Source organism: Cryptomeria japonica, chromosome 5 (genome assembly GCF_030272615.1).
Source record: "Cryptomeria japonica chromosome 5, Sugi_1.0, whole genome shotgun sequence".
Lineage (NCBI taxonomy): Eukaryota > Viridiplantae > Streptophyta > Pinopsida > Cupressales > Cupressaceae > Cryptomeria > Cryptomeria japonica.
Window position 1 is genome coordinate 280,970,707 of NC_081409.1, and position 72,089 is coordinate 281,042,795.

The 72,089-nt window shown below is 34.8% G+C and overlaps 2 protein-coding genes across 2 annotated transcripts; both read left to right on the plus strand.

Annotated features, from left to right (window-relative positions):
• The first annotated feature begins 10,339 nt into the window (after positions 1 to 10,339).
• Positions 10,340 to 13,454, plus strand: LOC131039669 (coniferyl alcohol acyltransferase-like). Its single transcript, XM_057972464.2, has 2 exons — positions 10,340 to 10,839; positions 12,308 to 13,454. The coding sequence occupies exons 1-2, from the start codon at positions 10,399 to 10,401 to the stop codon at positions 13,241 to 13,243; spliced, it is 1,377 nt and encodes a 458-aa protein (XP_057828447.2). The 5' UTR covers positions 10,340 to 10,398; the 3' UTR covers positions 13,244 to 13,454.
• A 31,762-nt stretch (positions 13,455 to 45,216) lies between these two features.
• Positions 45,217 to 52,367, plus strand: LOC131039616 (coniferyl alcohol acyltransferase-like). Its single transcript, XM_057972407.2, has 2 exons — positions 45,217 to 45,785; positions 52,214 to 52,367. Exons 1-2 carry the CDS (start codon positions 45,217 to 45,219, stop codon positions 52,365 to 52,367), a joined length of 723 nt encoding a protein of 240 aa, XP_057828390.2.
• The last annotated feature ends 19,722 nt before the right edge of the window (positions 52,368 to 72,089 follow it).

The window sequence follows — 72,089 nt, forward strand, 5'->3', positions numbered from 1 at the left end:
TGGACTCACCCAAAAATTCACATTGGCAAGCAGGAAAAAGAATATTGAGATATATTGCAGGAACCCTGGATTATGGAATATTGTATTCCATCACAAATGATTTTCAATTGATTGGATATACTGACAGTGATTTTGCAGGAAATATAGATGATCGAAAGAGTACATCTGGATATGCATTTCATCTTGGAACAGGTATTGTGGCATGGGCATCAAAGAAGCAGCCAATCGTGACAATTTCATCAGCAGAAGCGGAGTATGTGGCAGGTACATCAGCGGCATGTCAAGCAGTATGGATGCGAAGAGTCTTGAAGGATCTAAAGCATGAGCAAAAGGAGCCTACTACAATCTATTGTGACAACAAGTCCACCATTGCACTATCAAAGAATCATGTTTTTCACAAGAGGACAAAGCACATTGATACTAGGTATCACTTCATTCGAGAATTGATCAACAATGGAGAAATCATTCTACAACATTGTAGATCAAAGGAGCAACTCGCTGATATATTCACAAAAGCATTAGCACAAGATCAATTTGAATATTTAAGAGAAAATTTGAATATTGTAAATATTAATGTAATTAGTGGTAGAAATTAGGGGGGAGTGTTGGAAGACATTAATTTCTCCCACCGAAGAGAAGCTTCTTCCAACTGCACTATTTAATATGGAACTTTCCTGCAGTAATGTTGTTGACTTTATTACCGACTTGCCACCGACTCTTCACCGCCCATTGATTTTCACGTTGTTTACTGTTTCTCATTCTAGATAATTCGAAAGACCTCTATTTAAGAGGCTCATGTAAATTGTTTCTGCAGGGGGCAATGAATTGTAATGTTCTGTGTGCTGTAGAAAATCTCTTGGTTTCTGTTTTTCTTCTGTCTCTGCCCACCTTCAACATCAAATGTAAATTCTTATCAAATTGTTCTAATTGTTGTAAGTACTTTTAGAATCTAAGCTGACTTGTCACTCACCAACAAATATTTAATATTTTTCTCTCCATCATTATCTCTTATCTATTTTAGAACGTTCTATTTATCGTTCACCTTTTTTCCATTTCATTGGTTGAAAAAATTACATATTCCAATAATTTCATCAAGTTGACTTCGCCTGTGGAAAGCGTGCGTTTTCAGCGTCTATTTTCCATGGGGAGGAACAGCAGGGTACGTGATGTTGCAGGTGAGCCCCATGGGAGGTGGAAATTATATATAAAATTTGTAAGCTGAGATAAGAGATAAATTAATTCACGCAACTAATGGAGTAGAAGTCAATAAGTTTGTTACACAAGCCACTTCTGGCATCTCTTTTTTGGTATTGAAAAAATGCAAGAAGCATTTCTGGGATCTTCGATTGGATCCATTAATGTCTTTTGAATTGCTTAGTCTCGTTCACGTAAGATTCTAGAAAAAAGATTGGCACGTACCGGCTGTTAATTTCAGCAAACACGAGAGAAGACTTCGAAATGTTTTGCCTTTCTACTTCAGCCTTTGTGTATTCTACGATACAAATACAAGCAGTCATCTCTCTTCATACATTCTTATTCCCCAATCTTTGATTTGTACTATTTCGATACTATAGTAGTTGTTGTAATTAAGAGTTAGCATGGGGAGGGAGATGTTGAAGGATTTTAAGGTGGAGATTGTTCAAACTTGTATTGTGCAATCCACCGTACCCCCAAAAGATTGCACGCTCAGAGTCTGCTCAGAGTCTCCAACATAGATTGGACTTTATTGATAATGTACCTAATGGCTTACCACCAGTGAATAATATTAAGTCATTAGATGGCCACTTGATTCTTGAAGCCACTTTGCAGAATAAGGTAACACATAGAATGACTCCAACAGAGAGTGAATAGTTGAACATACAAGTGCAAGAGTTGTTGCAGAAAGGGTTGATTCGAGAGAGTTTGAGTCCCTATGTAGTACTTGCAACACTAGAATAAAAGAAAAATGGAGAATGAAGGATGTGTATAGACTCCTAAGCTATCAATAAGATTACTAGATCAAGTATGAATTTCCCTTAATAAGGATGGATGACATTATGGACTGTTTGAGTGGAGTTGAGTACTTCACAAAGATAGATCTAAATAGTGGATATCACCAAATCCAAATTAGAAAAGGGGATGAATGGAAAATAGCCTTCAAACAAAGGAGGGCTGGTATGAGTGGTCATTCATGCCTTTTGGGATAACCAATGCACCGAGAACATTCGTTTGACTCATGAATGAGGTATTAAAATAAGTTTTGGGTAAGTTTGTTATTGTTTACTTAGATGATAATATGATTTTCAGTAAAAAAATGGAGCATCACATAATGAATATTTGTAAGGTTTTTGAGAAATTAAGAGAAGAAAGGCTATTGATTAAATTGAAGAAGTATAGTTTCCTGAAGGAGTTAGTGTACTGAGGATTCGTTGTCTCAGCAAATAGTCTTAAAATGGACCCAGATAAAGTATAAACTATTCTTGAATGGCCTACCCCAAGAAGTGCTATTGAGGTGAGATCTTTTCATGGCTTGGATAGTTTTTGTAGAAAGTTTATTAGGAATTCGAGTAGTATTTGTGGACACCTAACTGAAACAATGAGAGGGGACAAAAAAGAGTTTAAGTGGACTAGATGAGAAACAAAGAGTTTTGATTTGTTGAAAAGAAAAGTTATAGAGCAACCTGTTTTGGCACTTTACGATTTTAACAAGGTATTTTAGGTAGATTGTGATGCCAGTGGCAATGCCATTAGAGCTATTATGAGTTAGGAAGGTAAACCCATTTCTTATTTCAGTGAAAAGTTGATTGATGCCAAGAGAAAGTATTATTTTTATGATCAAGAATTTTATTCTATATTCTAGGTATTGAAAAAGTGGATACATTAATGTTTGCCCAAAGAATTTGTTTTGTACTTACTAATAATCAAGCTTTACAATATTTGAATCAAGTAAAGTTGAATCAAAGGCATTTAGAATGGGCTGAGTTTTTGTAGAGTTACATTTTGTTTTGAAGCACGGGAGTAGAAAATATAAGTGTTGTAGATTCCTTTAGTAGAAGGCAAAATTTGTTGGGTTCCATGAAGTCAAGATTTTGTATCCAGAAGATCCTAATTTTGGAGAGGCTTGGAGAGCTTGCATGGAGCCTATTACTTTAGACATGACCAAGTGGTTGGATTTTATAATTCACGATGTGATGTTATTCAGAGGAAGCTAGTTGTGCATTCCAAAGAGTTATATGAGAGAGAACCTAATTAAGGAGAAGCATAGTGGAGAGTTGGCTGGACACTTTGGTCAGGATAAGACTGTTTCTCTTGTCAGTTAGGATTATTATTGGCCACAATTGTAGCAAGATGTTAAGAAGTCTATGCAAAGTTGTAGAGTATGTCAGATTGAAAAAGCCACCAGGTAGAATATAGGGTTGTATCTGCCATTACCTATACTAGAGAGGTCATGGAAGGATATTAGTATGGATTTTTTTCTAGGTTTATCGAGGACTCGAAGAGGACATGATTCTATTTTTTTGGTCATGGATAGATTCTCAAAGATGACATATTTTATTTCTTGTAAGAAGACTAATGATGCTATCCATGTGATAAAGTTCTTTTTCAGAGAGGTGGTGAGACTACATGGTCTACCAAACAATATAGCTTCAGATTGAGACACCAAGTTTGTTGGGTACTTTTGGAGGACATTGTAGAAAAAGTTGAAGACAAATTTGAAGTTTAATTCATCACACCATCCATAGTTTGGCGTGTAGATTGAAGTGGTGAATAGGAGTTTAAGCAACCTATTGAGATACTTAGTAGGAGATAAGCCTAGGGGATGGGATTTGATTTTACCCTAGTTAGAGTTTGCATACAATAATTCTATCAATAGGAGTACTGGTAAATCACCATTCCATATTTTATATGGAAGTAGTCCTAGAAATGCTTCAAAATTAAGAAAGATGGACAAAGGAGAAAAGAGTAGCGCAGAAGCTGAAGACTTTGTAGAGCACCTCAAGAATTTGCATGAAGAAGTGAGAAATCATATTAATTAGATGAATATAAAGTATAGGGCTAAGGTAGATCAGAAAAGGAGATATAATGAATTTTAGACTGGAGAAGAAGTCATGTTTCTTTTGAGAAAAGAGAGGTTTCCAGTGGGAACATTATGTTCTAGTAACTACTTAAAAGAAAGAGGAGATAGAAGATATCTTGGATAGCTGTGTGGGTAGAAGCACAAGGAACAAGCAACATGAGGAGTATTTGGTTAAGTGGAAAGGAAGACTTGTTGAAGATTCATCATGGTTGTCTAAAGTAGAGGTTGACAGCTTTGGTTTTCCTTTGGCCACCTAAGATTTGACAAGGTCACTTATCAAATTACCCCGGGTTTCTTATGCAGGAGCATCCAGGGTGTAGGAGAAATCTTGCATCACCCCAAAAAAGAAATATTGTATTTTCCTTTTGTTTTATGGTTTTTTTCTTTAGTTTTATTGGAGTCCATTATGATAGTTGCACTATATAATATGTATAAAAGCTAAAAATATCCAAAAATAGTCATGCACTATGTTTAGGAATTTCACTCATTTTGGGCATATGGACATGAAAAGTAGTCCCAAGGAGTGAAATTGAAAAATAAGATGACTGGTGAAAGAATCATCTTAATATGCTATACAGTATGAACAATACCAAAGTTTTGTTCTTCAAAAATTTCTCTAATGAAGCTTAAAACTCAAAATTGAAGACCTTAGATGCCCCAAAAGGGTTAAAAATATTGAAAAATAAATCTTAGATGAACTTGGGTGGGAAAAATGAACTGATGGACCACTGGGCACCAAAAAGAAGAAAAGGTGCACTTTATAGAACATTCTAAAGTGGTTATAGGTTGTATATAAAGGGGTGAATGAGGGTAATAATGGATAGATCTCGTAGTACAAATGGTGGCTCTAGCTTGCAAATTTATGTAATTAGAAAGCCCATGTGGTTGAAGTATACTATTTTTCAAATGTTGTAATTCATTTCCTTGAGACAATATAAGTCATGCGTTTCTTTCTTGCATTTTATGGTTATTCACTATTTGTTTTGTATGTTTGGTTTTGTAAGGGGAGTACCCTTCATCAATTTAGAGGATCGGGGGATTAATACTATGCTTGGAAATTTTAAGGACTTCACCTACCTGCATGCTAATAGAGAGAAAATATATGTTGTGTTGGGATTGGCTAGCGAAGAAGTTATGGGTTAATTTAAGAGTACTAAATATTTTTTCCTTAAGATGAAAAAGGTTAATGTGAAGATGAGGATTTGTAGGAAAAGGTGGATGATAGTAGAGGGAGTAATGAGGACAGGAGCAAGAATTTGACATTAGACAACAAGATTAATTCTAGGTTGCAAGATACAACCAAAGATATCCTAAATATGAAGAATGATTTTGAAAAAGAATTAAAACTCTTCAGAGAAATTACCTGATAAAAACTAGAATTTGGAATGTGTGATAAAAATCAATCATTATGCTATATAGAACAACACAAAGGCCATTGAGATCTTGACTGAAAAAACTAAATGAATTTAAAGAAGACCAAATTATGCAGGCCACCCCTTTTGGTAAAAAGAATGAGGATCAAATCATGAAAGGTAAGGGTTAATAGGTTCTTCACATTGAATAGAAAGGGTTGAGTTATAGGACTAGAGGTAGTAGAATTAAAATATTTTTTAGGAGAAAAAGGAGCTACTCGACTTTGAAACAATCCATAATAACTTATATTTACATGAATTAGAAGTAATAGGGACCTTGAAGAAAATGCAATAGGGCTTCTTTTTTTGTAGCTTTAGCTATTTAATTTATTTTTGTTTGTTGTTGTTTGGCTATTGGTTGGATGCATCTTTTTTATTAGCAATGTTCCATAAAAATAGTTTTAGGCCCCTCCAAAACCTTCTTCAGAATTTAATAAAAATAATGATGTGATCAATTAACCAATGCCAGTACATAAGCAATAAATTTTATGAATAGTTTTATCTAAATTAGAAATATTAAATCTATGTTTTAAAGTATGAAGATATGCAAGTGTAAGATATGTAGAGTTCACCAAAATGATACATGTGGATATGTGCACCAATATGGTGCACAAAAATAGGGTCAAAAGTGGTCACTTCTTCTTTGAATTTAGTAAAAATTGAACTTGGTGGAGTAATTTGAGACTCATGCACTCAAAATTCGAAGATACCAAAAGAAGAAAAACTGTACTAATTCGAATCTAGTTTTTAAACTACTATTTTTTTTATAAGAATAGATAAGATTAAGATTATCAAATGGTTTAGATAGACAAATGTGTTCCTATTATTTTTGGAAGAACATAGCATAGTGTTTAGTGCGCACCTCTCAACTTTTTAGTTACAATTAGTATAATTTTGAAAAACCCACTAGTAGAAATATAGTTAAGAGTGAGTGCTAGAAGTTGTATGTTTTTCTAAATTTTGATTGAGTATTTTGTTTTATGATTTTTGAAAGTGGATGGATTCTAAAAATCCAATCACTGAGCATGCACATCACATAACTTGAACCAAAATAATAAAAAAATAAAATCATTTTTCAATGTTTAAGGAATTAAGTGTAAAATAATATGATTTTTTTTATTAAAATTTGGAAGAGTAGGTCAAAGGTTATTAAAAAAACTAAACAACCATTCCTTTGATAACTATGAAAATATTTGTGAAATAAATTAGAATTAAATATGTGAATATATTTCAATTCTCATAAAAATTATACGGTGAGAAAGCTCAGAAGATGTGCAAAATTATGGTTGTAATTTTACTAAGAATCAATGTATAATGTGTAAACCCGATGATGAACAAGTTGAGAAATAAGAATAGAAGAAAAAATCATGGCAATATAGGAAAATGAACCATCCAAGAAAAAGTATAATCCAAAACACATAAATATGTACATGTTTTGTTTGCACAAAAAGAGCCATGTTATTTTATCTAAATTTTTAAGTCCCTCTCCCTCCATGTCCATCTCTAACACTCTCTACATCTGCGTTTGTCAATATTCTTCTCTTTGTGCTTCCATCTGCCCCCCCACCCAAAAAAAATAAAAGTTCTCTATGCCTCTCTCTCCTTCCAAATCTTTGTATGTCTCCCCTACCTCTCTCTCCTTTCATCCTACCCTCTATACTCTTTTTCTAAATTCTCTCTCTATCTCCTTCTCTCTCCCTCACCCCATTTCCTTCCTTCCTTTCCTACTCATTTTATCCCATGTACCTCTTTGTCATTTTATACCTAACTCACCCTATGTCTATTTTTTATTTCTCCCCATCTACATGTCTCCCTTCCTTTCTCCTAATACATCTCTATCCATATTATAATGCACTCACATTTGTAGGAAGAAAATGTCTCCCCTTGCTCAAAAAGTCATCTTCATAGGAGTGAGTGTGTTATGATATCCTCACATTTTTATAAATTCATAAAAAATCCTCTTTGTATCTCTCTTCATATTTATTTCCCTCCCTCTCTTTATATCTCTCTAACTCTCTCTATTACTCTTCGATTTGTCTCTCTTTAATGTGCTGACATTTTTGTGAATAATTTAGATTTGAGGGTTTAGGGTTGATGGTTGAGCATATATTGTTTAGGGTTGAGTGTATAATTTGTTGTGTTAATTTTTAATGTGCATATTTACGGTTAGTGTATAGGGTTTAAGGTGAATCTCTTAGTGTTTAGGGTTTAGGGTGTAGGCCTTATTGTTGATGATATAGGGTTGAGTTTCTCCCTACCTCTTTATATATCATCTCACATCTCTCTCTCTCTTCCCTAATCTACCTCTATCAATCTCATCTCTCTCTCTATCTCACATCTCTCTCTTTCTCTCTATCCCACATCTCTTTCTTTGTCTGCCTCTCTTCACTCTATCTCTCTCTCCTCTCTCCCTTTAATATCTTTCAATTATTCATGATTTATGGTGTGCAGCCTATGGCTTATGGTTGATGATTTATGATGGAGAGTTGAGAGTTGAGAGTATATGGATTAAATTTAATCATGTATATTTTAATGTTAATTAGTAATGTTGGGTTTTAGAGTTTCAGATTATAGGTTATTTAAGGTTTATGTATTACGGTATAGGGTTTATGGTTGAGAGTATAGGATTGAGGGATAAGGGTTAGGTTTGAGGGTGTAAGAACCTTCAACGTTGAAAGTGTAAGGTTTAGGGTTGAGTGAATAGTCTTTAGGCTTAGAGTTAAGTGTACGGTTTAGGGATGAGGGTATATGGTATAGCATTAAGGGTATTGAATTTAGGAATGGGCATATATCAAATTGAGGGTTCATTTGATAGGATTTAGGTCCTATATATGAATGATGTGGTTTAGGTTTGAGGGTATATGATATACGGTTTAGGGTTGAGGTTATATGATATAGGGTTTAGGGTTGAGTGTATAGGGTACACAATGGTTTATTATATAGGCCTTAGGGCCCAAGGTTGAAGGATATGGTATAAGAACAAGAGGGTATATGGTATAGGGTTGAGGATTGAGGGTTTTGCATATATTCTTTAGGGCCTAGGGTTGAGAGATAAGGTTTAGGGTTGAGGGTACATGTTATAAGGTTGAGTATATTGTTAAGCACATTTAACCTATTGGCTTTAGTTCCTAGGATTCATGGATAAGGTTTAGGGTTGACATTACACGGTTATGATTTAGGGTTATGCATGAAAAGTTTACAGTTAAGCACACATATATTTGAGGTTTTAATGTATAAGCTTTAAGACTTAGGGCTGAGGGAAAGATTTTAGGGTTTAGGGTATAGGGTGTAGTTTATATGGTTGAGGATTTAGCTTACATGATTTAGAACCTAGGGTTGAGGGATAGGGTTTAGGGTTGAGAGTATAGGGTTTAGGCTTGAGTGTCTGGAGTTGTGGGTTTAGATTCATAAAAATCACCAAGGACACTATTTTCCCACACTTCCTCTATCTTGGAAAGCTACTTTAAACATATAATGATCTTTGTCCTATTGTCATAGCAACATTAGGATTTTAAAAAAGGCATTAGCCTCATTCCCCCAATGACAACTACATAAGTGGCTGGGTTTACAATCTTCTAAAGATGGTTTTTCTTGAGCAATTTTTGACATATCAATTGGTGACTTTTGATAGATCTAGGACATATTTATATGCCATTTTTTTTATACTGGCTTAAACTTCTTTTTATATCACCTTTTTCTATCCTTGGCAACCTACTATATTTATCATTTCAATCTCTATACTTGGTGACCTGCTATGTTTGTGACTTCAACCTTCAATGATAGCTTTTTATTTTTATTTCAAGCCAATAACACACAAAACAAGTTTGAACTCCTAACTTTGCCAACAAATATTAAGCGGTTCCCTAATTGTTGCATCTTTCATAGACAACATTGACAAAATGCTTCTATGATAGCTTTTCATTGTGTGACCTATAGTCTCTTGTACTTACATATTTAGCATTCTGATTTGTTCAGCCAAACACATTGATCCTTATCCTTTTAATATTTCTTAACTATGTTCTTTTCATGGACATGCTACAACTACTAATTTTGATAAACTCTCTGCAAACCTTTTTCATACCAATCTCTACAAGTTTTCCGTAGCTAGCTCTCTAACAATGAACTTTCTTTATACTACATTGTTGTGTGCTAGAATATGAACAAAAACAAAAGATACAAAATATAAACACATCAAATGTAAACTCTTACCAAATTGTTCTAATTGTTGTGAGTACTTGTAGAATCTAAGCTGACTTGCCACTCAAAAACAAATATTTAATACTTTTCTCTCCATCATTATCTCTTATCTATTTTAGAACGTTCTATTTATCGTTCACCTTTTTTTCAATTTCATCGGTTGAAAAAATTACACATTCCAACAATTTCATCAAGTTGACTTCGCCTGTGGGAAGCGTGCGTTTTCAGTGTATATTTTCCATGGGGATGAACAGCAGGGTACGTGATATTGCAGGTGAGCCCCATGGGAGGTGGAAATTATATATAAAATTTGTAAGCAGAGATAAGAGATAAATTAATTCACGCAACTAATGGAGTAGAAGACAATAAGTTTGTTAGACAAGCCACTTCTGGCATCTTTTTTTGGTATTGAAAAAAATGCAAGAAGCATTTCTGGCATCTTCGATTGGATCCATTAATGTCTTTTGAATTGCTTAGTCTCGTTGACGTAAGATTCTAGAAAACAGGTTGGCACGTACCGGCTGTTAATTTCAGCAAACACGAGAGAAGACTTCGAAATGTTTTGCCTTTCTACTTTAACCTTTGTAAATCCGAACCATCCGGTCTAATACTACTATATGTGTATTCAACCATACAAATACAAGCATTCATCTCTCTTCATACATTCTTATTCCTCAATCTTTGATTTGTACTATTTCGATACTATAGTAGTTGTTGTAATTAAGAGTTAGCATGGGGAAGGAGATGTTGAAGGATTTTAAGGTGGAGACTGTTCAAACTTGTATTGTGCAATCCACCGCACCCACAAAAGATTGCACGCTCAGAGTCTCCAACATAGATCTCACTGCTCCTGCCGTTAGTCCGGGGCACTTTTTTGTTTACAAAGGAGTGAAAGATAAGACATACGAAGAGATGGCAAGCTCGATTAAGAAGGCACTCTCTGAGACGATAGTATTGTTTTATCCAGTGGCGGGAAGGTTTGTCATCGGCCACAATGGTGAGCCTGAGATAGAGTGCAATAATCAAGGAGTGCCCTTCATTGTAGCTGAAGCTGACGCTGCCATTAAGGATCTTGATTTTTCTCAGCCAAGTTTATCTGTTGCTAAATTAATTCCTACCAGGCACCCTCTTCAAGGAGAATCTCCTCACTGTGTTCCTGTTATGGCTTTACAAGTAAGTATGTCTAGTATATATATCATGAATACATTTACTTGAAAGTGTTTAAAGATAAAATTTACGCTTAGTCTTAAATTACACATGCTAAGCAATATAGTAAGTTTATAGAATGTTTGTCAATTTTGAGTGTAAATACTTTTAAATCTAGAAGTGTATTCTTAATGTGACCACACATTAAGCAACATATTAAGCCTAAAAAATGTCAGGCAGCTCCGATTGTTTAACACTTTTAAGCCTAAAAGTGTAAGCTTAGCATGTGTGGTTTTAGCCGTTCAGATACGGTTAGTTTATTTACTTAAAAATTATTTTATATTATTCTGAAACTATTATATTTATTATATAGATAGGAAAATTTTATATGAGTTTATTTTGGGAATATCATGTTTATTATTAAATTTAATATTTTGACATGTAAATGGTTGATAGATAGTATGATTTTTGGACAGTCCATGAGTTATTGCACAAATTTATGGGTGAAAGCTGTGTAGTTGTAGTCTCGACATTTTGAATCATACTCTGTCATCAGGAATAGACCAATAAGGATTTAGAATGCAGATGTGAGGCCTTATAAAGAAATAGGGTCAGTAGAAAAAAAAATTAAAAAATAAACCCTCACAATAAAAATAATAAAGAAGAGGCAAATAGAGGACAAAAGAACAACAAAAAAGAAATTAAAAAAGTTAAAGGAAAAGAGAGAAAATAAAGAAAGATAAGAAGTAGGAGATCAAGTATGAATAAAAACAAGAATATAAGAAATAAGAAGTAAGAAGAATATAAAATAATTAAAAAGAATAAACTTATTTAAAAAAGCAATTATGAAAGACAAGTTTATGCTACATGCTTACACCATTACACTCTATGGATTGTACTATTGTAGAACTACTTAAATCCACCAATTCAATCTAGCAAAACTTAACTAATGTTTTACAATACTAGCAAGAATGCTTTGTTTGCTTAGCATATAGAAACATCAATTTTATGTGAATTTATTTTGGAAACATCATGTTTATTATTAAATATAACATTTTGACATATAAATGATTGTCAAAATCTGAAATGAAAGACAAATCTTTACTAATACACTCACACCATTAGACTCTATGATCTACTACCATTCTAGAACTCAATTCAATTTGGGATATGGTACAAAAATTAACTATTATTTTAGAATATAAAGCAAGCATGTTTTGTTTTCTTAGTACATAGAAACATTCATGATTTTAAGTGTGTTTACCTCAATTAAAAACATTCATGATTTTAAGTGAGTTTATTTTAAAAATATCATATTTATTATTAAATTCAATATTTTGACATACAAATGACTATGAAAATTTAAAATGAAACACAAAATTTTGAGAATATACTCACACCATTACACTCTACAATTATATCCACCAATTTAATCTAAGATATATTAGAAAACTTTAATCTGTTAGAGTACTAAGCAAGCCTGATTTGTTTGCAGGTGACGAGGATGAAATGTGGAGGAATGGTAGTGGGTTGTTGTTTCGATCACAGAATAGTAGATGGAATAAGCAGCTGCATTTTCTTTCAAGCATGGACAGAGGCAGCTCAAGGTCTCCCATTTTCCAATATTACGCCATGCTTTGAACGCTCACTCCTCAATCCCCGCCACCCTCTCAACCCTAATTTACTCCCCTTCATTGATACCCATTACATAGCACTACCTTTCTCTGCTCCCAGTCACACCGACCCTCCACCCCAAATCGGGCGGATATATCATTTGGATGCTCCCACACTTCTCCAATTGCAGGCTCTGGCAAACCAAACTCAAGAAAAACCCAGTGCTGGTAAACCCATAACAAAGATGGAGACAATTTCTGCCTATATTTGGAAACTTTTTGCTCGCGCACAGGCTTTAACTGGTTCACAACTAACCAGAATTGGTATCCCCATTGATGGGCGTGCATGCCTGAACCTCCCTCCTTCCTACTTCGGAAATGCGATAGCAATGCCTTTCAAGGAGAGTTATGCAGAGCAGATATTAGAGGACCCATTAAACAAGATTGCAGAAATCGTACACAACGTTATAGGTGAATCCCTGAACAGTGAATATTTCAGGTCCATTGTGGATTGGGTGGAGGTGAACAGACCCGCAGTGATTTTAGCGAGAGTGTATGCAGAGGAAGGTTCGGCTGTGGTGGTGTCTTCAGGAGTGAGGATTCCATTGTATCACTATGAGTTTGGCTGTGGGAAGCCTGTGTTTTCAAGTGTGTTTTTTCCATGGGGAGGAACAGCAGGGTACGTGATGTTGCAGGTGAGCCCCCTGGGAGATGGGAATATGGTGGTGTATATGCATATGGCCGAGAAGCACTTAGATGCCATTGAAGCTGATCCTGAATTTGTGCTCGTGAGGGCCAGTCGAATGAATTTCTGGTAACAGTTTGGAGGTTATAGTATAGAGCTCTAAGAATCATTGTTGTTAAGCTTTCATGTAGGATTCTTGATGATAAACTATTGTTTCTGTCAGTTGTATCCACTGTGTGGTAATACATTTTATAACCAGGTCCAAGTAAGCCAGTTGGAAGAATTATAATGGCTTTTTTCTCTGAATAGTTAATGAGAAAGCCCCAACTTTGCTTGAGAGAGAAGTCCATTACCCCAAAGACACAAGGTCTAGTTGACAACATATATCTTATGAAAGAAACTTTTAGTTTAAGGGAGAGAACCTATTACTTAGCATACCCTAATTTTACAATTTTGCATAATAACCATGTCTTCATATCTAAGGTGAGATATGATTCATTTTTAGTCCCTGCCTTATAGGCAAGAGATTAATGTTTTCACATAACTCATTTTCTATTAATCTCTCCTCGAAAAGAAAAGCACACCAGTAAAAATAAATGACTTTTCTTATATATTTAGATTTAAAAAATGCTATTTTTAGATAGTTTTCTTTTTTTCTCATTAGTTGTTCATATTTTTCTCAGTGGTTTTTTAATTTTTAAGATTAAATTTTGAAAAAAAAAAAACTATGGCCAACGAGCAAAGAGATCGCCTGGCTTAGTTATCACATACTAAGGTCTAACTTTTCAGATCAATTTTTTTTTATTTTCCGTTTCCCTTTTTGCATTATGACAATTGGGCCCACCACTATTTAGTGCCAGCCTCTTACATTATTCAGTTGAGATGACGTTAGTAAGTTTTATATTTAATAATGTTTTTATGTTATTTTTAAATATTAGATAAATTTAATTTTTAAATTGTTATATATTATTTTAAAAAATAAATTAATTTGATTTAATATATTTAATATTTATGTTAATTTTAGTAAATTAATTATTTTTGAAATTATAATATGTTATTTATTTAGTTTTGATTGTAATATGTTTTTCTTTTTTTAATTTTGATCCCAATTTGTTTTTTAATTTTTTTAATTAATCTTAATTTAGTTAGGGTTAGAATTAAACAATGTTAAACAATATTTACATATTTATATCTTAATATTTTTAAATATTTTTATACTATATTTAAAGTTAACATATTATGTTTTATTTTTAAGGATATATTATTTATATTTACAAAAACTGTTTTTACATAAGATAAATTTATTCACATTTTGAAAAAATTCTTCTTTTCAAATTTTATCCAAATCTAATTTCTATCAAACATGAACACAAACTCGAATCTAATATCTATCAAACAAGGTAAAAGCTAATTAAAGGTATTACTCAATTTTTAAGATAAGGAATATGAATTAAATAGATCAAGTATTATTTTTTATATGCTTTAAACCTAATTTTAAGAAATAAATTTGTGTTAATTTATTTACATGACAATGAACTTTCTTTTTTGATTTATCTTTTTGTATTTCAATGTTCATGTTTTCTATTAGAGTTTGGACTTTTGTTGTTTATTTTTTTCTTTAATGTATATGTACATTTCATCATACCAATTAAAATTTATAGAAAATAAAGTAGTTTTCTAGGTCTATAATTAAGAACCCATTTTGACACAATTAGGTAGAATGAAAAAATTATGGAATTTGGCTTTACACCTCTAATTTGCACATTTTGCCTCCATGCATAATATGGGGCTCAAAAATTTAGTAGATCTAAAACACCAATATTTTAAGATTTGCTTTTTGTCTATTGTTTTAGATTTACTTTTTGGTAATTGTGAATAGATTGACCCGATCACTATGGACAGCACTCTATTAATTTATCTTCATCACACATGTTGATTGCATGAGACAATTTGTGTATAATCTCCAAGTAAGTTTCTTGCCATGGTTCATGTGATTTTAATGCAGAGATGGTTATGGTTCTCAATTTTTGATCAAATTTTTTTCACATTTAATTTGTTATTTTTTGGGTTCTTTGTGTAATTATCACAGATGGTGTAGGGTGCAAGACTCAATTCAGTTTAATTTGTTGTTTTTTGGGTTCCTTGTGTAAGTATCACATATGGTTTCTTTTCTCTAAGATTATATTTTTTATATCATTTCCACATAAAAGTACAACCATCATGTAATATTTGGTCTAAATAATTAGGGTTAGTTTGGGAAACCATATATCTCAAAGGCATTTTTCTACTAATAGTATAGAGGAAAATATGTTCATACCTAGATATTAAAAGGAAATAGCACAAGGAACCACACAAAAATTGATAAGAGATTTCTCACAAGATGTGTGCAACATTCAAAAGAAGATAACCTAACAAGTGGACGACTATAAAGTTATACTTCTCTCAAAACGAACATGTGTCTAAACCCAAAATATATATAAGGGATAGTAGCCAATGCAACACTCAGTAAAAATAGGACTTCAAAACTTCTCAACAATTCAAAAGGCCTAAATCATGTATACTTAGGTTAATTTATCTTTGAGAAGGTAGATCCTTCCTTTTTTCTATCATTCAAAGAAGAAGTACACCAAAATATAGAAGATAATTTTTAAGAGATCCCATGTTAGAATGCTAGAGGAATTTTTCGTGAAAATAAAGACCTAGAAATGGGAGCATTTTAGGAACTAGATCTTTTCTTTTCATTGAAAATGCACGTTCCATCAAGGATCTCTAGCACAAATCATATTAAAAATTTGGGCTAAAATGGAATACCACCCTATCCAAAAGTGTAAGATAAATGAATTTTTGACCAGTATAGAAGGATCTTGAAGATATTCAAATCCATCCCCTATGGTGGATCTTCTCAATATAAATGTGATTTTGAGAGTAAAGAATTTGGAGGATAAGGCAATTATTAGGAAAGTATGGAATGCAAGGATTAATCTCTATTGTATACAATCATGGATGAAAAATACTATGAATGAAACCATATAAATAGGTCTAGTTTTGAAAGATTTTTAAACTATTATTCTTGTACAAAATATGCCAAGAGAAAAAATCTTGCAAAATCTCTTTTCGTGTTTGAATGATTACATGAATTTATACTCCAACCCCAGTCTCCTCATTTTGTTCCCACTTTTAAAATTTTTTGACCTTCTCCTTTTTGGGATATCCTTTCAAAGATCCCTTACAAACATAGATATATTTCAATATTAAAGAAAAATGAGAAATCTTTAGCTACACTCGAAAGATTAGATGAAAAATATATTTTAGATGATGAGAAGCTTAATATTAATATGTGTTTTATTCTCACAACTCATGAGACTAATATTGAATCAATAAACATTATCTTGAATTATGGTGTTTCACATCAAGCCTTTATTATGGAAAGAGATTTTTTTGAACTAGAGATATTTTTTCTCTCAATATCCTCCTATTAGACTATCTTAAGAAAATATTCTAGTAGTTTCTTTTGAGAAAAAACATTCCTCTCCTTGACTTAGTCAATTTATCAACCCCAATAATTTTATTATGCATTTAAAATTGATTAATCCCATCTAGATAAGCCCTCAATCTGCCTTGACTACTCAAATCTATTTCAAAATGAGAGAAATATGTTGTTATTGATGCCAACAAATATACACCCGAATAAATAAGGGAGATTGGTGCAAAGAACCTATGCCATGCTAAGGGGAAGTATAGTGTAGGTATGAAATCTACATGTTAGCATTATGGTATAGTTCAACCTTGCAAAGATGTGGAAGAAAATGATTTAGCATTCTAGTGATGTAGAATATGAGTAGGTATTCGCTTCACACAAATGTAACATATCTTCTAAAGTTCATATCCATACTATTTCTTCTTGACGAGTCATTTATTTTATAAGATCTATATCAAAGATAATAGAGTTGAATGTGTAAGTAAGATACAATAGTAACTACACATGTATGAAGTGACTGGAAAGTGATATCTTGTTGAATTACCATGGTCCACACTGCATATAGTGTTAAGACACAAGAAAATATAGTAATCCGGTATGCACTTCATCTCATAGAAAAATATCATCTTGTAGTTCAAAAGTTAATTTTTTTGTGCTATGGAGGTGCTCTATCCGGAGTTTTAGGGCACTACTTCTTTCACAAGGAAAGTAGAGTTGACCATGTACTAGACTATGCCAAAGGAGAAAAAAGGTATCAAAAGACATACTAGAATGCTCCACATCCCATTGTACTATTTGACATGGTCATGCAGTCTTGAGGATATGTTCATGATTGGAAAAGATATGTTCTATCCAAGTTCCTAATGATTTGGTGTAATGAAAGTTTAGTTTTCATAGTGCCCAAATGACACAATTTTTGTGGTATACTTTATCTTTACATGTACAAGTAATCATCTACTTGAGCTTGCATGTATTAATCAAATATAAAAAAGGATGTACCTGAAGAGTTTTTTTGGAAAGTATAAAAGTATATGTATCTTGATCTAGATAGTGATAATCATCTCCTTCGGTTACCACAAACAATTGTTTGTTACCTCTTTGGGTGACTATGGATGATGATCTGACTCGACAATTTATTCATGCTTGTGCCATGCTTGTCTATATCTATGATACTTTGATAGTTTCCATTAAGATATGTTTTGGCCTAGTTGAATCTTGTTTTGAATTAAAACAAGTTATATTTCATAGGCTAGAAGTTTTATGGACGACTTGTATAATGCTCTACATGTATTATTTATTGTCGACCTATTTGATGTTTTGGACACTTGTGGCTAATTGATAAAATTATTTCATTTCTCATCTACATGTTATCTTGGAGCTGACTTAATTGAAGCTTTGAAGACTGTGATAGATTTATACACATAGAAAATCAAAATTATTGGAAAAAATATACTGATGTGTGTTGAAAATGTGTAGATGTAGAAGGTCGTTAGCTAGAGTAGTTAATAATGCAAAACATAAATAATTATTGATTGATTAGTCAAGTAAACCCATAAATTATAATCATTCATTTGTTGAAATGTTGTATTATTAGGGAGTTGATGCTTCCTTGGGTTTTAGCCCTAAAATAATTTTGTAGAACTATTCATATTATTGCTAGACTAGATTTGGATAGTAAACCCAACAAATTTCTCATTGTTGTTTTTTTCTTATTGGGATTTCCATGTAAATATGGTGTTATCTTGTGTGGTTTCCTCTATTCTTTCAGTTTAACATTCACTAATACATTTGGACTATATTTCCGAATGAGGTTTCCGACGGAGAAGGTATATTGTGACCAAATTTGATTTTTTTTGAAAAAATGCCCGCATTCATTGTAATTCCGATGGAAATTTCCCATTTGGTTTCGACGAAGAAGACATTAGCAATGAGAATTTTCTTTTTTTCAAAAAAGTGCTCAAGTTCATCATAATTTTGACGACAATGACCATTACTTAAAAAAGAAGAAGAGGGGAATTCATTTGTGAATTTCAATCCCGCATAGGCATCCATGGCGACTTCAACCCCCAAGAACATCAAACTCGGGTTGAAGGCATTTGTGGCATTGCTTGCAATCCCGCACAGGAGGTAGATTCAAATTACCCTAGTTTTTAATTTCATGTTGCAAAAAATATACATGTGGTGGTTATTTGCCCTAGTTTAATCTCATAAAACCATAGAACTATGATTGAGGAGTGAGTGTTCAATTTTGTAGCAGAAATCCCTTCCTCCCATATACACGTGTGTTGATTGTTCACATTAGATCATATCTCTTTGCGGCATCGTATCAAACAATTCATGAGCCTTGTCCATGTTTCCAAATTTTGCATTCATGTCAAGCAGGGCATTTGCAAGTACAACACCTAACAAAATTCCTCTATCCATTATGCTTTGATGGATGTCCATACCCTGTTCCAAAGCTCCCATTTTTGCACAAGCAGGGAGGATTCTGGCAAAGGTTGTGGAATTTGGCTTTATGCCTTCCAATTTCATTTGCTTGAAAGTGTCTAAAGCCTTTTCGACAAATCTATTTTTGTGCATATCCAACAATCGTTGTAGTCCATGAGACAACATTTCTTTCAGGCATTCTATCAAACAGTTCACGTGCCTTGTCTATGCTTCCACATTTTGCATACATGTCTACCAGGGCAGTTGCAACTACAACATTTGACAAAATTCCTCTATCCTTTATTCTTCGATGAATGTCCATACCCTATTCCTACTCTCCCATTTTGGCATAGCTAGGGAGGATAGTAGCAATGGTCATGGAATTTGGCTTTACACCTGCCGATTGCATTTGCTTGAAAGTTTCTAAAGCCTTCTCAACAAATCCATTTTGTGCAAATCCGACAATCATTGCAGTCTAGGAAACCACATTTCTTTGAGGCAATCCGTCAAATAGTTCCCATGCCTTGTCTATGCTTCCACATTTTGCATACATGCTAATAGAGCAGTTGCAACTACATCTGACAAAATTCCTCTATCTTTTATGATTTGATGGATGTCCATACCCTGTTCCAAAGCTCTCTTTTTGGCACAGGCTGGGAGTACACTGGTAAATGTAACTAAAGAAATGCAATGATCAACTCCAAAGACATCAAACCACTACTAACAAAACCGAGAGTCTAAAATATGATAGGGAATAGTATGAGCTGTTCTGAAATAAAATATTTTATTTTCAATTTCAACTAAAACATAATTACTCAGCCATTTAATGTTATTAATAAGTGTTTAGTTTATGAAAGAGATAAATGGTTGGCCACAAGTACATGAGTTAATAAATGCACACAAATAAGTGAATTTGATATTAAAAACTATCTACAATGAATTCAATTCTTGTCCATTAGTCATTTATGTTTGCAATAAGCATCTTTCTTTGTTTTTCTTAATCTTTATTCATAGTTATGTGAATATTTCACATTCTATAATTAGGATATCAATTGCTATGGCTGAACACTAGCATGATGTTTGTGTTGTGGTATAGATGCGTGGAAACAAAATTATGGGATTGTTATATTATAGAGATCATAAATCTAGATATCGCATATTAGTTCTAGCTCTTCTTGGATTGAGTCTAAAGTTGACATACAGTCATAAAGCCATTATTAGCACATCTATCCATTTCTAGTAAAGACAATTGAGAAAGTCATTTTGATATTGAGAGTTTCTTATCTGTTTACCTATTGATCATTATTAAGCCATAATATTTAGGTCTATTTATCTCTCTTGCAAAACCTCTATAAGTGTCCTAAATTGTCCCTACTACTCATTCTTCAATAAAATAGTGGAGTTCTAAAGATTTGTTGCACAAGATGGTGTTGAACGTATCAACAAGGCTAGCATGGAAGGCATGTTCAAGCTTCCACTTGTACAACTTACGACAAATGATTTGTTGATAGAAGAAATTCTTGAAATAGGGATACAATCGAAAGACAAGTAAGTACATACAAATCTCCTCAGTTGAAAGTAAAATCTATGTAGAAAAAGAGTACATTGAATCCCAATCCATAAACACAATAGAGATACCAATGGAGACTTAATTGGATGTAGCATGTCACACCAAAGTTGTTAGAGTATGCTAAGCTAGTACATAATGTTTCCTAAAGCCACATTAGTATTTTACCCAGATCATTATCTACCAAAACTAACTATAGTAATCCTTTTGAGGATTCATTTCATAGTGCTAGATCTTCATTTAGTTCCACTTCTTGTTGGAGAAAAGAATAGTTATTTCTTGAGGTAGATGAATATCCCATCAACAAAGGACAAGACCCTTTCTAGAATATAGAAAATTCTACTCCAACAAAAGATCATGGGAGATATTGAATAAGAGATAGACTTCTACTGCTGCATTAAAAGCATTGGCACATTCTTCATTTATTGATGTAAACTCTCTGTGACACCACCACAACCAACAAAGGTGTAAAAAGTTGTTTGCAATGCATGGATTTTTAGGATTGTCCTTTGAGAAAATAGAATTAAAGTACGGAAGCAAGATTTGCCAGCTCCTGAGGGAATCTTGATGAAAAATAACTATAAAATATTTGAGCGAGCTTATATGCAAAAAATTTGCTTCCTGATGGGTTTATGTACATAAATAAGCACGAATTAAGTGGTAAAGGGGCTTCTAGAAATAAGAGGGACAGAGAGGCAGTGGAAGTGGAAACTTCTGGTGTTGTGTCTGCTCCATCTCAGAATGGGAATGGTGAAGGTGTTGTAAGAGGAGCTAAGAAGGGTGTTGGAAGAAGTGGGGGTGTTTACATTCCCCCATTTAAGCTGGTTCAAATGATGAAAGATGTGGAAGACAAGAGAAGTGTGGAATACCAGTGCATGATATGGGATGCCCTTCAGAAGAGTATTAATGGTTAGTAAACAAGGTAAACGCATCTAACATCAAGAACATTATTCCAGAGTTGTTTGCAGAGAATCTCATCCATGGGAGGGGTCTATTTTGTAGGTCTTGTATGAAATCCCAAATGGCATCCCCTGGATTTACATATGTTTTTTCTGCGTTGGTTGTTGTGGTAAATACAAAATTTCCTAAAGTTGGCAATTTGCTTTTGCGAAGAACTATTTTGCAGCTCAAGAGGGCATACAAACGCAATGACAAGCACATGTTGATAGCAATAGCCAAATTCATAGCTCATTTAGTGAATCAACAAGTTGCACATGAGATCATTGCCTTGGAACTTCTCACCCTTTTACTAGAGAACCCCACAGATGACAGTGTAGAGGTTGCTGTTGGGTTTGTGAAAGAATGTGGTTCTTTGTTGCAAGACCTTTCACCCAAAGGTCTCTATGAGATTTTTGAAAGATTTAGAGGTATTCTCCATGAGGGGGAAATTGACAAACGAGTATAGTTTTTAATTGAAGGCCTTTTTGCAATTCGCAAAGCTAAGTTCGACGGTCATCCAGCTGTGCATCCAGATTAGTTAACACATAAAGTTTTCCTAGAAGATGAACTTGATCAAGAAGCTGGTTTGGATGTTTTCAAGCCAGATCTTGATTTCTTAGAGCATGAGGCAACCTATGAAAAACTAAAGAAAGATATCCTTGGAGATGCTTCTTCAGATGAAGCAGAAGGGGAGAATGATTCAGGTGATGATTCTGATGATGATGATGATGATGATGAAGAGGAAGGTGAGGAAGCACCGAGAATACATGATGAGATAGAGACAAACTTGGTCAATTTAAGACATTCAATTTATTTGACAATCATGTCAAGTGTTGATTTTAAGGAAGCTGGTCATAAGATACTAAAGATCAAGCTTGAACCTAGTCAAGAGAGAACATACCTTCGTTATTATGGTCTTCTTGGGAAAAGATTCTATATGATCAATAAAATTTATGAGGAATTTTTTGATAAGTGTTTTGTACAACAGTATTCTATGATACACAGACTGGAAATAAATAAACTGCGTAATGTTGCAAAGTTTTTGGCCCACTTACTTGGCATTCTCTTGCAGGAGCTGGTAGAGCAGCTTGGTATATTGTTGCTTAATGAAAGGTTGAACGATCCAACAAGGCGGGAGTCTTTTGATTCAATTTCTCCAAAGGACAATCCCAAAAATTCACGGTTTGCTATCAATTTGTTTACTTCTATTGGTCTTGGTGGTATCACTGAGATTTTATGTTAGTATTTGAAGAATATGCCAAGGCTTGTAATGCAGGAACAAAATTCTATTCCCGAGTCAGATGAATCTACCTCTAATGATGATTCTTCTAGTTCATCAGGTTTGTCAGATTCTGAGAGTGAAACTGACAGTGAGAGCAGTAAGGAGTCACCAAGAAAGAAAAATAATTGAAAGCATGACAATGAGTATGAAAAAACAAGAAGAAAGAAAAGGGCGAGGGCATCTAACTCGGAGGATGGAAGTGACAGTGAAAAAATCAGAAGGAAAAAGAAAAGGAATTAAAAATCTTTCTAGTCAGTTATTCAAGGCTCCAGTAAATACTGTTTTCCTGGACTATGACAAACAAAAGAATCACTCCCAAGTGCTTTGGTTTTATAATAAATGATTATAAGATGCTACAATGTCGTCTTATGCATTTTAATAGCCATGGGTTTTAGAGTTCTGTACTTGATAGGTAATGGATAAACAGTGTTAGGAGGAGAAAATATTGAAGGTCAAGTGCAGATTGTGATAATACTAGATCAATGAATCATGTTATTTATTGAGTATTTCTTGTTTTCCATGTTGTGTGATGTACCATAAGAAAACTAGAAATCTAAATTCAATAAGATGCTCTATTCAATGAAGATAATTTCTATTTTCTTGCCTGTGAAGAAAGACCATGTCAGACAATATCAACGAACAACAAAATAAGGAGACAATTGCTAGATTGTGGTCTAACTTGAAAACAAAAGGTGATGGAAAATGTTATTGTCCGTGCAAAATTTGTAAGGGGTTAAAGACTAGAAAACTTCTAATCAAAATAGAGAAGAAACATTGGAGGCTGCATGGTCACATTGAAGGTGGACATGATTATCATCCATTGGTAATTTTTTCATTATATCGTTTTGACAATTTATATACATAATAAATCACGTGATGATGAGATCATGATCATGGTTTATTTATGTTTATCAATTTTATATAGGTCGAGCACCCCGAAGCACATGGTATGGATCAACACAACCCTGAGAATATGGTTTTCAAAGAGGATGAACATGGAGGTGTGAATATCGAAGCTGAAGATAATGATCCCATGGAAGATGACAATCATGAGCCAGAAAACACAATTGAAGATGATGGTACAAATACATTGATCCATGACTCATTTAGTACTCGCGCAACTGATCATGATGATAAAGATGATCTTTATGTTGTTCATGATGTCCCTCTACTTGAGAAGGCATCTGAGGCCCTTTACGAAGGCTCACAAGCAACTCTTCTCTCCACTGTATTGTTGTTGGTGAAATTGAAGGTTATGAATGGTTTATCCAACATAACAATGTCACGTATGTTAAGGTATGTCATATATGGCATAATAAACTGTGAATCATGTTGTACCATTAATATTATTTATTATAACATATTATATTTTTTGCTGCAGATTGATAGGTGAGTTTTTGTTACCACCATCAAATATTTTACCTCGCTCATACCGAGAATTATCTGCCATTATGAAAGATATTGGAATGGAGCCCAATGATCATATTATATATCACAAACAACATGAATTTTGAACTGAATGTCCTGAATGTCATATCAGTAGATATTAAATAGATCAAATAACAAAAAGGATTCCTCGCAAGGTTCTTTGCTATATTCCCATTATTCCATGTATGCAACGATTATTCAAGTGCACTAGCTTGGCACAATTTATGGATTACCATGCACACAATAGAAGTCGAGATGTCATTATTCGAATGCCTACAGATGGTTCAACATTTATGGACATAGAGGAAAAGTGGCCACACTTTAAAGAAGAACCTCGTAATCTCAGGCTTTCATTAGCAATGGACGGTGTCAATCCATTTGGAGAGATGAGATCTGTTTACTCAGTGTGGTTTATTTTTGTTATCAACAATAACATTCCTCCATGGATGTCAATAAAGAGGGAGCAAATAATGTTGGCAATGATTTTTCCAGGTATTTTCTCATTTAAATATAGTCATCTAAATTTAATTATAAATATTGTAGTAAAATGGTCATAATAATTATGTAATGTTTTTGTTCATTCAATTAGGTAAGTACCAAGTTAAAGATATGAATGTATATATCGAGCCTCTTATCGATGAGTTGCTGGAGTTATGGAATGGTGTCACTATGTATGACATCTCTAGACCAATAGGAAAAAGACAATTTCAATTCCATGCGATGCTTCTATGGACAATACACGATGCCTCGAGACTAACACATTTGTGTGGTATGTTATAGTGTTTAAGTTGTGCATGAACATTATAATTCAAAAAATTATCATATTTAATCCAATTATACATTATCTTGTAGGTCTTCAAACAAAGGGAAAATTTGCATGTCCTGTTTGTGGTCCAAAGATGAAATCTCGTCATTCAAAAAGTTTAGGAAAGCAAGTGTTTGATGAGTATAGGCACTTTCTCCACAAAAATCATAAGTATTGAAATACTGAAAAACATCTTTTCAATGGGAAAGAAGAGAATACATCAAAGCCACGAAGAATGACACCTCACCTGTGGAAGTTGGAATATAATAGAATTAATCATCAAGGTAATGCCATTCCATCTATTGGTTTGTCATAAAACATCTTTTCTATTTTGTTTTGTTTACTGATGATGTGATTGATGATCATGAAGGTCGTGAAGGCATTAATGACCACCTTCCTAAGGGACTAAAAAGTTATCCCTAACAATTTAGTAGGTTGCCCTACTACGAGTATCTACAAATTGTTCATTTGTTTGATAGTATGCATATTGGAAAGATTATAATAGAGACAATATGGAAAATATTGGATGGAAGGCGTGACAAAGAAAAAATTATCAAAATATGTAGTGACATTTAGGATTCCAATCATGCAATGATAAATGTCATTCAATCAAATAGCCATGGAGACCGGATTAATATAAGTGAGCTTCCTTGGTTATTAACGGACCAGCAAAGCAATGCTATAAAAGAAGTCATATGAAAAATTTGATTTCCCACAGGATTTGCTGCGAACATAAACAATCTCATATCAAAGAAAAGTGAATGTGGGCTAGGGATGAAAATGCATGATTGGCATACCTTCATTAAGGTAATTCATTTTCTTGTGTTTATAGTATGTATTTAAGTACTGTGCGTATTTTTACTTTTCATTATGTTACAAAAAAATGAAAAGATAATTTTATAATTGTTGCAGTACGTTCTACCTCTATCTCTCCGAGATGACTTCGACAATAATGTAAAGCAAGTCATATATGATCTTGGAAAATACATGAGGTAAGTAGTGATATTTATTTAGTTTGTTGTATAGATATTATATTTTCGACTTGTTTTACTTGTTATGTAATATATTTTTTTGCGTCTTGAATACCTTGTAGGTGGTTGTCATGTAAATAAGTCCATAAAGACGATATAAAATATTGGAAGAGAAAAATTCCTCATTTAATGTGTGAAATGCAAAATTGTCTACCTCCAACTTTTTTCAATGCACAAGAACACTACCTCATACACCAAGTTGAGGAGATTGAATTGTGTGGACCTGTACACACCAGGTCAATGTGGATGGTTGAGAGGTACTTGAAATTTTTGAAGGCTTTGGTTCGACAAAGAGCACATCCTGAGGGTTCTATGGTGGAGGGATATATGGTATACCAGACTATGGTGTACATTTCTGAATATCTTCCTAAGTTTGCAGCAAAGATCCATGTGGATTGCATTTGGGATCCCAACACCATTAACAAATTTGAAGGGGAGTACTTGACAGGGAAAGGTAGATTGAGGAAAGTGAGAGGTAATTATAAGATGTTATTGTAGTTAATTAATTCTTAATCTTCAAAATAAATCAATTGTAAGACGTCTATTTATTTTTTGTACGCTTGGTCGAGAGTGGGATACACTACATTTGTATATTGCAAACAATCTTGATTGGATGACGGTATGGATTGAACATTGTCAACATTTTGGATGCACGTTAACATGGGAAGGTGTGGCTTCATTGATTAAAGAAGCACATCGTAATGGAGATTCCAATGTTACGCAAAGGGAAATTGATTTAGCACATGGTTTAAGAGATAAATAGGTACGTATAAATTTATTAATCACCCATATGTTTATCAACTCACAATGCAATAAATTTTACATGTTTCACATATCGCAGGTCAAACACCACAACGCTATGTGCTGCAATGGTCATAAATTTCACATAAAAAGTTGGATGACATAAAGAAAACTTGTGATTCTAGCATCACTGCAGTCTTTGAGGTGACAAATATTTCATCGAGAAATGACATTCATCTCAATAGTCTCAAATTGATACTATGGCATTTTGGATGATATACTTGAGTGTGACTTTAAATCCTTGAAATTAGTTTTGTTCGTCGTCAAATGGTACAGGTTACGATTGAATAAAAATGATCCTAATAGAACTATTATTTGAACATGATAATGGTTTTATAATGCTAAATACAAGGTCATTTGAACTAGTTTGGGGGGGATGAGCCCTATGTTCTTCTAATCCAATTGTGAGCAAGTATTTTACTCAGAGGTTCCACATAAGCCGGGTTGGGTCATTTGTTGTTAGACATGATCCAAGAGGAAGGTCGATAAAGTATAATGTGATGGAAGTCGACAGTGAAGAGGAGGAGAAGAAGAAGAAGAAGAAGAAGAAGAAGAAGAAGAAGAAGAAGAAGGAAGAAGAAGAAGAAGAAGGAAGAAGAAGAAGAAAGAAGAAGAAGAAGAAGAAGAAGAAGAAGAAGAAGAAGAAGAAGAAGAAGAAGAAGAAGAAGAAGAAGAAGAAGAAGAAGAAGAAGAGAAGAAGAAGAAGAAGAAGAAGAAGAAGAAGAAGAAGAAGAAGAAGAAGAAAGAAGAAGAAGAAGAAGAAGAAGAAGAAGAAGAAGAAGAAGAAGAAGAAGAAGAAGAAGAAGAAGAAGAAGAAGAAGAAGAAGAAGAAGAAGAAGAAGAAGAAGAAGAAGAAGAAGAAGAAGAAGAAGAAGAAGAAGAAGAAGAAGAAGAAGAAGAAGAAGAAGAAGAAGAAGAAGAAGAAGAAGAAGAAGAAGAAGAAGAAGAAGAAGAAGAAGAAGAAGAAGAAGAAGAAGAAGAAGAAGAAGAAGAAGAAGAAGAAGAGGAAGAGGAAGAGGAAGAGGAAGAAGAAGAAGAAGAAGCTCAGAGGTTCCGGCTTATGTTAGACATGAAAGAAGAAGAAGAAGAAGAAGAAGAAGAAGAAGAAGAAGAAGAAGAAGAAGAAGAAGAAGAAGAAGAAGAAGAAGAAGAAGAAGAAGAAGAAGAAGAAGAAGAAGAAGAAGAAGAAGAAGAAGAAGAAGAAGAAGAAGAAGAAGAAGAAGAAGAAGAAGAAGAAGAAGAAGAAGAAGAAGAAGAAGAAGAAGAAGAAGAAGAAGAAGAAGAAGAAGAAGAAGAAGAAGAAGAAGAAGAAGAAGAAGAAGAAGAAGAAGAAGAAGAAGAAGAAGAAGAAGAAGAAGAAGAAGAAGAAGAAGAAGAAGAAGAAGAAGAAGAAGAAGAAGAAGAAGAAGAAGAAGAAGAAGAAGAAGAAGAAGAAGAAGAAGAAGAAGAAGAAGAAGAAGAAGTTCCACTTAGTCTTTTCATAGCTTGAAAGAAAAAACAAAGAAAGAAATGATTGTAATCTAGCTGAAGAGTAGTTGGCGGAACATCTGTAGAGGGGGGAAATGATGAAGAAACAGATGTTCCACTTAGTCTTTTCATAGCTTGAAAGAAAAAACAAAGAAAGAAATGATTGTAATCTAGCTTATTTGATAATGATTGATTTTTATGTGTTAGTGAATGTAATTATGTGCTAATTAATGGTTATGGATGATATGTGTTAATTAATATTGATGAATGTTGCATGTTAATTATTGTTAATCAATGTTATGTGTTAATGAAAGTTATGTGATATTAATGAACGAATGCTATATTTTATTAATGGTAGAAAGAATGAATGAATGAATGTTATAAGATGCTAACGGGGAATTTAGAGTGATGTTAGGGGGGGGAGGGGCCAAATGAGCTTCCACCTTCACGTGGTTGGCCCTGTTAAGTAGAGAATATTAAACTATTCTCGAAACCATGCGAAGCACAATAAGATAACACACTTTTCAATATTTCATTATGTTGCACAGTTAATCTTATTGAATAATGAATATTGAATCTTAATTGCAGGGTCCAACAGAGCCAACATGAACAACAAGACCACAAGTTGCTAGGTATAATGAACTCCCATATTGTCTTGTCTGTACATGAACAATATGAGTTGCTTCTAGTGTTGATATCCAAGGTAGGACTGCAAAAGTTATGAATAAGCCTCATCCTTATAAGTTTTTTTATTACTTGTAAGTAATGAATATGCCTCATCCTTGTAAGTTTTTTTATTACTTGTAAGTCATGAATATTGCTGTTTAGTTGATTAAAATTAAATGAAAATCTTTAATGAATACACAAAACTATATACATATGCAGGCGCACCATGGTTGAGATGGTCCAACTCCCTAGTCTCACTCTACGACTAAGCTCATGCCATATCTAAATCAAAGACATCTTAAATACATCATCGGTGGAAAGCTGCAAAATGCCATTTTCATACAGAAGCAAGACATACACAATTTGGCACAATCACCAAGAGAATGGTAAAAAGTGTGTTTGAGATTGTATCATGGATGCTTTTAAGGACTGTATCATGGATGAAAAAAATCTCTTCATTAATCCTTGACTCATGATTGCTATAATACTTCTTTAGACTTCTCGTGTCATTTGTTGCACTTCTTCACTATTTTGGATTGAGTTTCAACTATGTATTTGCCTTGACTTATGACTGTACCTAGCTTTGTCCTATCTTTGTAAGCTTCCTCTTTGAATTGGAAGGGGTATGGGAGAATGACAAGTCTATAATTGAATGGAGAATCCCTTGATGATGCTCTCCCTATTCCAAACTATGTCGAGCCTTGATACAAAAAGTTTTAGTTGGAAAGTTAAATGAATTGTAACCTCTGAACCTTTATCTCTTCCCTCAAAAATGAAACTTGCCATTTGAATTCCTTTCTCATATTGATTATCTTAATAATATTTGTTCAATGTTTTTTATCATTAAAAGATTACCTTCCTTTTAGATAAATTAGTTAGATTCTTATTATGTTGAAGAACATTTAGTTAGTTTTCTCCTTCAATTGAAGTAGTTATGTTTTATTTTGAAATGCTCAATTTTTATCTTAATATAGATCACAGTTTATTTTCTTTAAGTATAGAATTAATGGAATATTACATATGGTATCAGAGCAACCAAGTTCGACATTGAACCTCAGGCTTTCCACCTATAAACAAAACTATATACATATGCAGGCGCACCATGGTTGAGATTATATGCAGGCACACTATATACAAAACTATATTAACAACTACATTTTTTATTCAAATCCACAATATGAAACACAAAGTTTTACTGGAAGAACACAAGTAACCTTATCTCCTTTAGATAATATCACAAGCAACTGCCTACAGAAAGATGCAGTAATCCACAACATATACACAAAGGAAAGGCGACTGATTATATTATGTATGTTCGCAAAATGGTACAATAGTAAGCTTGAGGCTATATTCTACTTCTTCTCTAATTATCCTTATTGTTACAAAAGTTCCCTCATTTATATGAGGGTATACATTGTCACCAAGCATCATGGCTTTTCAACACATAACTATTAATTAGCACTTTTGTTAACAAACTGGAAGATAAACAAGTTCAACATTCCTATGTGTTGAATGTACTTATCATCTTTATACATTAGAACATCATTGTTTAGTGTCCTCATGTCGCTTTCTATCTGGAAATGATTGGATAGAATATGGTTAACACAAAGTGACAATTCTTTGTCCCAATCCAACTCTGCTACTGCTCGATTCTTCTCATCACTAAACTCTTGTTTCCACTGTTCCAATGATACTAACTCACCATTACTGTAAAAAGAGGGCACCCTAGGGGTATTCCCATCGTCCAACCTCTGAAGCTCTTTCCTTAATTGATTTTCCAATTCATCATGGGACTTCAAGTAAGCCCCGACTTCAATTTTCTCACCTGGATTCATCAGACTGTTGTCATTCATCATGCCTTCCAATCGAGACTTGAGCCTTTCATGCTCTTTTAAAGCTTTGAATCTTCTAGTGTATGTCTTCCAATATATTTCTGCAACCTGCACCATACTTTTGAATCTATGCTCAATGACCCCGAGAACTAACTTATCCATCTTTTGCTACTCCTTTTCTACTTGCCGAGATGTCTTTTCGGCCCTGTTCCTCCAATACATAGCATCTGTCAAGACATCCATTGCATCTCTATCAACACCATATGTCATCCCTGTTTAACTGGTACCTATATCAATCTGAAGCAATCTTGCTTGCAGCCTCTATTTTTCTTCATCGGTTTTCTCATATAGGCTTTTGTATGTAGAATTTTCTCAGACCAGAAACTCTATCTGATTTTGGTTCAGTTTAGCGACATCCAAATTTAGATTGGCATTTGTTCTAGGGCCAGTCTTTCCAACCTACTGCACCATCAAATGTCCAAAAGCTTCTTCTATATCAACAAATATAGGTCTTTTATCTTTGGGATAGATAGCCCACTGTAGAAGAGCCTTATGATCTGGATCATATCCTGATCCTCTAAAGAGTTTATCAATCTCTTTTGACATCATTTGCTTACTTGGGTCCCATTTCTTGAGGAATCCATCAAACAATAAGGCAGAGTTCATGTCCCATCCAGAGTATAATAGCACACCAGCTTCCTTAAGCAACTGTCTTCCCTTCTTAGGTGTCATTTCTCTCATCACAAGATCCATCTCCTCTTGTAACTTTTGAAGCTGCTGCTCTTCTTCACTATTTCTCATGTTATTCTTAATTTGAGATCCTTTATATTGATAGAGGAATGCAGTGAACTCCTTGGAAGCAATGAACTCACTATCAGCAATGAAATCCTCATGCTCCAGGAATATGATGTCAGCCACTTCTCAGACATTCAGTTGTCCTGTTGCCAAGTCTATCACTGTATCCTCTGCATAACCAGGGGGGTAATCCTCTCAAGGAGTGAATGGAACGATGCCAGAGGTGGAAGCAGGAGACATATGAGCCAAAGGCTCTGTATTCCTAATAGTATCAATTTAATCCCTAAAAACATGAGGCGGGACTCCCTCAAGTATTTCCAATTCGTGCTCCATAAGTTTGTTGGCCAACTCCAAGGGTTTTTCAATCTTTTGTAGCACGTTCTCATCCATTTTCCTTCTAAAAAGATTCCATTTATAAGCCTGTATTTCTTTCTCAAAGCTTCACTCTGGCCTCTTCTCTGCCAATGTTCTTAATGAGGTCATCCGGTAGGTAAGATTTATGCTCTCCAGCCTTCAGCCTTTGTGATGACTGGGCTATCCTTATGTATCCTTCAGGATCAAAATTGGGCCTTGGATCCCCCATACCCATGCCATAATAATCCAATTTTGTCTGCAGCAGGCCATAACTCTTTGAACTTTTCACAATAAAATCTGAAAATACTAACAACCCAGGTACAATTGATTATTTTCCATGGCTTGTCAGATGTTTTGTACTCACTATTGATAGTTACCTCATAATTTCCAGACAAGCCACTCTGTTAGGGACTGTATGTGGTAGTAAGTATGGTCTCCCTTCGAACCCGTATACCCTGACTTGTGTGCAGTCTGAAAAACAATACCAATCTCCCCAATTGTGTTCAATTGAGGGATCTTCAACAAAATCTTTTTGTCTTAGGAATCTTTGAACCTCTAGTGCAAGGGCATGATCGCACAAACATCCCAATAGTCTATATAATGGCTTGACAAAGAAATCCTCAAAATGCCAATATTGATTATTCACATACCTCTGGTCCCATGAAGAAACCCATGGTTGCACTGGTTTTCTCATCCCAACATTGTCATATGTCCTGACACATAACTCTTCTGGCCATAACCCTTCATCTTGGCCCACATACAATAGCATATGCATAAGTAAGGAATAATGCTTGAAATGAACATTGATGACATCCCCCTTCAACTTTTCTAACCCATGATTCAAAACCTCAACCAAATTAGCAAAAAAATCAAAGAAGCGGGGGTCCTTAGACTGCAAATTGGCACAAATGACCTTGACTGCAATATCCATCAAAGGATGGGCTTTTATCCCTAGCACTTGGGCAACATAGTAATAGGTATACTTGAAATATGGATGGAAAGAAATGACATCATAGGGAGCTTTGTCATCCTGACCTAGTGGCACTAAGGACCCTGCATTCCTAGGTCTATGTATAGGGAGTCTGCATGTTTTGTAAATGTGCTCTAGGTTAAAATATTCACTTGTTAACTTCTTGAGGTCAATCAATTCTTCAAATCCCCAATCCAACTCGAACACGATGTCAATAACCTCCTTTGTGATTGCAAGAATTGGCTCACCCATGTAGTTATATATGGTCTTGGTTTTAGGGTCATAATTGTTTGCCAATGCCTTCATGAGCTCCACATTCACGAATACATTAGCCACAACTAACCTTCCTAAGTTCAATCACCATAAATTGTTGATAGGTTGAGGGGCAACTCTTATGTTGTACCCATACATGAATAATTTATACCCTCTCAATTTTGTCTGTATGTCTCCAAGATCCTCAAACCGGTCCTCTAGGCCTTCCTCATCAGCTCTAATCTTCTTGGACCTCAAACTGGATGATGGCCACTGGTCAATCAAGTCTTGGTCCAAAGAATGTCCTTCCCTTTTCTGTCTTTTAGGTTTTTCTTCTGCAGCGAGAGGTTCTTTTCCCTTTTTGGTCTTATTAGTTTTAGATGATGATTCCATTTGAATTTTAAAAAAGAGGTCTATGTGCAAACAACTTGCTTGGAATTACTGAGCTTTATCTGTGAATTCGCCCAATTCCTACTTTCAGTTCGTCGCCTATGAATTCCTTAATGCTGTGTCCTTTGATGTTGATCCACTACTTATGGCATATTTAACCAGTTAGTAATGGCAGTTTGGACAACGGTCATCGGGCACACGTTCAAATTTAATGGCGATGTGACCTTTTGTGGGATTTGTTTCTGATTTTTGCGGCAATCAATAATCATTTCAATGAGGATATATCTTTCGATCATTTGTTTCTTTAGTCCACTGATCTCTTTGTTTCTATCAATAATACTTTTGTTTCGAATATTACTTCGATCAAGTATTTTTTCCCTTCATCGAAATACTGTATTCGGTCAGTATGGTTGTCTCCTCATCAAAACATCTCTAATATCCATCGGGTCTTATGTTGAAGAAACCTTGGGCTTCGGTATTCTTCTTTTTTTTTCCATTGAAATACTTCTTTCATCGATATCACTATGCCCCATCGATGAATGAGTCTATTATGTCACCGAAGCTTTTCTTTATTTTCCCTTGTCATTCTTCACCGATAAAGTTACATCAGCAAAACCATGCATATTGAGAACATGCCTTTTAACCTCCTCGAAACCTATATCCTCATCAATATCGTTTATCGATGTAGCTTCCTTTTTTTTGATCGATATTATTCTTTCGATGAAAATGCTCCTTTCGGTGGGTCCTTTTTATGTTGCACCGATAGTATTATTTCCTCAAGAACTTTTCCCGTCGATGAAGACCCTCTCTGCTTTCTTCGATATCTTTTTTCGATGAAGTTATTATCGTCAGTGAGTCCTTTTTGGAATTCATCGGTGTTTCCTTCCTTCGATGGCTCTTTTATATCGATGAGACATCACTGGGTCTCATCGATACCTTTTGAATTTGGATCGATATTATTCTTTCGATGAAAATGCTCCTTTCAGTGGGTCCTTTTTATGTTGCACTGATAGTATTATTTCCTCGAGAACTTTTCCTGTCAATGAAGACCCTCTCTGCTTTCTTCGATATCTTTTGTCGATGAAGTTATTATCTTTGGTGAGTCCTTTCTAGAATTCATCAGAGTTTCCTTCATTCGATGGCTCTTTTATATCAATGAGACATCGCTGGGTCTCATCGATAATAATTATTTTTTTGGATAAAAATTATCATCGTCGAAATTACGATGAATACCAAGCTTTCGACCGACGATGTAATTGGCGGACTTTGATCGTCGGCAGAGTCCATTGGATTGTCGTATTTCTGACTGGCATGGCATCCTTGACCAATTTGACACTGAGTTTTTGACAGTTGATTTTGTCGGCACTTCGACGAAAATTCGTCGCAAATCCGACAAACGGCCGTCGGAAATCAGCTCCAAATGTACTAGTGATTGCTGCACATATGCTTGGTTATGAAGTAAAAGTTTTAACTTGAGATGCAGTAAAGGATTTAAGGTTTGAGATATTGATTCAACCACACTCTCAATATCCTATTGTGTTCAACAATTGGTATCAAAAAAAGGTTTCTTCACACAAGCCTAATAGCTAAGGTAGCTCTTGAAGAAGAAAAATTGGGATCTAATGTACTTCTTAATCCTCTGAAAGATGACAAAAATATATTTAATTTTAATGAAGAAGATTGTGACTTTGAGTATGAAGGAGAAATAATATTTGCATTGTAAGATATGGACATAGAAATAAATGAAACTAAAGAACTTAAGGCTAATCTCAAAGTTTCTAAATAAACAATCATCAATTTGAAAGTTCAAGTTGAGGAAGGAAAGAGAGTAAAAGATTGCCTAAGCACTAAGCTACATAAAAAAATATTAGAATGTTCAAATCTTGAGGAAGAAATTGTCTCTTTGAGGAAATAATTAGACAAGGAAAAAGAAAAAATAGACAAAAAAACAAAAAAACAAGAACAACACTAAGATTCTTGATGAGATAATTAGTAGTCAAAAATCACAAAAAGATATTTGAGTGGTCTTGGATTTAAAAAGGGTCAAAACTCAAATAAATATGCTTCTAAAGACATGACTAAGATAAAGAAGAATGAACTTTGTGTTGACAATTCTAAGAATACTAAAGATGATAAACATAAGTTGAAGAATGATCAACCAAAAGTTAGTAATCAAATGAAAGGATTCAATAAATCTCTCCTTAAACAAGCTCCTACTTCTAGGTACTCTCAATCATTTCAAGATCATTATTGTTGTAACTTTTTTGGTCATAAGGTAGTTAATTGCATAACTATGGCAATAAGAGATGAATACATGAGTAAGGGATTATTTGTTCCTCAAATAGACAATGTTATTAGGTCCTTCATTGTGATGGTTTCTCGTGTGAATTTTATAAATCCCTTTGCCCTTGAGTTGGTTTTAACTTACACAAGGATTTGTTGGAGGCTTTGCGTAACTAGTCATTAGGCAAGCTAGTCAACAAAAGAAATATCAAATTCATAGGTCTGGTGATCCAAAAGATATTTGTAACAGGTAGATAATCACCCTCCTCGTTGTCTCTTATAAGATAACAATCAAAACCTTGGCTATGAAAATCTACTATCTTCTTTTTCAAATTATTCACCTAGAGCAGATGGGTTTCATCAAATCCAAATTTATTCTAGACAATATTATTGCTATTTGGGAAGTTATGGAATAGGCTTGACACTCTAAGAAATATTCTCTCTTCCTAAAAATTGATTTTTCTAAAGTCTATGATCACATTGAGTAGCCTTTTCTTCTGGCTATGTTGGAATCCATTGGCTTTGGTCCTTGTTTTATTTAGTCTGTGCAAATGCTTTTTGGAGATGCTTCTCCTTGCATCACCATCAATGGCTACTAGTATTTTATGTTTGGGCTTGATAGATCTATCCACCAAGGGTGTCCTCTTACTCCCCCTCTTTATGTTCTTGCAATTGAAGGGTTTGTTTATGTGTTGGCAAACTTTATCTCCACTAGGAGAGTTCAAGGAATCACCCTGCTTGAGTCTTCTACTCAGTTGGTTAATGGTCATTTTGCTGATGATTCTTTTCTCTCTCATCAAGGAGGAGAAAAACATCAAAGAGGATTTTCAATTCCTTAATAGTTTATGTTTGGCTTTTGGTTCTGTTATTCAGTGACATAAAACATATTGTTATTGCTAGTACTTTCTTCCCATTCCATCTTGGCTTTGTGGGTATGGGTGAAAGTAGATTGGACATGGGAAGATTTTTCACTTCTTGAAAATTCCCTTTGCCTTTCAATCATATTCAATTGATCTTTGGAATGTTGTTCTTGCTAGAATTGAGAAGAAGCTCTCTTATTGCTTTCTAAGCCTTTGTCTCTAGTTGGTAAATTTGAGGTTTATTTGAAAATCTTGGCAGCCACCCATGTGTATTATTCTTCATGTTGGGCTCCTTCCAATAGCTTGTATTTGAAAGTTGATAATATTCTTTGTGATTCAATTTGGGGTTCTTTTGAGAACTGCAAGGTGTTTCACCATATAGTTTGAGAGTTTTGTTTTCTCCGACATGATTTTAGTGGGCTTGGTCTCCTCTTTATGTGGAGATAATGTTTTGTCCTTTGTTCTAAATGGATTATTTGGGCCATTTTTGAGATTGAGGCTTAGAATATTCTTCTCAGATTCTGCATTTACTTTGGCTTTCTAGCTAATAAGCCAACCTAGAAGAGGATTTACTTTTAGAGCCTTCTTTTTACTCTAGAAGTTCAAATCGAAGGTACTTCCATTGCCAAAAGCATATGGCATCCCTAGGAAGTTGTCAAGCCTTAAATTTGGTGGGATAACTTTTCCATTCAAGACACATGTGATATTTTACTCAAAATAAACTCTAGTGGTCTCCTCTCATTCATGTTCAGGGCCTCCCCCTAGCTCATTTACCCTGAGTTAATGCTTTGCAATTTCATGAAATAGGCACTTGCACTCTCTGGACTTGTTTTGGAGGGCTACCATGCATATTTTCACTTGGTAAAACTTAAGAGTCCAATACTATCTTTTACAACGAGATAAATGGACATTTGACATAGTTGTGTCATCTCTACCTTTGAATATGCCACATAAGCTTGACATTCATTTTGTCAAGCCCCGGTGGAAGTATTGGCATTGGTACCCTAACACTTGTTTTTGTAACTACAAACTGCAGTTGGGCTACCATTGGCTTTCTCCTCACCTTCCTATTGTACCAATTCTTAATTTATAGTCATCATTGCCTATTTGGCAAAGGCATTTTAACACTATCTAGTCGATAATTATTAAACCGAAGCTTTCTCATTTTTCTTGATGTATTCTATTTGAAGGCTTGCCCATGGGTTCTTGTCTCAAATGTATGGGGGTCATGGAATCGTGGTGCCCTTTTTGTGGCCATCCAGAGACAATCAAACATATCTTCTAGTTTTGTCATTGTTCCTAGGAATTATGGAGTTGGATTCATGATTTTTTTCACCCCTTTCACCCACAAACTATTTCTTGGCATATGGTTCTCTTAGGGGATTGCCCTCGCATCCCTTTCAAATATCCATAGATTTGGCATTCTTTTAGGGTGGAGATGATCTTTTCTTTATGGAAAGATATAAATTCTATTCTTTTTTCTCATGGCTCTATTGATACTTTTGTTTTGCTTTATACTAAAGCCACCACTTTTAATAATGTCATGATGTAGATTCAAGTTCAAGTGACTAAATTTTCTATGGAGGCATCCTATCATTTGAAGTTACTTGACCATTAGGGTAATGCATGGTCAGAGTGCCTCCAAATAGTTCCACTTTTCACAACCAATCTTATTCCTAGGGCCACTGGCATCAAAGTTTCTCTGCTTCGCACTCTCATTCACAAGATCTCAGGCCCCTTACTATTAGTCTGGTGGTAGGGATTTCTTAGCTCAATGACACTCTAATTCTCCTCCACATAGAGGTATTTCCTTCAAATGTCCTTTAGGTGGTGCGGGGTCATCTAGTGATGGTGGCAGTGGTTGGCCTTCAGCTAGCAGTGGTGGTGGGTAGCTAGATTCTTCTAAAAGATTTCCTTGTTTGGATTTGGTCATTTCTCCAAAATAGACTGAAGATAAAGAAGAGGGAGAAACAAATGCTGCTGAGGGTTCATCCCTACCTGATGTCACCCTGGACCCTGCTAATGGATGGGGTAAGTTGGATGATAAGGACCCTCCTCCATTGCCCTCTGGAATTGGTCTTCTTATATAAGTTGGTGTTGGTTTTATTCCACCTGAGATTTGCCCTTATGATTGTTATTTTGTTTAGTTGTTTCCATTCTTTTTGAGCTTTGCCCGCGTGACTTTGGTTCTTCTTTTTGAGCTTTGCCCATGTGACTTAGAGGGCTGACCACATGTCCCCTTATATTTTTTGTGGATATGTGTATTATATTCTAAATCTAATATAGATACTGATGCACATACTCATTAACAAAAAAAAACCAATGAATCATGTAATTCATTACTCAAGATCAAATGATTTCAAGCTGATAGGATACACTAACAATGATTGTGTAGGAAGCATTGATAATAGGAAGAGCACTTTTGATTATTCCTTTCATTTTGGAAAGTGAATTATCATGAGCATAAAAAAACAATCTATTGTCACTCTTTCATATACTAAAATAGAGTATGCATTTAGAATAGGGACAACATGAGAGACAATATGATTGAGAATGTTGGAAGACTTAAAGAATAAACAAGAAAATCAACTAATATTTATTGTGACAACAACTCCACCATATCATTATTGAAAAATCCAATTTCTTATGAGAGAAGCAAAATTAACAAGCTGATTAGTAATGGATAAATTTTCTTAGAACATTCCAGGTATGAAAAGTAGTATGTTGATATTTTCAATAAATCATTGGAAAAGGAAAGTTTTGTACATCACGGAGACAAATTAAACATCATAGATGGTAGTAGTTCTTACCATGGGAGTGTTAAAAATTAATCCCAACGACCACTTCGACTTTTTCATGTCTTCGTCGTCACCAATTCCTCTCCATCTCATTCATACGTGTGAGATTTCATCTCACCATTCATTTACTACTCTTCTCATCTCGACTTGCCTCCATTGTCAATGAGAACATGACAGGTTTGAGAATTTTTTTTGACTCCAATCTCGTCTGCAAGCTCTTTTTCATGCTACATAGTTCATTGCATTTTATACTTTTGGTTATAGTCTTTTGCCGGGCATGTATGTTGAATAAGAGCAGTCGTTTGGTTATGTTGTGTATGAGAAAAACAATGGACTGGAAGCTTGTCATTGCTGCAGCAATAGTTTGCAACCATCACAACAGGGGACAATATATTATGTATTTTCTGTGTGTAATCAGCGAGCAGCATCCCCTTGTTTATGTTTTATGCAATCAAACATTGTATAACGTTTTGAAACATATATAAATACATACCAATTTTAATGCTTTTTTTTTTTCGTCTTTGTTATTTTTCTCTCTGTTCTTTTTTCTTTTCTCTCTGTTTATCCTTTACCTCTTCCTTTCATCTTATAGTTAAAATACCTACAAAATAGTTAATACGTTGATCACAAAATTACTTTGTGTTCACGGAGAATAAAATATAAACAATTAGAATATACATCCATTTACCTAGTTTGTTTAGATATAAATGCTTGTTTACAATTATTTGTCATTTACATAGAGTGCACCAGTGCACCAACATCTCACAGAGAAGACGGCGACCCTCAACAAAATTAAATTATTTAAACCTTGGCTTTAATGACAAACTGAAATACTCGTTCCATCTTTGAAGAAATTTCAAATAATACAAAGTTTCAAACGTTTAAGAGAATTTAAGTTGATAATATGTGGAAGGCAAGAATGAAAGAATACCAAATTTTCCATATATTCCTGGAGTTGTTCTAATGTGTTGGTTTCAGTGCCATGAAGGTTTCATCACGGCAATTTTCTTTATTTTTAAGGTATCTTTTTTATTGGCTAGTTTTATTTCACCTGTTTTATTTAGGTTCAAATCTACAGTTGTTCAATATGGGCACCAAGTTTGAAGCACACCAGTCAGGGAGGACCTTCACAAAGTATTTTTTGCCATTCAATATGAGGGTATAAGTTTTTAAGCTGAAATCTCTTCGGTTAAGAGCCAAGGACTGAGGGGTATCCATTCAACCAGATTTGCCTTGATCATGACCTCATCTCTTATGATGATGGGGCTTTGCACTCATCAAGATTTGATCCGTAATAGACTCATTTGAAGCCATTTAACTTCCACCTGTTTTTATAAAAATAAAATTGATATAACTTGCAGTTCATAATCCAAGAAACCAACTTAATTATAATATATATTTTTATTTCAATTACAAGATATTATTGACACTGCCATTCATATATATGCAAACACAAATGACTTAATAATTTTACTGCCCAAGTTGAGATTAAGTGTGTTGGCTATCAAAATTTATAAAAAAACATTTAACATAATAAATCAGTATATATATAAAAGATTGAAATAATAAATAATAAATCAAAATATGTATTAATAATGAAATAATAAATAAAAACTACTAGCAATTCATATTTTTCGAAAGAAATTACTAAAACTGTGGATTTCAAGGTACCTTTGAAATACCAAAATTGAACCATTTTAAAAAATAAGATTGAGAAACTTATGCTATAACATAGACAACAGCTTTCTTGTCCCTCCTTAGTGAACCCCCAAACCATAAGAAAAATGAAGATTTCAACATTCTTAGATTTGACGGGCACTAAGAAGGGAGTAGAAAGCAACTCTCTTAAGATATCGTAGAACAACATACTAGAGCCCATTTTAAATAGCAAATAATGTAGAGAGCTCAACGATAATCCTATAGAGCCTATTTTGCATAAGAAGATATGCAGAGAGCTCAAATTTTAAATGCTGCTCCATCTAATGACCTATGAGTTAAGGAGATACAATTGAATTACATAGTTTGAGGAGTGCTTGCCCAATTTATAATCTGTTAAAAGATAGAGAAGATAAGAATAAGAGCTCTTAAAGTATTCTCTGCAGATTTTTTTGTCTTGATATTGGCAAACACGAATGGCCTCTTTTGGAGAAAGAGAATCGATTCTTGTTGCGGATAAGCATTGCAAATGGGGGATAATTGTAACAATTGTTCATTCTTTTGTGGTCCACCTAAGGCGATTCATTAATGTCTAAAGGCAAATACTTCTCTGTCTTATTGCCAATTTGTCTCTCTATTCCATCACAAAGAATAAATTTTCATACACTTTAATTCTCTTCGGTTTTGGCCACGCAATTTCTCCGTGAAGCAACGCATGATTTCCAATGGCAAGACATAAATGTTCTACTTGTAGACTTATGGAATTAATTAAGAATGATTTTCCTTTTCTATATTGTTAAATATCATTATCAACGTATACAATTCTATATGTGTGGTTTACCTATTGTTTTTGATTAGTTTTCAAATAGGTTTTAAAGAGATCCAAAATCTTTTCACAAAATAATGCCTATATCATAATGTTAGAAAAAATAGAGCAGAAGCAAAACCTAACTTAACTTCTTAAGAGCTTCAGTAGCTTAAGCCTCCAACCGGGACGTGCCAAAAGCCATCTTCTTAAGATCCTATACGTCCTGAAAAAAGTGAACCGAGGCCCTTTTCAAATTTCCATGCATTTTTGCAAACGACCCTTTGTTGTTATCAACAGACCCCTGAGTGCCTTTATCCCCCACGCCCACATCAACAATCTAAACCTGATTTTGGTGTAATTTCTCATATTTGGTGACAAGGATCCTAATACTCTCAGCTGAATCCTTGATGACCTTTTGGTTGATTGAGACCAATATGAAGAGATTAGCATTGATATATTTGTTTTGTATTAAGGCCCACAATCCTACCTTCATAGTCAATCTTCATAGTTTCAACATCCTTCACTTCCTTCTGAAGAGAGTTAATCAAGTTCTTCCCCTCTTTTTCATCCCATGGGACCTCCACATGTTGTTTACTCTCTATGTGGCACTGAATTCCCCTAAATTGAATATTTATCTTGTTGAATTTATAAAAAATCCATTTGTTCATTCAAAATGAATCAACATCAGCATTTCAAGCAATAGCCAAGAGATTTAGAAGTCTCTCCTCATCAAAGTTAAGAAGGGGTGAGTCTTTAGGTAACAAAATGGCCCACGGGGAAAAGGGCGTCTTCCTTCCCATTTTGAATTTGGAACCATTTCTTTAGAGTCTGGCACCATGTTAGTCAACTGCACATGATAAGAAGAGTCATCCTAGGGATCATCAGAGGGCCTTGAGGGAGGAGAATCTTTTCTAGGTTTTCTAGGTCTTTTCTTATTATTTTTTAAAACCCTAGGAACATTCCCTTCCTTCTCAAGGGAGACTAGCTCAAAATCAACATTGGTATCCCAATCTTTACCTTTGGAATATAAAATATTAGAATCCTCAATTCTAGTCTCCTCCTCATTTGTAGAGGAAATAGGGGAGGGCCTCAACTTAGACTTAGATGGGGAAGGACAAGACTTCCAATATTTGACAATCAAAAGAATGAAGCCCTCATGTAACTTGGGGCCTAATGTTTTTTTTGTGGTCCTTTGTGCTTGTGGAAAGAGAGGATAACAAAAGGAAAGGAAAACAAATTCTCACCTTATGCGAAAAATGATTGAGTAGAACAAAGTGATGCCCATAGACCATAATAAAACTACCATCCAATGAGAAATACTAGATGAGAATTTTGAGAACCTTAGCCCAAATCTTTTTGATGGAATTCACGACATACCCACTCTTTCGTTTCTTAATAAGTTTTCCACCTTCCTTACCCTTTACAAATTTATCCACTACCACATTTCAATCCTTTTAGCTTCTAAAAAACTTCTTTCTGTCCATAGAGAGCCCATAAACCTTTGTAATCAACTCCTTTGTCACTTCCCATTTTTGATCCAACGTTGTGATTGAGCGATTTGTCTAGTTATCAACAAACATTTTGGTGATTTTAGAGTCGAACCCATGCGGCCTCTCAAGGAAAGGAGTGATACCACCTCTCTCCAAGATAGTCTAGATTATCACATTCTTCCTCACGTTATCATTGTTCAAGGGCTCTAGCCTATTTTTGTTCACTTATTATTTATAATATTATTGTTTTCACATTAATTATGGAGTATTACATCATTTTTCACTTATAAAAGTCATTAAAATAAATATTTGAGACACAAGAATATAATAATATGTGTTTTGTGTCAAGTAATCGATAGTATATATCTCTATTCTATTATTATAATTTCTTTGTTAAATATATTATATAATAATATTAAGCACTATATAATAATATTAAGCACTTTTGAAATTAAATTTTGTATTTCAATTTATGAGACATTTATTTAGACATCTAAAGAGAGGTAGTATAAATTGCAAGTTTATGCTAAAAAGAGTATTTTTGTTACTTAGATTGAATCCTTTAAATTTATCTAGTTAAGAGATATTGTACTTAAAGAACATAGATTCTTGATTAAAGAATAGTCAAACGAGAATGAAAGAGAAGAGATGCATTCTGGAACAAAGTTGGAGTAGTATAGAATATTTGAAACATAAAAATAAAATGGAAAAGAAAATTCTGGAGAAGAAGATGCAAGTACGTCTAACAATAACTCTATTGAATAATATAGTATAAGCGTGAGAATAAATTATCATTGAAAGTAATGAGAAGGTCTACAAGGTATTCAAGATCACTGACACATATAGTCCACTATTTTTTTTCATTTCTCTTTATATTTTTTCTAAAATATTTAAAATATGTTCATTACATTATAGAACTAATGTGACTAATTTGAGCAATTTGAATAACCACTTTTGTATTTTATATTTTCCCCTTATCTTTCAATACTAAGTATGAAAATTTGGTGCTTCCAATAATGTTCATGTGAAAATGCTACTTAGTCTTGATATTTATCAATTATCCAGGGTATATTTATCTAGTGGTGCTTCCAATATTCTAGAGAGCCAATTTTTATGCTCTGATACTTAGTCTTTGGTGGTTTACTGATGTTGATAAAGAAATTTTGGTGGTTTGCCAGATGTCTACACAAGTTGGTAGAATAGAATATTCTTGACTGTTTTGACTTCTTCTTCAGCTCTGACAGCTATGCCTGTTTGTTGATCATTTTCTACGTGTTCAGAAGTAGTTTCACATTCCTTGTGTATGCAGAAGCAGTTTTAATTTGTGTAGAGTTTAAATGAGCACAATGTTATCCACTAACACGTCCAGTATGACAATAGTCGTGCCTTCCTCCGTTTGTAAGCATTCCAGAACAAAGTTATGATCCACCCCCTTGAGGGTTGCCTACAAACACATTCTTCCAGCTCTTGGCATGTGTGCTACCATTAAATTGCACCTTATCTATCTCCCCAAACTTGAAAACAGTCTCAACATGAACGTCAATCACCTTGGAATTGGAAATAGTCACATTATTTACTGGGAGGGGTCCTGAAGAATCCCCAGCCTAGGGAATCACTGTAGGTCCCGATGGTACCACCTTATCAGTACTATTGATTGGACCGTCTCCTTCAAATGCGAAGTAATCATAGCGAAATTAAAACCCCGTGCTGGCAAACCCATATCAAAAATGGAGGCAATTTCCGCCTATATTTGGAAACATTTTGCTCTCGCACAGGCTTTGACTGGTTCACAACCAACCAGAATCGGTATCCCCATTGATGGGCGTGCATGCCTGAACATCCATCCTTCCTACTTCGGAAATGCTATAGCAATGCCTTTCAAGGAGAGTTATGCAGAGCAGATATTAGAGGAGCCATTAAGCAAGATTGCAGAAATCGTACACAACGTTATAGGTGAATCCCTGAACAGTGAATATTTCAGGTCCATTGTCGATTGGGTGGAGGTCAAGAGACCCTCAGTGATTTTAGCGAGAGTGTATGCAAAGGAAGTTTCGGCCGTTGTGGTGTCTTCAGGAGTGAGGATTCCATTATATAACTTTGAGTTTGGCTGTGGGAAGCCTGCGTTTTCAAGTGTGTTTTTTCCATTGGGAGGAACAGCAGGGTACGTGATGTTGCAGGTGAGTCCCCTAGAAGATGGGAATATGGTGATCTATATGCATATGGCCGAAAAGCACTTAGATGCCATTGAACCTGATCCTGAATTTGTGTTCGTGAGAGCCAATCGAATGAATTTTTGGTAATAGCTAGGAGCTTACAGTATAGTGATCTAAGAATCATTGTTGTTAAGCATTCATGTAGGATTTTTGATGATAAACTATTGTTTCCGACAGTTGTATCCACTGTGCTATGATACATTTTGTAACTTTAGAAAAAAAAATGGCTTCTTCCTATGAATAATCAATGAGAAAGGCCCGTCATCACTTTAGAGAGACATCCTTTACCCCAATTTAGACGCAATGTGGAGTTGAAAGCTTATAACTTATGAAACAACCTTTTACTTTAAGGAAAAGAATCTAAGTCAAGCTTTTAAATGGCATAACCATGTCTTCAGATTCATTTTTGTCAACTTGAATCTTTAAATGGTCATCTTAAGTGTTGACTGGAACTTGTATATTAATATTTGCAATTACCATCAATAATTTTTTAGAAATTTTCTACACTCCCAAATTCATATAAATAGATTTATCCTTTTTGGGTTATCCTTTCAAAGATCCCTTACAAACATAGATATATTTCAATATTAAGGAAAAATGAGAAATCTTTAGCTACATTCGAAAGGTTAGATGAAAAATACATTTTAGATGATAAAGAGCTTAATATCAATATGTGTTTTTATTCTCAAAACTTATGAGACTAATATTAAGTCAATAAACATTATCTTGAATTATGGTGTTTCACATCAGGCCTTCATGGTGAAAAGAGATATTTTTGAACTAGATATTATATTTTTTCTCAATATCCTCCTATTAGACTATCTAAAGAAATTATTCTAGTAAATTCTTTTGAAGACAACCATTCCTCTCCTCGACTTAGTCATTTTATCAACCCCAATAGTTTTCTTGTGCATTTAAAATTGACTAATCCCATCTAGATAAAGTATCAAGATGTCTTGACTACTCAAATCTATTTCAAATAGAGATCAATATGTTGTAATTGATGTCAACCGAAGATACACCTAAATGAATAAGAGAGTTTGGTGCAGATAACCTATGCCATGCTAAGGGGAAGTCTAGTGTAGGTATGACATCTACATGTTAGCATTATGGTATAGTTCAACCTTGCAGAGATATGGAAGAAAACTATTTAGCATTGTAGTGATGTAGAAGACAAGGAGTAAGTATTTACTTCACACAAATGTAACATATCTTCTAAAGTTCATATCCATACTATTTGTTTTTGATGAGTTATGTATTCTATAAGATCTATATCAAAGATAATCAAGTTGAATGTGTATGTAAGATACAATAGTAACTGCACATGTATGAAGTGACTGGAAGTGATATCCTATTGAATTGGCACACCGCATATAGTGTTAGGACACAATAAAATATAGTAATCCGATCTGCACTTCTTCGCATAGAAAAATATCATCTTGCAGTTCAAAAGTTAATTTTGTTGGGCTAAGGAGGTGCTCTATCTAGAGTTTTAGGGCACTAATTCTTTCACAAGGAAATTAGAGTTGACCATGTACCAGAGTATGCTAAAGGAGAAAAAAGGTATCAAAAGACATGTCGGAATTATCCACCTTCCTTTGTACTATTTGACATTGTCATATAGTATTCAAGATATGTTCATGATTGGCTAATATATGTTCTCTCCAAGTTCCAAAAGATTTGGTATACCTTAAGTTCATTTTTCATAGTGCCCAAGTGACACAGTTTTCATGGTATACTTTATCTTTACTTGTACAAGTGATCATCTACTTGAGCTTGCATGTATTAATCAAATATAAAAAAAGATGTATGAAGAGTTGTTTGGAAAGTATAAAAGTATATATATATATATATATATATATATATATATATATATATATATATATATATATATATATATATATATATATATAGTGATAATCATCCCCTATAGGTACCACAAACAATTCATTGTTACCTCTTTGGGTATATATATATATATATATATATAGATCTAGATAGTGATAATCATCCCCTATAGGTACCACAAACAATTCTTTGTTACCTCTTTCGGTGACTATTAGACATCTTCTTAATGCTTGTGCCATGCTTCTTTATGTCTATGATACTTTGATAGTTCTCATTAAGATGTGCTTGGGCCTAGTTAAATCTTGTTTTGAATTGCAACAAGTTATATATTTCATAGGCTAGAAGTTTTATGGATGACTTGTGTAATGCTCTACATGTATTATCTATTGCTGACCTATTTGATGTTTTGGACACTTGTGGTTGATTGATGAAATTATTTCATTTCTCTTCTACATGTTATCTTCGAGAGGACCTGATTGAAGCTTTAAAGATTGTGATAGATATATACATATAGAAGATTAATTTTTTTGGAGAAAATATAGTGATGTGTGTAGAAAATGTGTAGATGTAGAAGGTAGTTAGCTAGAACAGTTCAAGATGCAAAACATAAATAATTATTGATTGATTAGTCGAGTAAAGTCATCAATTACAGTCATTCTTTTGTTCAAATGTTGTACTATTATGGAGTTGTTGCTTCCTTGGGTTGTATCAATAAAATAATGTTGTAGAACTATTCCTATTATTGTGTGACTGGATTTGGATAGTAAACCCAAGGAACTTTCTCATTGTGGTTTTTTCTTATTGGGATTTCCATGTAAATATGGTGTTATCTTGTGTGATTTTCTCTATTCTTTTAGTTTTACATTGTTGTAGATATGCTTGGTTATGAAGTAAAAGTTTTAACTTGAGATGTAGTAAACAATTTAAGGTTTAAGATACCGATTCATCCATACTCTCAATATCCTATTGTGTTCAACAATTGGTATCAAAAAAAGGTTTCTTCACACAAGCCTAATAGATAAGGTAGCTCTTGGAGAAGAAAAAATGGGATCCAATGTACTTCCTATTCCTCTGATAGATGATAAAGACATTTGATTTTATTGAAGAAGATTGTGAGTTTGACTATGAAGGAGAACTCACATTTGCATTTTAAGGTATTGACATAGCAATAAAGGAAACTAAAGAACTTAAGGCCAATCTAAAAGAGTCTAAATAAACAATCATCAATTTGAAAGTTCAAGTTCAGGAAATAGAGTGAAAGATTGCCTAAGCACTAACCTACATGAAAAAAATAGTAGAATGTTAAATTGTCTCTTTGAGGAAATAATCGGAGAAAGAAAAAGAAAAAATAGACAAAAAACCAAAAAATTAAGAACAATACCAACATTCTTGATGAGATAATCAGTAGTCAAAAATCACAAAAAGACATTTGAGTGCTCTTGGATTAAAAAGGTTCAAAACTCAAAGAAATATTCTTCTAAAGACACGACTAAGATAAAGAAGAGCGAAATTTGTGTTTAGGATTCTAAGAATACTAAAATATGACAAACATAACTTGAATCTAATGATCAAACAAAAGTTAGCAATCAAATGAAAAGATTCAATAAATTTTTCCTTAGACAAGCTCCTAGTTCTAGGTATCCTCAATCATTTCATGGTCATTATTGTTGTAATATTTTTGGTCATAAGGTAGTTAATTGCACAACTAAGGAAAGAAGTGATGAATACATTAGTAAGGGATTATTTGTTCTTCAAAGAGACAATTTTATAAGGTTCTTGGTTGTGATGGTTTCTCGTGCAAATTTTACAGAGCCATTTGCCCCTGTGTTGGTTTTGACTTACACAAGGTATTTTTGGAGGATTTTCATAGCAAGTCACTAGGAAAGCTAGTCAACAAAAGAAATATCAAATTCATAGGTTTAAACCTGACGATCCAAAAGATATCTGTAACTAGCAGCCAATCACCCTCCTCAACATCTCATATAAAATAACAATCAAGATCTTGTCTATGAAAATCTAGTATTCACTTCTTCAAATTATTCACCCAAAGCAGATGGGTTTTCATCAAATCCAAATTTATTCTAGACAATATTATTTCTATTTGGGAAGGTATGGAATAGGCTTGACACTCTAAGAAAGCTTTCCTCTTCCCTAAAATTGATTTTTCTAAAGCCTATGATCACATTTAGTGGCCTTTTATTCTGGCTATGTTGGGAGCCATTGGCTTCGGCCCTTGTTTCATTTAAAAGTGAAAATAATTTTTGGAGATGATTCTCCTTGTATCACCATAAATGGCTAGTAGTCTTTTATTTTTTGGCTTGACAGATCTATCCACCAAGGGTGTCCTCTTACTTCCCCTCTTTATGTTCTTGTAGGTGAAGGGTTTGGTTATGTGTTGGCAAACTTTATCTCTACTAGGAGAGTTTGATGAATCACCCTTCCCGAGTCTTCTACTTAGTTGGTTAATGGTCATTTTGCAGATGATTCTTTTCTCACTCTCATCAAGGAAGGGAAAAATGTCAAAGAGGCTCTTCAGTTCATCAATACTTTATGTTTGGCTTATGGTTCTGTTATTCAGTGGCATAGAATATAGTGTTATCATTAGTCCTTGCTTCCCAGTCCATCTTGGTTTTGTAGATATGGTTAAAAGTAGATTGAACATGGGGAGAATTTTCACTTCTTAGGCATTCCCTTTGTCTTTCAAGAATCTTCAAATTATCTTTGGAATGTTTTTCTTTCTAGAATTGATAATAATATCTTTTATTGGATTACTAAGCCTCTGTCTCTAGCTAGTAAATTCGAGGTTTATTCCAAAAGCTTGGCAACCACCCATGTGTATTATTCTTCATGTTGGGCTTCCAATAGCTTGTATTTGAAACTTGAGAATCTTCTTTGTTATTTCCTTTGGGATTCTTCCGAGGACTACAAGGTGTTTAAGCATATGGCTTGGGAGTTTTTTTTTCTCTTGTGTGGTTATGGTGGGGTTAGTCTCTTCTATATGTGGAGACAATGTTTAGTCCTTTGTGCTAAATGGATTATTTGGCTCATTTTTTAGAATGAGGCTTGGAATATTCTTCTTAGATTCTACATTTACTTTGGCTTTCCACTTTTGCCCAAGTTATGATTGTTATTGTGTTTAGTTGTTTCCATTCTTTTCAGGCTCTGCCCGTGTGACTTTACCCATGTGAGTTATCTAGAGGGCTGACAACATGTCCCTTTATATTTAATTATTAATTAAAAAAAAAAAGAATTATATAATTCACTACACAAGATCAAATGATTTCAAGTTGATAGGATACACTAATAGTGATTGTATAGGAAACATTGATAATAGGAATAACACTTGTGATTATGCCTTTCATTTTGGAAAGTGCATTATCATGAGCATAAAAAAAACAATCTATTGTCACTCTTTCATATACTTAAATAGAGTATGTAGTTAGAATAGGGACAACATGAGAGACAATATGATTGAGAATGTTGGACCATATTATCATTATTGAAAAATCCTATTTCTTATGAGAGAGCAAAATTAACAAGCTGATTAGTAATGGATAAATTTTCTTAGAACATTCTAGGTATGCAAAATAATATGATGATATTTTCAATAAATCATTGGAAAAGGAAAGTTTTGTACATCACGGAGACAAATTAAACGTCATAGATGGTAGTAGTTTTGACTATGGGAGTGTGTTAAAAATTAACCCCAACGACCACTTGGACTTCTTTATGTCTTCGTCATCACTGGCAATTCCTCTCCATCGCATTCATACGTGTGAGTTTTCATCTCACCATTCATTTACCACTCTTCTCATCTCAACTTGCCTCCATTGTCAATGTGAACATGACAGGTTTGAGAAAAACTTTGACTCCAATCTCCTCTGTTAGCTCTTTTCCATGCTACATAGTTCACTGCATTTTATACTTTTGGTTCTAGTCTTTTGCTTATGTTGTGTATGAGAAAACAGTAGAGTGGAAACTTGTCATTACTGCAGCAATATTTTGCAACTATTACAACAGGGGACAGTATATTATCTATTTTCTGTGTGTAATCAGCGAGCAGCATCTCCTTCTTTCTGTTTTATGCAATCAAACAATGTATAACGTTTTGAAACATATATAAATACATACCAATTTTAATGCATTTTTTTAATCTTTGTTCTTTTTCTCTCTGTTTTCTTTTGTCTCTGTCTGTTTATCCTCCGCCTCTTCCTTTCATCTTGTAGTTAAAATACCTACAAAATAGTTAATACGTTGATAAAAAATTACTGTGTTCACGGGCAATAAAATATAAACAATTAGAATATACATCCATTTACCTAATTTGTTTAGATATAAATGCTCTTTTACAATTATTTGTCATTTACATAGAGTGCATCAGTGCACCAACATCTCACAGAGAAGACGGCGATTCTCAACAAAATTAAATTATTTGAACCTTGGCTGTAATGACAAACTGAAATACTCGTTCCATCTTTGAAGAAATTTCAAACAATACTAAGTTTCTAACGTTTAAGAGAATTTAAGTTGATAATATGTGGAAGGCAAGAATGAAAGAATTCCAAATTTTCCATATATTCCTGGAGTTGTTCTAATGTGTTGGTTTCAGTGCCATGAAGGTTTCGTCTGGCTAGTTTTATTATCTTTCACCTGTTTTATTTAGGTTCAAATCTGCAGTTCAGAAAGGGCAGCCCAACATGGGCACCAAGCTTGGAGTATATCAGTCAGCGAGGACTTTGATAGAGTATTTTTTGCCACTCAATATGAGGGTACAAGTTCATAAGCTGAAATCTCTTCGGCTAAGAGCCAAGGACTGAGGGGTATCCATTCAACCAAATTTGCCTGGATCCTGACGTCATCCCTTATGATGATGGAGCCTTGCACTCATCAAGACTTGATTCATGATAGACTCTTTTGAAACCATTTAACTTCTACCTGTTTTTACAAAAATAAAATTGATATAACTTGCAGTTCATAACCCAAGAAACTAACTTAATTATAATATATGTTTTTATTTCAATTGCAAGATATTTTTGACACTGCCGTTCATATATACCTAAACACAAATGACTTAATAATTTTACTGCCTAAGTTGAGATTACAGTGTGTTGGCTATCAAAATTTATTAATAAAACATTTAACATAATAAATCAAAATATGTATAGAATATTGAAATAATAAATAAAAACTAGTAGCAATTCATAATTTTCCAAAGAAATTACTAAAAGTGTGGATTTCGAGGTACCTTTAAAATAAATAAATTGAACCATTTTAAAAGATAAGATTGAGAAACTTATGCAATAACATAGACAACAGCTTTCTTGTCCCTCCTTAGTGAACCCCCAAACCATAAGAAAAATGAAGATTTCAGCATTCTTAGATTTGACGGGCACTAAGAAGGGAGTAGAAAGCAACTCTCTTAAAATATCGTAGAACAACATACTAGAGCCCATTTTAAATAGCAAATAATGTAGAGAGCTCGACTCTAAACCTACAGAACTTATTTTACATAAGAAGCAATGCAGAGAGCTCAAATTCTAAATGCTGCTCTATCTAATGACCTATGAATTAAGGAGATACAATTGAATTACGTAGTTTGAGGAGTGTTTGCCCAATTTATAATGAGTTAAAAGATAGCGGAGATAAGAATAAGAGCTCTTAAAGTATTCTCTGCAGATTTTTTTTGTCTTGATATTGGCAAACACGAATGGCCTCTTTTGGAGAAAGAGAATCGATTCTTATTGCGGATAAGCATAGCCGATGGGGGATTCATTCTTTTGTGGTCCACCTAAGGCGATTCATTGAATGTTTAAAAGCAAATACTTCTCTGTCTCATTGCCAATTTGTCTCTCTATTCCATCACAAAGATTAAATTCTCTTCGGTTGTGGCCACACAATTTCTTCGTGAAGCAACGCATGATTTTCAATGCCAAGAAGAACTTATGGGATTTATTAAGAGTAATTTCTCTTTTTTATATTGTTCAATATCATTATCAAAGTATATAATTTCATATGTTTGTGGTTCATTTATTGCTTTTGATTAAAGTTCAAACATGTTTTGGAGGGATCTAAAATCTTTTTTATAAAATAATGTCTACAACATAATGTCAGGAAAATTAAAGAAAGAAAAAACATAACTTAACTTCTTAAGAGTTTCAGCAACTTTAGCTTCCAACTGGGACGTGTTGAAAGCCATCTTATTAAGATCCTATAGGTCCTGAGCAAAGTGAATCGAGGCCTTTTTTCAAATTTCCATAAGTTCTTGTACACGGCCCCTTGTTGTTATCAATGGACCCCCGAGTGCCTTTATCCTCGACTTCCACATCAACAATCTGAACTTGATTTTGGTGTAATTTCTCATATTTGCTGACAAGGATCTTGATACTCTCAGCTGAATCCTTGATGACCTTTTGGTTGAATGAGACCAATGTGAAGAGATTATCATTGATATTTTTAAGTTTTGTTTCAAGGCCCACAATCCTACGTTCATAGTCAATCTTCATAGTTTCAACATCCTATATACCCTTCTGAAGAGAGTTAATCAAGTCCCTCCCCTCTTTTTCATCCTACAGGACCTCCACATACGGTTTACTCTCTGTTTGACATTGAATGCCCCTCAATTTAATATTCATCTTCTTGAGTTCATAAAAAATCAATTTGTTCATTTCAAATGAATCAACATTAGCATTTCGAGCAATAGCCAAGATATCTGGAGGGCTCTCCTCATCAGAGTTAAGAAGGGGTGAGTCTTTAGGTAACAAAATGGGGAAAAGGGTGTCTTCCTTCCCGTTTTGAATTTGGCACCATGTCTGCTGATTCTGCATGACGAGAAGAGTCATCCCAGAGATCATCAGAGGGGCTTGAGGGAGCAAACGATTTTCTAGGTTTTCTAGGGCTTTTCTTATTATTTTCAATAATCCTATGGACATTCCATTCCTTCTCAAAAGGAATAGGGGAGGACCTTGACTTATACTTAGATGTGGAAGGACAAGACTTCCAGCATTCAACATGTAGTACCCCTTTCTCGATCAGACTTTTAGACTCATGTTTGACTTTAGTTGACTTTTTTAGTGGATACATTCTTGTGATATTTTACTTAGACATTATGCGATATAGTAATATGCTTTAATTTGAGTTCTAGTGTATGTTTTTCATGCACTATTTCCTTATGGATGTTAAATGTGATTTTTATTGGATTACTTACATGGACTGACACATTTACTTTATATGTGCGATGCGTTATATACATGCTCCGTGTTTGTAAGTGTATGGGGTGCGAGGGGATAATTTTCTTTCACTCACTTCGGTGAGATAGGGAATGTCGCGATTCTCCTTCACCGATGTGTTTTCTGGGATTGTCTATATATGCACATGTAGTTCATTGATGCAAGGAATTGCAGGTACAAGTACCGTGTAGGTACGGGGTATCGTCTCCACCTGGCTTCATAGCCCAAGCTTACCTTACTGATCCGATGGAAGTGGAGGAGATAGTCCTAAGACCTACGTTTTACCCTAGTCGTGCTCAAAGTGAGCATCGTCAATCGCCCATCAGTTCCCTATGTTGGTATGCAAGTTGTGTATTTGTTTGATTTATGTAGTTGCGTAATATGTGTTTGGTGGAATTGATTATTACATTTTAAAGTGTTTAATTAAATTAAATATGTTATTATGCTTTGGTAAATAAAAGAGATAAATTAAATGAGACCTTTTATTTGATTAATTGATTAATCAATTAGTGAAATTAATTAATTAGCAAGTGGAATAATGCTATTTTCAAAATTTGAAATTAAATGGTGTATACATTATTTTTGAAAAGTTTAATTGAAATTGGAAAGAATGAAAATATCTTATTCATTGACTTTTTGAATGAAATTTAAGTTTTTATTTTATTTGGAAAAATAAAAATTGGACATAATAGAATTTTTAAATTTTTTTTTTTTTGAGGCATGAATGTGATTGGTTGAGAAATTTTTTAACCTAAAATAGTTTTAGGTTAAATTTTTTCTATTTTTACCCTTCTCTTCATGGGAATGAGGGAGGAGCTTGTTGGGAAGAAATTTGGTCTTCATCTGGTAGAGGAAATTTTCTCAGTGGGAGGAATCACCTCATCTCAATTGATCATCTAGGATAGCTATCGAGGTTGGTTGTGAAAACGTCTGTTTTAAATTTCTTGTTTTGAGAAATTATTCTTGTGTGTGTTTGTTTTTTAAGATTTGTATTTTGCAACCAAATTTGATTTCTAGTTGAAAAGAGTAGGATGGAATTTTAGTTTGGAAGTTAAATCTCTTTCCCAAACACTTTCTTGATGGTGAAATAATTGAAATTTAAAAAAAAAATGGATGTTCTCTGTGTGTTTGAAAACTCAAAATATTTCTTATGGAAACATTCAATTTGATTGTGAAATGTTAAATTGGTTTTGTTTTCATCGAATTGGAATGGAGAGAGTTGAAATTTTGTTCAATTTTACCCTGTGAGGGGTTATGCTGGCAAAAGTTTGCCAATATTAGTATTTTGGGTTTTCTGATAAAATTGTTTTCCTTTCAGAATTATCTTTCTGAGTTTATATTCCAAAATTTATTCGGAATGAGTGATTTGTTTATTTTACTGATATTGTATAAATACAATATTAAATTTTGTTTAAAATAAAAATAAAATAAAAATTTATTGCCCCCCCTGTGAGGAGCCACGGCTGTGGCTTCGCCACTGGGGGGACCCTATGGTTACACACAACCGCAAGCTGTGCACCCACAACCTCGCAAGACTGTGGTTACACACAACCATAGGCTGTGTGCCCACAACCTTGCACAAGTTGTGTGCCCATAGTCTTGTGTAGACAGTGTGTACAAACTCATACAGACTGTGGATAAGGGAGTGGTGGGACCACCATCCCCCCCTTTTTTAATATATTTTTTTATTAAAAATAAATTTAGTTTAAAAAAAAAAATTAATTCGATTTAAATTGTATTAAATTTATTTAATTTTAATAATTATTTTATTATAATATATTAAATATTATTATCTATATATATATATATTAACAATTTAATATTATTACATAATTTAATTATTAAGAGTTAAATATTAGTTGTTAATATTAATTTTATAATGTTTATAATATGATATATATATATATATATATATATATATATATATATATATATTATGGATTTTAATATTCGTATATATATATTTTATTATATATTTTTATAATATTAATATATGATTTGGATTTGAGTATTATCTTTGGGAGTTGCTTGATTAAATTAATATGAATTAGTTTAGGACAAATTATCTATCATGTGGACAATGATTTTGAAATGGATAATTGGTGAATTAATTGATTGAGTTTATTATTATTGAAACAATGAAATTATGCCTGTTTAGTTTCAATCAAATTTTGTAAACATAGTAAGGTAGACCAAATGAGATGGATAGAAAAACCATGTGACCTGATTTCTCATATCAGCTTGGCTTGTAATGAGTTGTAAAATCATGAATTTAGTTGTTTATGCAAACTATTGTGTTGTTTTTCTATAATGGTCTTGTTTTGTAAATTGACTGAAATCTTCAGTATCTCAACCTAGGTGGTTAGGTTTTGTGGATAGTGAATTGTTACTATGTCGGAACTCCTGCGTAGGTGTGATTTTGTGCATCATATCCTAAGGTTCAGTTGAGTTTGTGTAGTGTCATAAGGGAGAGTGGCCTTCATGTGGGGGCCGCGCCCAAAGTGGGAGTAGGGTAACCCATCGAAAGTTTACTTAAAAAGTGATAAATTAATAAATTATTAGGGGGTTTAGTAGATGAAACACTAAGTAAGATAATTATGCCTCGCTCATGGTTGACTACTAGCACAGACTCAGGATGCAATGAGAAGGCCTGGAATGACAAACCAACAACCTTGTCTTCACGAAAGGATTGTTTGGGTCCACTTTTGACTTGGATGGGACCGGAGGTTCGAGAGAGGTTACCAGGGTAACCCAAGATGGGGGTTGGGACCTATGGAGGTCTGCCAGGGTAACCATACCAAGCTATGTGATGACACTCTTCCCGTATGGTCACAATTGTGTAGTCCTATTTATTTCACCTGTTATGATGTGGAGTCATGTTCTGCAAGTTTCTATCTATGAGTTGATTCGATATTTTGTGAAACCATGTATTCTTTCCTTTGTCGGCTAGTGGGTCTTAGTGCTATCTCCTAGCATGGAGGGATGGTTCTTTTGAGCCACATGGTCAGGTGGTAATGCAAATTTCCATCAGTATCATGTTCGCTTCCTTCTTGCAAGGGTTGTTTTTGCAGGTGCTCTAGTTTCTCTTTGGACTTGTTCATCTCCTTGTTCCAGTTGGGTTTCCTTTGTACTCCTTGGAATCATTATTGTACCTATTTGAACCTTATGAGTTCAAATGTATCATTGTATTATTATGCCTTCTTGGCTTGTTGTAAACTATGTAAATCATTTTATGATCTTTCTTTAAATTCATATGTTATCCTATAATCTTAATGCAATGTAATTAGAATGTTAACAGTTGACAAATTTTGTAATGGTAATTATGATGTTATTGAATGTTTAATTATAATTAACCAGATGTATGTAATCCTTAGTATGTATTTGAAGCATGTCTAATTGAGTTCTTTAAATGAAGATCATTAAAATGTATTAGGGATAGTTAACATGATCATAAGTGGTTAAGTGAACCTTAAGCTTTCAGTTTCATTTTAAAGTAATCTTCGTTGGAAACCCTTTAGGATTTGGATAAGTCTTCCGCTTGTGTAATTAAACAGTTCTATATTATAAATTAATGCACCTTAATTATATGTAAAAAAAATCATTTCAACTTTTATTGCTTTGTTTTGGTGTTATACTTTTGGGTTTCTTCATGGGGAAATAAATTTGGTATCAGAGCAAAGTTTCAACACCATGTTCTCTAGTTTTAAATTGAGCACACTCAACTTGACCTTTTGCTAAGTCTTAGTGTTTCCCTTGTTAGTATCCTTTCTGTAGATCTAAACTTTTTCTTTTGTGAAGTGTTAGGAGTATGGATAGGAAATCCAAAGGTGGAGATCGTGGAGGTGGGCACGACCTAGGTAGAGGTGGGGGATGAGGCCATAGTTCAGGCCATCACAGTCCTTCACCATAGCCCACTCATGTGGACGAGGAGCAGGTGCAGTTAGTGCATCCTAGTGAGCCAAGAGAGGTTAGCCAGCATAATGAGCAGTGCACTATAGAGTAGGTTCTCAAAAGGGAAGAGCTGAGGTAGATGTTCCAGGAAGTGTTAGCCAGACTTGGCCGTAGACCTGAGGTTGAGCACCCTGGCCATGCTTAGAGGGGAGAGTCTTACCAACATCATATTGAGGAGAGGGAGAGAGAGAGATGTCTCCCAGGAGGAGAGAGGTCCCAGTGGACCAAGATTCAGTGATTATGGGGCACATGAGAGATCTGATGAGATCTCATCCTCCTTCTTTGACAGTTTAGGTACCAGACTAGAGGAAGAGACTTGGTTGATTGGTTTGGATAGGTGTTTCACCATGCATTCGTATGGCAGCAACACCAAGGTGAGATGCCCCATAATGCATCTCGAGAGGTTTACTTCTATTTGGTGGTAGTTTGGAGGACAGGATCGGTTTAAACATTAACACCAATGACTTAGGAGATTTTCCAAGGGAGATTTAGGGCACGCTTTCTCTTAGCTCAGTGGAGATAGTCTCAGGTAGATGAGTTTCATGTGTTACACCAGTTCAACATGAATGTGGATCAGTTTGAGCATAGGTTTTATGAACTCAAACGATATTCTAGTATTGGGAATGATGAGGCTATGTTAGTCCAACACTTCTTGAGAGGTTTGAATGAATGCATCAGTGGATGTGTGAGAGTATTTGAGCCTATATCAGTAGAGATGGCCATGGCGAAAGCCAGGCTAGTAGAGAAAAATATTGGCCATGCTCATGATGGCCAGTTTGGAGTACAGATTAGGAGTGTGCCTTACAGTGGTTCCAGAGTTAGAGGGAATTAGTCCCAGACTGTTGCACGTTTTAGGAGTTTCAGGCACCCGCTAAGGGTGGATAGCAGCAGCAGAGTTTTTAGTCGAGGCCGAAGCAGTTTCAGGGCCAGGAGGGTGGCAACTCTCAGCCTAAGAAGGATAGGAATTGGTAGAGGAATAGGTAGAGTTTCCCAAGGCAATCCTCTCAGGGTGCTTCACAGGCCCCTAGTAGGGGAAGTTTCCGTCAGTCCAGTGGGCCATTTGGAGGTAGAGGACCTAGTAGGGGAGCTTGTTTCTCTTGTGGTCAGTATGGCCACATCATTTCTTAGTGCCCTCGACGTTCTCATTAGACAGGTAGTTAGAGACTAGCAACATCGAAGCATATAGTGGGGCATGTAGGTAGATCCCATAGAGTTTTTGCGGCAGTTGATAACTGCCAAGCTGAGCACCAAGGTTCAGTGATCAAGACTACGGATGTGTTGGGTGGTATTTATAACTTAGTACTTGTTGACTCCAGTGCTTCTGATTCTTTAATATCTTCCTCCATTCTGGAGCAGTGTGGGATCATGTCTTCTAGGCAGGCAGATAGGTGGCAACTAGAGTTGGCTACTGGTTTTCATGTGGCCATAGATTCCTTCATTCTTAGTTGTGAGTTGGACCTAGGACCCTTTGTTACCACAATTGACCTTTGAGTCATTCCTTTGAGGTCTTATGGAGTTGTGTTGGGGATGGACTAGTTAGCATCTCATAGTGCTCATGTAGACTATCGTCAAAAGACACTTGAGTGTTTAGATGATCATGGCAGAAAAGTGGGGATCATTAGGGTTCAAAGATTGATATCCTTATGTATTATTTTCACTATGCAACTTAAGCAGTGTATGCATCAAGGGTGTCAGCTTTTTGCAATTTCTCTTGGGGATGAGGATGACGAAGAGAGTCGATAAATCTCTCTTGATGGTCACCCTATTCTTTGAGAGTATGCTGATGTGTTTCCTATGGATATTCTTGGTATACCCCTAAAGCGAGACATAGACTTTCGCATTGACTTGGTTCCTGGTGTGGAACCTATTTTGAGAGCACCATATCAGATGACTACTCAGGAGTTGAGTGAGATGAAGTTGCAGATGGAGGAATTGATGGCCAAGGACTTCATTCATCCTAGTGTTTCTCCTTGGGGTGCACCAATTATCTTCTTTAAGAAGAAGCATGGTTCTGTTGGGTTATGCATTGATTCCTGACAATTGAATAAGGAAACCATCAAGAATTGATATCTATTTCCTCGAATAGATAATCTTTTTTATCAGATAAAGGGAGCCAAGGTGTTCTCTAAGATTTATCCAAAGTATATGTATCATCAGCTACGCATTCATGATGCAGATATTTATAAGATAACTTTTCGTACCCATTATTGTCACTATGATTTCATAGTGGTGCCATTTGGGTTGATGAACGCGCCTTCAGTTTTCATGAGCCTCATGAATGGGGTTTTTTGCACCTAGCTTGATCATTTTTTCCTTGTGTTCTTGGATGATATTTTGATATATTCTAGATCTATGGAGGAGCATGAGGGCCATTACTTGCAATGGGTATTGTAGTGCTTGAGGGAGAATCAACTTTATGCTAACTTGGCGAAGTGTGATTTCTTCCAATCAAAGGTGAACTATCTTGGTCATGTAGTTTCAAGAGTTCAGGTGTATCCATGGATCCTTCTAAGATCCAGGCCATTATAGATTGGCCAGCACTGACCAATTTTTCTGAGGTTTGGATTTTTATGGGTTTGGCCAAATATTATGGTCATTTTGTTCACAATTTCTCTCGGATAGGTCACTTGATCACTTCTCTTCAAAGGAAAGGGAAGAAGTTTGTGTAGTTAGAATAGTGTGAGACAAATTTTTGTACTTTGAAGGAACTCCTTGTTAGTGCTCCAATTTGGGCAGCTCCTGATCCATCTTGAGATTTTATGGTTTGCATAGATGCCTCTCTAGAAGGCATAGGAGTAGTGCTTATGAAGGATGGTCGTGTGGTAGCCTATGAGTTTGGCAAACTCAAGGACCACAAGCTAAACTATCCAGTTCATGACTTAGAGGTGGCAGCTGTAGTTCATGCCTTGGTTAGGTGGTGGCATTTTCTGTCGGGGTGTTAGTTTGAGTTGCATAGTGATCACCGTAGTTTGCAGTATATTTTCACGCAACCAAACTTGAATGATCGATAGCGAAGATGGATGGAATTCCTTTGAGTATGATTTTGAGGTTCAATATACTCATGGGAAAGAGAATGTAGTAGCAGATGCTTTGAGATATAGGTGACATGAGGTTGCAACATTGTCCCTTGGGGTGGAGTTGAGAGAGAAAATTCTTGGGATTCTTCCTCAGGATACTTGGTATTAGGATGTTAGAGCTATGACTGAGACTAGAAGGCCATTAGAGGGTAGATATTCTAGATATAACCTTGAGGCATCTTCTTTGACATCTTGGGTGGATCTATGTACCTCCTTTGAATGGACTTCATAAATTGATCATGACTGAGGCCCATCGTGCACCTTATTTGGCACATCCTGGTGTCAAGAAGATGCACGTAGATCTTAGATAGATATATCATTGGGCAAGTACGAAATGTGACATTGCTGATTTTGTGTCAAAGTGTTTAGAATGTCAGTGGGTAAAGGCGGAGCATCAGCACCCTGTAGGGCTTGTACAACCTAATTTGGTATCGGATTGGAAATGGGACATCATTTCCATGGATTTCATAGTTGGATTGCCTATTTCTTCATGTCGTCATGATGTCACCATGTGGTCATTGTTGATAGATTGACCAAAGTTTCTCATTTTGTACCTATTTGATCTTCCTATATAGCAACAGTGGTGGCATGAGTTTTCTTGGAAGATGTGGTGAGGTTGCATGGGATTCCTAGGCGGATCAATTCAGATAGAGATCTTATCTTTACTTCAGTATTGTGGACCTCACTTCTACATGCTTTGGGGACCCAGTTGAGCTTTAGCTGAACTTATCACCAGAGACCGACGGTCAGTTCAAGTGTGTAAATTAGGTTTTGGAGGACATGCTTCGCATGTATGTTATGGATCAACAGTCACGCTGGGAGGAATATCTATACCTTGTGGAGTTTTCTTATAACCATCGATACCATAGCTCCATAGGTATGTCTCCCTTCCAGGCATTGTATGGTCATCCTTTCTGTACCCCTTTGAGTTGTTATCGGTTAGATGATAGGGTGTGTATAGGACCTGATATGCTTCGAGAGATGGAGTAACAGGTTGAGAAGATTCGTGAGCATTTGCTAGCTGCACAGGATAGGCAAAATAAGTATACCGATGCTCATAGAGTGGATCATCAATTTTTTGTTGGCGACTATGTGTTCTTGAGAGTGCATCCATGGAAGAGTCTGATCCATTATGGAAACGGTTCTAAGTTGGTGCCTTGTTTTGTTGGCCCTTTTGAGATCCTTGAGAGGATAGGACCTGTTGCCTACTGTCTTGCCTTGCCACTGAGCCTATCTATCATCCACGATGTTTTTCATGTTTCTGTTCTTAGACCTTATCATCCTGGTGTGACCCATGTTCTTGATTGGAACACTTTGCAGGTAGAGGAGAAGTGACTTTCTATGGATCTCGTGCGCATTCTACAACATCGGGATTTGACCCTCAGGAGTTGTACCATCGACCAGGCAAGGGAAATATGGGACCCAAATAATGAGACCTCAACAACATGGGAGGATGTAGTGAAGATGAGAGATTTATTCTTATTTGTTTTAGGCTTCTAGGAGTAAGCCTAGTTTTGAGGGGGAGAATGTAGTACCCTACCCCTTTCTCGATTAGACTTTTAGACTCATGTTTGACTTTAGTTGACTTTTTTAGTGGATACATTATTGTGATATATTACTTAGACATTATGTGATATGGTGATATGCTTTAATTTGAGTTGTAGTGTATGTTTTTCATGTAGTATTTTCTTATGGATGTTAAATGTGATTTTTATTGGATTACTGAAATGAATTGACATATTTACTTTATACGTACGATGCATTATATACATGTTTCATGTTGGTAAGTGTATGGGGTGCGAGGGGATTATTTTCCTTCACTCACTTCAGTAAGACAGGGAATGTCATGATTCTCCTTCACCAGTGTGTTTTCTGTGATTGTATATATATGCACATGTAGTTCATTGATGCATAGAATTGCAAGTACAAGTACCATGTAGGTATGGGGTATCATCTCCACCTGGCTTCACAGGTCTGAGCGTGCCTTATTGATCCAATGGAAGTGGAGGAGATAGTCCTAAGACCTATGTTTTACCCTAGTCATGCTCAAGCTGAGCATCGTCAGTCTTCTGTCAATTCCCTATGTTGGTATGCGGGTCGTGTATTTATTTGATTTATGTAGTTGCATAATATGCATTTGGTGGAATTGATTATTACATTTTAAAGTGTTTAGTTAGATTAAATATGTTATTATGCTTTGTTAAATAAAAGAGATAAATTAAATGGGACCTTTTATTTGATTAATTGATTAATCAATTAGTGAAATTCATTAATTAGCAAGTGGAATGATGTTATTTTTAAAATTTTAAATTAACTGGTGTATACATTATTTTTGAAAAGTTTAATTGAAATTGGAAAGAATGAAAATATCTTATTCATTGACTTTTTGAATGAAATTTAAGTTTTTATTTTATTTGGAAAAATAAAAAATTGGAGAGAATAAACTTTTTTAAAAATTTATTTTTTTGAGGCATGAATGTGATTGGTTGAGAAATTGTTTAACCTAAAATAGTTTTACGTTAAAAGTTTTCTATTTTTACCCTGCTCTTCATGGGAATGAGGGAGGAGCTTTTTGGGAAGAAATCTGGTCTTCATCTGGTGGAGGATATTTGCTTAGTGGGAGGAATAAACTCATCTCAACTAATCATCCAGGATAGCTATTGAGGTTGGTTGTGAAAACCTCTATTTTAAATTTCTTGTTTTGATAAATTATTCCTGTGTGTGATTCTTTTTAAAGATTTGTATTTTGCAACCAAATTTGATTTCTAGTTGAAAGGAGTAGGATGAAATTTTAATTTGGAAGTTAAATCTCTCTCCCAAACAATTTCTTGATGGTTGAAATTATTAGAATTTAAGAAAAATTGGGTGTTCTCTATGTGTTTGAAAACTTTAAATATTTGTTTTAGAAACATTCAATTTGATTCTGAAATGTTAAATTGGTTTTGTTTTCATGGAATTGGAATGGAGAGAGTTGAAATTTTGTTCAATTTTACCTTGTGAGGGGTTATGCTGGCAAAATTTTGCGAATATTAGTATTTTGGGTTTTCTAATAAAATTGTTTTCCTCTCAGAGTTATCTTTCTGAGTTTGTATTCCAAAATTTATTTGGAATGAGTGATTTATTTATTTTATTGATATTGAATCAAAACAAATTTTAATTTTAAATTTTGCTTAAAAAATAAAAATAAAATAAAAATTTATTGGGTCCCCTGTGAGGAGCCGCGACTGTGGGTTCGCCATAGGGGGGACCCTGTGCTGACACACAATTGCAAGCTGTGTGCTCACAACCTCGCAAGACTATGGTTACACATAGCCACAGGCTGTGTGCCCACAGCCTTGTGTGGACCGTGTGTCCACAACCTCACACAGATTGTGGATAGGGGAGTGGTGGGACCACCGTCTCGCCCCCCACATTTTTTTATATATTATTTTATTAAAAATAAATTTAGTTTAAAAAAAGAAAAATTAAATTAATTCGATTTAAATTTTATTAAATTTATTTAATTTTAATAATATTTTTAATATAATATATATATATATATATATTATTAATTTTGTTACTAAGAGTTAAATATTAGTTGTTGATATTAATTTTATAATGTTTATAATATATATATATATATATATATATATATATATATATATATATATATATATATATATATATAGATATATATATAGATATATAGATATATATAGATATATATATACATATATATATAGATATATATACATATATAGATATATATAGATATATATATATATATATAATGGATTTTAATATTCGTATATATATATGTATATATATTTTTATAATATTAATATATGATTTTGATTTGAGTATTACCTTTGGGAGTTGCTTGATTAAATTAATATGGTTTATTTTAGGACTAATCATCTATCATGTGGAGGATCAATAATTTTGAAATGGATAATTGGTGAATTAATTGATTGAGTTTATTATTACTGAAACAGTGAAATTATGTCTATTTAGTTTCAATCAAATTTTGTCAATAGAGCAAGATAGACCAAATGAGACGGATAGAAAAACCATGTGATCTGATTTTTCATATATAGTTTTACCATGATATTATTTCCTATTTGCTTATATGCTTGGCTCGTAATGAGTTGTAAAATTTAGTTGTTTATGCAAACTGTTGTGTTGTTTTTCTATAATGGTCTTGTTTCATAAATTGAGTGTAATCTTCAGTATCTCAACCTAGGTGGTTAGGTTTTGTGGACAGTGAATTGTTATTGTGTCAGAACTCCTGTGCAGGTGTGATTTTGTGCATCATATCCTAGGTTTCAGTTGACTTTGTGTAGTTTCATAGGGAAGAGTGGCTTTCATTTGGGGGTCGTACCCAAAGTAGTAGCAGGGTACCCCATTGAAAGTTTGCTTAAAAAGTGATAACTTAATAAATTATTAGGGGGTTGAGTAGATGAAACACTAAGTAAGATAATTATGCCTCGCTCATGGTTGAGTTCTAGTATAGACTCAGGATGCAGCAGGGTAAGTGCACCAAGATGGTGAGCAGAAAAGTGGCCACATGCCAAAAAAAAACAAAATTTTTCATAACCCGTACGAGTTCTAAAATTTCAAAAATGTGCTAGGCTTGGTAACACCAAGCCTTACCAAGCCTAGATAAAAAACAATTAAAAAAACCAAAAGTTCCTCAAAACCCGTACGGGTTTTGAGAAACATATTTCTATTTGTTAGGCCACGGGTTTTGGCCATTTTCAATGCCAAAACCCGTGGAACAGCAGCAAGGAAAAGCAAAAAAGAGCATCGAACCCGCACGGGTTTGCAACAATTTTCCATTTTCCCATCATCAAAAGCAATTTTCAACAATGGCACCCCGTCAAACAGGTAAGATTTGATTTGTTTGATTATTTTTCTTTGCTTTTTAATTAAATTAGGGTTTTTTAATTTATTTAAGTTTTGTTTTTATTAATTTGATGTCAGATTCTTCAAGCAATCCCCCAAAATGAAATAGACAACAAAGACCTCCTCTTGCACAAGCAACACAAGAAAACCCTATTAACATTGCACAAGAGAAACAAGAAAACCCTCAAAATCCTGAAAATGCTGCTCCTCAACAACTACCACCACCCCGAAACCCTCCATATCCTCCATTAGATCATGTAGATGCCACACAAGAGGATCTCATCAATCGGCTTACACAAAATAGTGCCCAAATTTCTATTTTGGTGAATAGGTTGAGGACCTCTAAGCTTGAGCACCACTCAACCCTTGCCAGAACACTAGAAACAATGGCTAATAGTGCAAATGAGGTATCTAGGGAGTCTACGAAATGGGGTTCATGGAGTGATAGATGTCGAGCATTTTATGTAGATGGGTTGTCATATGATCAAGTAAAGAAAAAGGGCATAGTTAAAGCTGACATATGTGCTCTTTTCACCGATCTTGTTACCAGCAACAACCTAGAACTAAATACGACTCAGTTTCCTATACATTGGTGTGTTCATGCTAGGTTGAAAGATGCTTTTTGGGATAGGTGGTATATGGTCTTTGACCAACCACCTTGTAATAATTGTGAGGTGCCTCTATATTTTTTGAGAAAGTTGTATTGTGAGTTTATCCTTGGCGAGAAGCCAAATTACTTTGACATCCGACAATTTCAGGGTAGAGGGAGAGGCTCTGCATAGGATAGACCTGGGGCCCATAGGGTGGTAGATCCACAACATAGGAGGCATACAGCTCCTAAACCCATGGTTCATGTCACTCTCCCTATATCATTGAAGGAGTCTATGGAATTACAGACTCTTCAGGTAGCTGCATCATTGACTGATGTCATTGTTCAGCATGAGACACATCTGGTCAGAGCAGAGGATGTACCAGCACCTATAGCACCTCCTTCATCATTGAAACCTCCTTCATCAGTAGCACCTCCTTCCTCGGTGACACCTCCTTCATCAGCAGCACCTCATGCATCATTTGGCACGAGCCAGCCCATTCAACATATGTGCCCCACCTGCTAGGGTGTATGTTCTGGTGTAGTCACTGACGCGGATGAGGATGGTGGGACATCTCATTCGTGTACATGTTGTGGGAGTAGATGCCATGCTTCCACTATAGAGGATGTGGCCCTCATCGATGAACTGCTCAATATGTTGTACCCTCTCTATCAGACACAAGTGCGTTTAATTCTGTTTATGACATGTTATCAATTAAGTTACTAAATCCTATAAAAATAAATGAATTTTTATTTTTAGAACAATTTAAAGTGACATATAAATAAAATGCATTGCAGGGTGCAACAGGTGGTGGGAGTACACCACATACTGTTCAATCGACTCCATGGTCACGAGTAGTTTCGCCACCAGAGCTAAAGATTTGTAAATTTGTTAAAAATATAATAATACATTGGATTCAAAATATATTTTGTTAATTATATGTATCATTACTTGATATTTTGTAGGGCTTATCAGTGGCTGAGATGTCCCAACTTGATGATATCACGCTTTTAGCCATTGACTTTGGCCAAGATAGCTATGCGGTACCATTTAGATTTATATATTTTTTACTTAAGTGATATATTAAATACATGCTCTTTTCCCTTATGTTAATTTTTTTCCATTAGTTTACCCCACCTACCTCGAGGACATCTCATGTGAGAAAGCCATCCTCTAGCACTCCGAGGCAGAAAAAGATATCCTCTCCAAAACCCAAATGATAGAAGGTAATTCACTACAATTTAAATTCAATTGTTGAAATGTATTATGATTAAACATGTATATGTAGATATTGATAAATTCCCTTAATTTATTTGTTCTATATACAGAAACATATGGGGTTTACAAAATTAATGAATGCACCTGATGTCGATGAGGTTCAGCAGAGGGAAGAGGTGATATCTTCATATTCACTTTGGATTTCATTCTTGCTTGTTCAAAATAACTAAATCCTTTTATGTCTATATCATATGTTATCATTTTTCATACAGGAAATGGTAATAGCTCCATCAGATTTGACAAGGCCTCCTAAGGTTATAGGAGAACTATACGAGGCTTCGGTGTGCATTTTTTCTACATATGTTAAAAATATTTGTTTTACCTAGTTTGTCAACAACTTTGGGTTATTAACTTGTATGATTGTCTTTAAACTATTACAGGCCCCTTGCAAACCTCCTACTGTTATTCTACCATTCCATTTCAGTAGAAGTCCTACACGTATATTATGGGATCCAACATGACCAAGGCAAAAGGTATGTCTGTCTTAGATCAACTCCTTTTCACTAAGTGCACAACGGAGTTGAAATTGTCTAGTTAACTCCTTTTGGATCACTTACCATGGATATAGGAAATGGTCATAACTAATTCATCTATGACTTTGCCTTCTACGACCACAACACATCCATCTGAGGCTCCGGTATGCTTTAGTTTTTTAGTTTATTCATTTTTAGTTATTATGTTTTATTTGACATATATGTCATTAACATGTATTAATGTTGTTTTACCAGTTACAGCCTCCTGCAGGACATCCCACGGATCCTCAACCTCACCGAATTGTAGAAGACAAAGATGAGGTAATCAACATTTCAACTTCAGACAATTTAGAGTTTAGTATTTAGTTATTTTGATGTTATATTGAGAAAATATATCTGATTAGACATTTGAATTGTCCTTTTGTAGCCACGTACTACTTTGAAGAGGCTCGATTTTGATGATCCGCCACAGTCATAGATACGGATAGAGACATATAGTTATAGTTGTGGTCATTGACGGGCCAATTTTTTATATATTCGACATTTGTATATGTATATATCGACTTTGACAGACATGGCACATGACACATTTTTGTAACTATTATTGATTTGGCATCTATGCCATTTTTTGATATATGTACATGATTATTGTTCATTATGATATATATGAAACTTGATACTCGATCCAATTTGTTCATTGATATATATGAAACATGATATTCCTGAAACTTAGTTATTTGCTATTGAAATGTGATCAAATTTGTTAGTTGTGTATATGTCTTGAAATGTGATCCAATTTGTTCATTACCTGTAACTCATATGGCGTATACTTTTAAACTATCTATTGCTCATATTGTGTATACCCAAGTACTAATACCGATAATGTTGATATTCTATATTTTGATTGAGTGAATTTGCTTTGAGTCCTTCGTGCATGAAGAGACTGGAGTGAAGTTATTATTTCATAAACTTGTGCTTATGGAGTGAAGTTCATCATTTCAAAAACCAATTAAGACATTTCATGTTTAAGTTCATCATTTCATGCTTATGGAGTGAAGTTCATCATTTCATCACCTATAAAAGAAGAGTTGAATGAACCGTCAGCGTGAGCGTGTTCAGGTGGCACTTATGGACTATCCGTTTGAACCTATGGGGTCGTGTTGTCACTTCCTATAAAATCCTATCTCGGATTCGGGCAACTTGATTTCATTTTCTTATGGTGAGATTTTTTCTTTTGCATCAAAAACCGTCAAAAGTTGTCAGTGAGAGGTGGCAAAATAGTGCATCTTTTGTTCTGCTTGTCATGGGAATGAACCGTCAGTGTGAGCACATCCAGGTGGTTGGGTTTATGCTAGATGTGCCCTTTTCTTGCTCCACAAGGTGTCCGATCATTACGAGCCACCTCGTAGCGACATTTTCCCTTGAGCACTCAAAGCGAAAAAAATGGTCAAACTTTGACGTAGCATAACTCGGAGACCGTGGCACTTATGGATGATCTGTTTGAACCTATGGGGTCATGTAATCGCTTCCTACAAAATTTTATCTTGGTTTTGGGCAACTCCATTTCGTTCTCTTGTGGTGAGATTTTTTCTATTGCATCAAAAACTATCAAAAGCTATCAGCGAGAGGTGGCAAAATAGTGCATCTTTCATTCTGCTTATCATGGGAACAAACCATCAGCGTGAGCACTTCTGGGTGGTCAGGTTTATGCTAGGTGTGCCCTTGTCTTTCTCCCCAAGGCATCCAATCATTACGAGCCACCTTGTAGCGACGTTTTCCCTTGAGCACTCAAAGTGGAAAAAACGGTCAAACTTTGACATAGCGCAACTCGGAGACCGTGGCACTTATTAACAATATGTTTGAACCTATGGGGTCATGTTATCACTACCTAAAAAAAACTATCTCGGTTTTGGGCAACTCCATTTTGTTTTCTTGTGGTGAGATTTTTTCTATTGCATCAAAAACCATCAAAACCTGTCGGTGAGAGGTGGCAAAATAGTGCATCTTTCATTCTGCTTGTCATGGGAACGAACCGTCAGTGCAAGCGCATCCGGGTGGTCAGGTTTACACTAGGTGTTCCCTTGTATTTCTCCCCAAGGCGTCCGATCATTACGAGCCACCTCGTAGAGACGTTTTCCCTTAAGCGCTCAAAGCGGAAAAAATAGTCAAACTTTGACATAGCGTAACTCAGAGAATGTGACACTTATGGATGATCTGTTTGAACCTATGGGGTCATGTTATCACTACCTACAAAATCCTATCTCGGTTTTGGGCAACTCCATTCCATTTTGTAATGGTGAGATATTTTCTGTTGCATCAAAAACCGTCAAAAGCTGTCAGTGAGAGGTGGCAAAATAGTGCATCTTTCGTTCTGCTTGTCGTGGGAACGAACTGTCAGTGCGAGTGCATCCGGGTGGTTGGGTTTACGCTAGGTGTGCCCTTGTCTCGCTCCCCATGGTGTCTGATCATTACGAGCCACCTCATAGCGACGTTTTCCCTTGAGCACTCAAAGCGGAAAAAATGGTCAAACTTTGATGTAGCGTAACTTGGAGACCATGGCACTTATGGATGATCCATTTGAACCTATGGGGTTGTGTTATCACTGCCTACAAAATCCTATCTCAGTTTTGGGAAACTCCATTCCATTTTGTAATGGTGAGATTTTTTCTGTTGCATCAAAAACCGTCAAAAGCTGTCAGTGAGAGGTGGCAAAATAGTGCATCTTTCATTCTGCTTGTCGTGGGAACAAACCGTCAGCACGAGTGCATCCGGGTGGTCAAGTTTACACTAGGTGTTCCCTTGTCTCTCTCCCCAAGGCATCTGATCGTTACAAGCCACCTTGTAGCGACGTTTTCCCTTGAGCACTCAAAGTGGAAAAAATGGTCAAACTTTGACATAGCATAACTCGGAGAGCGTGGCACTTATGGAGGATCTGTTTGAACCTATGGGGTCATGTTATCACTTCCTACAAAATTCTATCTTATTTTTGGGCAAATCCATTGCATTTTCTTGTGGTGAGATTTTTTCTGTTGCATCAAAAACCGTCAAAAGCTGTTAGTG

Coding starts and splice junctions, on each gene's coding strand:
- LOC131039616 (XM_057972407.2), top strand. CDS start 45,217: ATGGAGGCAATTTCCGCCTATATTTGGAAACATTTTGCTCTCGCACAG. Junction 45,786..52,213: donor GCCAATCGAATGAATTTTTG/GTAATAGCTAGG, acceptor TGTTTTATTTAG/GTTCAAATCTGCAGTTCAGA.
- LOC131039669 (XM_057972464.2), top strand. CDS start 10,399: ATGGGGAAGGAGATGTTGAAGGATTTTAAGGTGGAGACTGTTCAAACT. Junction 10,840..12,307: donor TTCCTGTTATGGCTTTACAA/GTAAGTATGTCT, acceptor ATTTGTTTGCAG/GTGACGAGGATGAAATGTGG.